Source organism: Suricata suricatta, chromosome 8, assembly GCF_006229205.1.
Source record: "Suricata suricatta isolate VVHF042 chromosome 8, meerkat_22Aug2017_6uvM2_HiC, whole genome shotgun sequence".
NCBI lineage: Eukaryota > Metazoa > Chordata > Mammalia > Carnivora > Herpestidae > Suricata > Suricata suricatta.
In genome coordinates, this window is record NC_043707.1 from 15,514,710 (window position 1) to 15,585,441 (window position 70,732).

The window sequence follows — 70,732 nt, forward strand, 5'->3', positions numbered from 1 at the left end:
GGTAAGTCTATAAGAGGAAGATGACAGACTGGCAGGAGTGACATCTGTAACTAGAATCAATCCGAAAATCTGAAAATGAGGGGCACCAGTGTGGTTCAGCCAATCAAGTGTCTGAGGAGGGCCTGGGTGGCTCAGTCGGTTAAGAGTCTAACTTCGGTTCAGGTCCTGAGCTCACAGTTCATAGGTTAGAACTCCGCCATCAGGCTCTGTGCTGACAGCTAGCTTAGAGCCTGGAGCCTGTCTTCAGATTCTGTATGTCCCTCCCTCTCTGACTTTCCCCTGCTCGTGCTGTCTCTATGTTTCAAAAATAAATAAAAAACATTAAAAAAATTAAGTGTCCTACTCTTGATTTTAGGTCAGATCACAGTCTCATGGTTGGTAGGATCTAGCCCCATTTTGGAGCTCCACACTGGCAGCATGCGAAGCCTTTCACATGCGTGAGACCTGTCCCTCTTTCTCTCTCTGCCCATCCTGTGCTTGCACCTGTACTCTCTAATATAAATATAAACATTACAATTTTTTAATTAAAAAAAGAAAATCTGAAAATGAAAAGACTTAGTCATGAAAATAAAAAAAGTTCATTAGACACGATAAACTCAGGGCTCAACACAGTTGAACAAATTACTGAATTAGAAGAAACATCTGAGGAACTCACCCAGATCCAGCACAGAGAGAAAAATGAAAAATATGAAAATAAGTTTGAGACAGAGGGCAGACTGAGAGGCTCCAACACACATGTAACAGGAATTACCGAAGGATAAGGAGACTTATGTGTGCCGAGTATTCGATAAGTTAATACATATAAAGTACTGTGGTAAACAGCTTCCAAAATGGTCCCCAATGATCTTCACCTCCTGGCATCATGGCCTTGTGTGATCCTTGTGGGTGTGGGCTAGACCTGGTAACTCACTTCTAACAAACAGAATACAGCAAAAGTGGTAGGCTGTCACTTGCAAAATTAAATTCCAAAAAGACTGTGGTTTCTGTCTTTTTGGTTCTTTTCTCTCTCTTGCTCTCTCCCTTGTTCCCTCTGAGGGAAGCCAGAGCCATAATGTGCACTGCCCTCTGGAAAGGTTCATGGGGCAGGAAACTGATGTCTATGACCAAGAGCCAGCAAAAACCTGAGGAAATGAATGAGCTTGGAAGAGGATCCGGCCCTAAGTGCCCTGAGATCACTGTGGGGCTGGCTGGTATCTTGACTTCACGCTTGTGAGAGACTTTGAGCCAGAACCATTCAGTTAAGCCATGCTCAGATTCTTGATCCATAGACGTTGTGAGATAATAAATGGTGTGGTTGTTTTAAATCATTAAGTTTTGGGAATAATTTGGTAGGCAGCAATTAACACAAGTACACAGAATAGTGTTCGGTGTGTGGTAAATGTAAGGGACATGGCATACAGCAAATGTAATGTTAGCTATTATAATTATTCTCATGTCATGGATGAGGAGACTGAGGCTCTATGAGGTTATCCAAGGTTAGCTGCAGCAAGCAATGAAGCCATAACTAGAACCCAGGACTAAAAATCCTACTCCAAAGCCCCATTCAGAGCTGGTATAGCACACTGTTACAATTACCTAATGGTAGCCTCTTTACAGTCCTTTCCCTAGGGATATTGATGGTGACTGGCTGGTAAAACTTCGGCAGGTCCTTCAGCATCAGGTCCTGGGCCATCAAGGAGTAGTTGTTGGCAATGGAGTCGCTGGGTCCACGGTAGTGGTGCTGCTCTTTGAAGGGTGCAGCCAGGGTCCATGATGTGCGTTGCATCAAGGGGGGATAAAAGCTGTGTGACGTGATGGTCTACAAGGAAAGAAACAGTACGACAAGGTGATGGACATCTCTTGGAGGAGCTTAAGTTCCACTCACATGGAGACTCAGAGAGTCCCACGTGTCTTACGCTGTTTCTACTTTCTGCAAACTCCATCATATGCTTCCTGGATGGTCACCAGTTTCACTTCTCTGACCACCATGCACATGATTTCTAATGTCAAGGACAACAGCTGGCTTTCAATAAGCAATATGTTTGTGAGTCAGGTGATTTACTTCTATTATCTTTATTCTTTTTTTTTAATGTTTTTTATTTATTTTTGAGAGACAGAGAGAGCGTCAGCAGGGGAAGGTCAGAGAGAGAGGAAGATACAGAATCGGAAGCAGGCTCCAGGCTCTGAACTAGCTGTCAGCACAGAGCTCGATGCAGGGCTTGAACCCACAAACTGTGAGATCACGACCTGAGCCGAAGCTTAACTGACTGAGCCCCCCAGACGCCCCCTTTGTCTTTATTATTAATGGACATGACTATAAAGTAGAAATAATTATCCTACTATTTTTTATAACAGAAGATGCAGAAGTTCAGAAAATCTCAAATACAGCAGGGAAGTGAGAAGGCTGGCTCTTTCCCCCCACACTACTGTAGCCTTTTCTGGTGGCAGAGGTGACCAAAGATGTTGATCCCACTTATCAAGTCTAGCTTTTTGTCTCCCCACTAATACCAATAGAAGAGCAGCGGTCAGGAAAACATACCTGATAGAGCACAGATGGTTCCTCGTTTGCAGATGCAGGCAGAGGGGGCAGCTCTGGCTGCCCCTGGGAGTGGCTCATGTGATGTATCGAGTCCCTTTCAGTGATCTGTGGGAAATGGGAACAAAGCTGCTCTTCAGGAATTAGGAAAGATTTCCAAGCCTCTAGGTTGGCAAGGAGCAAAAAGATCCCTGAGAGAAGGTTTAGGGATGGAGTTCTGCCCACTAAACACCTTTCTCACCCCCATCCATGGTGTAGGTTTCATTTTTGAATCAGTGGTGTCTCTCCTCCAGCGTCTTCTCCTTGGTCACCCATCAATGAGCAAATTTAGATAATTTTCCCCTCAGGGAAGACCCTGAATTCTGAGATGTTACCCTATCCTGGGTTGTGAGTAACAGGGTTAACTTAAAAAAATAGACCCTTGCATTTCACAAAAACACAATTTCAAATAGTAATTTGCTTATGTGGCAGCATTGTACTTTCTGTGTGTTTAACATACACATGAGCCACTCTCTGTGCTGCCTGTGAAAAGCAAAATATCACTTAAACAGTGTGGGTGTCTGAGTCCACCATTCCATTCAGTGAGGGTGAACCTCAGGTAGGGGTGAATTTGTGGCTCATGTGATGTATCGAGTCCCGCGGCCACTCTCAGTTCCCAAGTACCTCTCCTGAACAGAGCTGAAAGTGACAGCAGTGTTGAACAACTCTGTGTATGTTTCTGTCCTAGGACCCAGCCCCTATGTGCACAACAATTACTTTTCTGGGGTTGTGATGGAGAAGGTGCGATTTGTTCCAATACTCAAGGAAAACTGCAGGCTGGACTTATTGAGACATGCTGCTGTACAGCATTTTAAAGACAAGTTTAAGGGACTTTCAAGGGCAATTTTGACTCTCTATGATTTTTCAGCTTACACAATGAATGACCTTGGACTAAACTGTGTAAGATGAGATATTACTGGATTGATTTGATTTACTTGAGTCAGCAAATTATGTCATGCAGGGGAACTGGCAGGGGGTAAGCAGATAGGAGGTATATGAATCAGATGTTAGCCACCCTCATGCCCTAACCAACTGCTCATTGATGACTCAACCTCATAAAATAATAACAATAATAACACCACTATAATTATTCCAAATTTTTATGTGCTAGGCACTGTATAACCTTATGAGAGTTTTTGATATCCATGTTTGACCTGAAGAAACTAAAGCTCAGAGAATATAAGTAATGCATCCTAGCCACACAGAGGTGCTTTTAAATACACACGGCTCTGGGGGCACTTGGGTGCTCAGTCGATTAAGAATCTGACTTCCGCTCAGTTCATGATCTCCTGGTTTGTGAATTCAAGCCCCTTGTCAGGCTCTGTTCTGACAGCTCAGAGCCTGAAGCCTACTTTAGATTCTGTGTCTCCCTCTCTCTGCCCCTCCCCTGCTTACCCTGTCTCTCTCTCTCTCAAAAATAAACATTAAAAAATATTTTAAATACACACAACTCTGCATCCCAACACATTGGAAACAGCAAGTATCTCTAAAAGGGCAAATTACTTTAGGAAGCTGTTGATCTTAAAATGGAATAAAAATATGTAAACCAATAAACAAAGATGCACATCAAGCCTTAGATCTTTAAAAACATACAACAGGCCCACTGGTCTAATGGCCTAATCTAGTTATTCTCAAAAATTGTGCACATTACACTCACCAACAGAACTCTATTAAAAATAGGGATGCTTGGGCTCCAACTTAAATAAGAGGAGTTTGAGATCAGCAGACTTTGCCATTTTTAGAGAACTCACTTTGTTGAGCTCAATAATTGTGTCTATCTGTGTTTTTTTTAATGTTTATTTATTTGAGAGAGAGAGACAGGATGCAAATGGGGAAGGAGCAGAGAGAGAGGGAGACACAGAATCTGATACAGCTCCAGGCTCTGAACTGTCAGCCCAAAGCCTGATGCGGGGCTTGAACCCACAAGCTGCAAGATCATGACCCAAGCCAAAGTCAGATGCTTAACCAACTGAGCCACCCACGCATCCCTGTCTCTCTGTTCTTGACCCCCATTTCAAGGATCTAAGAATTGATAAATTATCTCCAAGATGACTTTTTGCTACTGAAATTATTATCAGATCTGCACCAATCAGTTGAACAAAAGGAGAGAACTCCAGCATCAGCCTGAAAGGAAGCTGGTCGCCCAAAGTGGGTACCACAACATCCGAGGTAGATTCTGGCAGCTGTACTTTCAGTGCTATGAAATCATTCATGATTTCCATCAGGATACCAGATGTACAGCATGTAATGATTGGTAAGTTATGGCTGGCTGTTTTTGTCTTTGCAAGCAAGAAAGTTTTATGGTCCATGGAAATCTTTCCCTTGGCCTAGCTTTTAAATCTGTTTCAAATAAAAATCTTCATTAAAGGAGCAACAAGCAAACACCACGAGTTTCAGACATCTTAAGTTACAACAAAAATGGGAATAAGTAGTTAAACTAAAAAACCCTGAACTTTTGCAGTCAAGGAGGTTGTTAACATTATTCAGGAGGTGTCTTGCTTCTGCTAGTGGTTGGGATAAACCTGATGTCAGCTTTGACAACAATTGGGAAGTTATTTCCCCTACCAAAATAAGTAGGGCACAGCCCTAGTGGACACAATCGGCTCTTCTCCAATTCCAGTCCATGCTATACAGTCACCTGAGCCCACCCAGTCGCTGGCTCCAGGAAGGGCATGTGACATAAGTTTGGCCAATCGGGGTTCTCCACCTCCTGCACACAGTTCTTGGCTCAGGGACAAGCATGTGACCTAAGCTGGGCTGATCAATCTTCCCTGACAGTTTCACTAGACCTATTGAGAGAAAGGCACTCTCAAACAAACATCTTTGCCTTATGTGGAGATAAAGTTTTCCTTAGAATAGTGCCAACATAGAAGGAACCAAGACTCCCCAGAAGGCAAAAGATAGACTCCCATAGACTCCCAATGACATGGGCTGGACTCCCAGATCCCATTTGGACTTGAGCTAGATTGGATTATATTTAAGCTCCTTCATACTGAGAGATGTTCATCCAAGGGGCAGACACAGAGGCAGCTGAATCATTGTACAAAGACATAAGCCATTCTTTGGAGAATAAAGAAAGCGAAACACTTTGCAGAAAGCAAGCCAACATTAAAAATTTTACAGACCATAATAGAAACAGAACCTCTGAAGAACAAATTAAATTTGAGCTTGTTCATAGGCATAGACTAAGACTTATACCAACAGAGCCATAAATACCAAGAGCAGAAAACACCTCAAAGCATGGGACAGGAACACATACACAGTATCAATAGATCTAGAAATCAATTCCAGAACAGAACAAAGAGACTTTTCTTGACCATACCCAAGAATTCTCTGTGCCATCTTGAAGGAGAAAGAGATACTGATTTTTGTAAGAACTGCAGTATGCAAAATGGTTTGTTAAAAATGTTAATGTTTAACTGTTCTCTCTAGTAAATTGCTGGGAGTTTCATTTCAGGGGATGGGCTCATCCATTATCAACAAATCCACTTTAATTTCATAAAGTTTCAATTTAAAATGCTCCCCTGGGTTGGGGCACCTGGGTAGCTCATTCGGTTAAGTGTCCAACTCAGATTTAATCACCTTAAGTGAGGGCATGATCTCACTGCTCAGAAGTCTGAGCCCCACATTGGCCTCTGTGTTGACAGCTCAGAGCCTGGGGTCTATTTCAAATTCTGTCTGTCTTTCTCTCTCTTTCCACCCTCCGTCCCACTTCCCTGCTCACGCTCTCCCCCTCTGTCTCCCTCTATCTCTCAAAAAAATAAACATTAAAATGCTCCTCTGAGCACTTTAGTGTATAGCAACCTAGTGGATTTTGGCTTTGAAAACCAAGATTCTGACATCTAGATGGGTTAACACTACTACTTTCAGAAGGATGATTTCTGACTACACATGATGTTTGTATGTTCTTCCTGGAGGCTGTTCTCAAATGCTCACCTGAGGAACTGTTACAGCAGAATCGCTCAATTCTTAAAAATACAGATTCCGGGACCCCACTCCAAGTCTTCTGGATCAAAACCTTTGGGAGTGAGGCCAAGTCTCTATGTTTTCAAGATGCTCTCTAGGATATTCTAATGTACACCTGGGAACTGCTAGATGCAATATATAGTCTAAAGGCCTCAGAAGGTAAGGGAAAGGAACAACAGGTATTCCTGAAATTTTCACAGCAAAATCTGAGGATGTCCAAAAGCCTAATTCACCAAAAGGCATGCTTCAAAGGACAAAGCATAAAACTGTTAACAGAGTTGCTCAGTCAAGGGGATCTAACATGGCAATTAGTCTATGATGGAACCATCCCCTTCCTGCTCAATCCCAAATTCCCTACATGTTGAAAATACAGGTTTAAAAGAAAAAAAAAATACACCTTGAAATTCACACCTACCTTCTGAGATGAGCAACCCATGTCACTCATGTTGTTGATTCTAGTTAAATCTATTACAAAATGAATAAAGAGCTCTCAGTTTCTCTAGGGATGATCCTCTCGTGCCAGTGGCTCTGAAATTCACGCTTGCTTATAGCATAATGGGGATGACACAGAAAATGGAACTTTCTAAATGTTCTGAAAGCTCTGTTCACAGAGCTCCCTCTCTGAGGTCATAGACTTAGGCCCCCTGAGGAGTTCCCTGGTAGGAGAAGAAAGAAAGGGAAGCTAGAGAATGAAGAAGGGAGAGCATTGGGGTCTTGCTGGGCTTTTCTGCTGTGGTTGCAATGCCTCCTGCTCTGGCTACTCTTGGCGTCCACTGAGCAGCTCCTCTCTTGGGACTTTTCTGGGAACACAGAAAAGTTTCCTCCGAGTTTGCTGTGGAGGAAAAATGGAAGCAGAATTACATGTCAATGCAGAAAAGAGGGAAGAAACACCGCCACTAAACAATACCCTACCAGCTGGAACTCCTCTCTCCTCTTCTCTGGGCTGTTTTAACATTGAAGGTGCCTGTGCCCAGACCTTGGGGCCTGTAACCAGGCTTCAGCGTCTGTTGCTAAGGAAGGAGGGGCCTCAGCAGTGCCTAGATACAAGACTGAGCTTGACTCAGCTGGTGTTTGGAGGCCTGGCTGGGCAGCAGAAATTGGTGGCTACAGAAGGGAAGATGGGAGGGTGTTTAGCAATGATCCGGGAATGCATAAGTGAGTGGCAATAAAGGACTACGCCTTTGGTAAAGTCTAAATGTCTGTAGCAAAGCATGGTGGTTAAATTCTCTGGCTGGACCTGGCTGGTTTCAGATCTGTCCTTCCCATTAATTAGCGTTGTGGCTTGAGGAAGTTGCTTAATCTCTCTAAAGGTCCTTTTTAAATGTAAAATAGCAACACATCTGAGTACCTACCTCACGGAGCAGGTTTGAAGGTTTAATGAGATAATGTACGTAAAGCAAAATGCACAGAGCTGGAGGATGACCAACTCATCCCAGTTTGCCTGCAACTTTCTGAGTTTTAACACTCCAAGTCTGCCTCCCAGGAACCTCCTCAGTCCTAGGCAGTGGGATGGTTTGGTCACCTGATATAGGAGGCACTCTATAGATGTTGTGGCTAACATAATTCTTACTATAAACACAGAAACACACATATACATACTCATATAGATGTATACTTGTGTACCCAGGCTACAATATTAGCTGCTGTCCAAATATTCAAATTACACATTATTTGGTCACTTTTAAAGTTCTCTCAAAACCAAGTTAGACTTATTGTGCTCTTTTGGGTGTCATGCTTGCATTCCTGTTATTTCATTCAATTCTTCCCCAAATGCCATGTTGTTCCCATTTTATGGATGAGAAAAACAAAACTAAGAAAAATACATAACTTTCCTAAGTTGATGCGACTCCGTAAGAAGCACCAATACAAGTTGAAGGCTGTCCTTATGACTCCAGAGTCCAGAGCTCCTTCCACAAAGGACCTATCCAAAACACAAACATTTCTGAGGTCCTACTGTGGGCACTGCACAGCACCGAGTACTTCTGTTTCTTCTTTTTCTTACTTTTTTAATTTTTTAAGTTTATTTATTTTTAATTTGAGAGAGGCAGAGTGCATGAGCAGGGGGGGGGCAGAGAAGGGGAGAAAGAGAATCCCAAGTCAGCCTTGATTCAAGATCAAACGTCAGATGTTTAACCAACTTTAGCCACCCAGGCACCCCTCTCCATACTTTTTAAATAACCTTGTGGTTCCTCATCTCTTATATTTCTACTCTCTAGCATCAGATATATATACAGAGGCCACTCTTAGGCAGACAGACTTGAGCAATGGAATGCTTACACAGTAACCCCTTGGCTAAATAACGACAAGCCCATCAGGGGACTCACCTCAAAACATCCACAGGCCCTAACTAACCAATAGGCTACTTACAACCAGGCACAGTTACCACAAAGTCTCCTTTTTTCCCCCCATACATCCCATTCCTCCTCACCTGCCCCCATTAAAAATAGCCCCTACCCACTGCTTCTCCTTTGCTGTTCTGCCCCTCCCCTCCTCCCCTGAGGTGTATTTGGTAAACTTCTATGTTCCTTGTTCTGCCTCAGATGAATCCTTTCACTGCCCTTGCCACTGGTTTCTGAAAGGACACAGGTCTGAACCAAACTGACTCCATGACAGGCTTTAAGTTTCCCTTCTGACATTGAAGGTCAAGTGTCATTTTCCCAGAATCATTAGACAATAAAAGGGCACAGATTGCTCAACAGGTGACCACCCTAGTAACAATCAGAAGCAGCCGGCTAAAATGCTTAACATTCCTAAGGGCAGGCCTAGAGATAGAAACTATAGATAATCACTTATTGCTTAAGGCTAGTTACTTACCCCACGTGGGGGTCCTTGGCCCACATTGTAATTGGTTATTTTCGAAAAAGCACTAAAGCACGATTGGGTCCCGCCAAAAGTAACAAACACTCTGGACAATGTGTATGGTTAGAATCGCTGCAAAGGCTGTTACACAATGATGACTGGATTGCTGTGCCTATGACATAATTCTCTGTAACCCCCCCTTTCAAGCCCCATAAAAACCCTACCCAGCCTTTGATCGCGGCTCTCAGCACGGATCCACTGCGTTGGTAAGTTCTGAGAGACAGAGCTTAAGCCGGAATAAATGCCCTTTGCTTTTGCATACATGACTCGGTCTCACTGGCGGTCTCTGGGTTTTGGGGATATTGCGATCTGGGCATAACAGTTTCCATCCGAACATTACCCCACAACTGGGGGCTCCCATATTTCTAGACAGACACCACATTTAGATACCACAATATATACAATTTCAAATAGTATCTGTAATAAATGAACTAGTGACAGGGTTTGAAACTTCGGTTTAGATGGAAATGGGGTTATTATCAGGCCTCCCATAATGGGGTATGAAACCCAATGTCCCACAAAACCCAGCAGCAGTAGCCCAACAAAGTGAAACAGCAGAAAGAGACTGGTATGGTGCTAATGAGCCCCATGATCCTGTGGGTGAATAGGAGACATGCCTCCATCTGAAAGTTAGTGAACTTTAAGTCTACCTGTGTTCAAAAATATCAACGATTATGACTTCCATGTACTGAGTTATACTATCTGCTGGCACTGTGCTAAGTACTTAATAAGCATCATTTCTCCAAATCTTCTCACAAACAACCCAGGAAATAAATAAAATTATCATCCCAAGTTTTATGGCTGAGGAAACAGACACAGTCAGTCACTAAGCTAGGTCTGTGGCAAAGTTAGGACTTGAACCTGACTATGGATTCTGTTCCCTATCTTTAACCAAAAACATACATGTGGTCTGTTACATAGAAAATAAATAAACAGGGACTCTGGGTAACTTAGTAGGTTAAGCGGCTGACTTCAGCTCCAGTCATGATCTCACGGTTTGGTTCCTGAGTTTGAGCTCTGTGTAGACACTGTGCTGACAGCTCAGAGCCTGGAGCCTGCTTCAGATTGTGTGTATCCCTCACTCTCTGTCCCTCACCTGCTCATGCTCTGTTTCTCTCTCTCTTCTAAAAATAAACATTAAAAAAAACTTTTTTAAAGAAAATATCTACTAAGGAGAATGAAAATTTCATTTCCCCCCAACACACTCCCCAGTCATCTCATCTGCACCAGAATTGTCTGACTTCATCTTCTGTCTGATAATTCCCAAGAAGGATGCAGGCTTCAAGTCCCTCAATCCCTCAATTCCAAGTACACAGGATGCCCAGTAAAATTAGAATTTCAGATAAACAACAAATAAATCTTTAGCATAAGTATATCCCATTCAGTATTTGGGACATACTTATATTAAAAAGTTATCTGTTGTTCACATGAAATTCACTCTGAACTGGGTGTCCTGGATTTTTATTTGTTAAATCTGGCCATATGGGGAGAAAGATCAGCTAGAGTCTGGTTTGTCCCCATCTCTGCGATATAAACACAGAGGACCTCAATGTGTTGTGCAGACATTTTCACACATTTCTTATTCAGAGCCCAGGGCTCCTGGCAGATATTTCTAAGACCTGAAATGGTTGCTTAGCCAGAGTAAGTGACGTTTGAAAAGCTTAGAAAAGACTGCATATAGAGGTATCTTAAAAAAATTTTTTTAACGTTTATTTATTTTTGAGAGACAGAGAGACAGTGTGAACAAGGGAGAGGCAGAGAAAGAAGGAGACAGAGAATCTGAAGCAGGCTCCAGGCTCTGAGCTAGCTGTCAGCACAGAGTACCACGTGGGGCTCGAACTAACGAACCGTGAGAACATGATGTGAGCTGAAGTCAGAGGCTTAACCAACTAAGCCATCCAGGAGCCCCTGGATGTATCTTAATGACCCATCAATGGTCGTCATGAGCCAAGTCCTGATGCGATGGAGAGAAGTAAGATCCTAGCCATCAGGGTATACATAATATGGCACAGAAGGCAGCCAATGCACAAGGATAAAGCAAAACCTGGCTGTCCCTACTATGACAGAGGGGGGGGGGGGGGTCGGTAAGTAGAGGATTCACAAAGACGCCCCTAGATGGCACTCTTGAGCAACAATCCCAGAGAAGCCCCAACTCAACTTTCCAAGGAAATGGGGAATGATGGTTGTGATGCTCTGTTCTAAAGGAAAAAAACCTGCAACCTTTTCTTAGATGGGGCACCTGTCCTACTACAGCACAACAAAGTGCATGAAGCCACATGGGACTGCCTGAAACTTAAGAATCTAGAGACACTTATCTATCCATATCCTATCCCCACCATTAGCGCCGTTTCTTGGCTGCTGTGGAGTTAGAGCAGGATTCCTTAGCTTCTTTTTTTTTTTTTTAAGGTTTGACAGAGAAAGTGTGTGTGAGAGCAGGGGAGGGGCAGAAAGAAAGGGAGAGAGAGAATCCAAGCAGGCCCAGCGCTGTCAGTGCAGAGCCTGATGAGGGGCTCAGACTCCCCAACTATGAGATCATGATTTGCTTTAACCAACTGAGCCACCAAGGCGCCCCCTTCAGCTTCTTTTTATTATTACCAACCCCAAGCTTATGTCTTTATCCACCAGCCTGTTTATTTCTAGAAATATTAGTTGGTGGAAGACTGTACCATCCGATCTTTTTGAGTCTCTCCTATACTCCAGAGAGGTACTAACTTCTTTACAGCTATTATTGTGCATGTCCTCACTAAAACCCTGTGACTGTCTTCCAGGTCACAGAGGAAAGGCAGGTCAACATAGGTCCCTGGTTGGAAAGAGCCTAAGAACTATGCAGTAGCAGACCAATGCTTAGGCCTATCATTTTACAGATGAAGCCCAGGCTCAGAGAGGTAACTCATCCAAGGTCACGCAGTAAGAACAAGCCCTGAGATCAGGGCCCAGAACTCGTGGGATCCCCCTTCCCCAGCCATGGTCTTTACCAGTATGTTCAATCGCGCTGGCTCTCAGCTGGGGACGATTATGTCCCCTCACAAAACATGTGGCAATGTTTGGGGACATTTTTTGGTTGTCACAACTGGGAGGAAAGGGATTACTACTGGCATCTAGTGGGTCGAGGGCAGAGATGCTGCTAAACATTCTACAAGTCACAGCTCCTTAATACAGAAATTTCCCACCTACTATATCAGTATTGCTGTCATTTAGAAACCCTGCTCGATGTGCTGGATTTGGGGGCAGGGAACGTGTGTGGCTCTGATGTAGAACTGAAGGAACTGGGTTTAGACTTTTTCATCCATAAAAAAACGGAGGTAATAGCCGAACCCATGTTTAAGGATCTCACTGGTTCATGACATCTGCAGGAGAACTAATGGCTAAAACTTTCCAGTCAGGGCCATACTTGATTGTTGGGTGTCCTGAACTCCAGGAATGCTTCCAGAAGAGTTGGTCCAGGTGTAGGTATTTAGGAGAGGGAAGCCCCAAGACGCTACGCAAACCCGTGCCCTGAGGCCAGTCCACCTGTGTCAGCGGTGACACGGGCGCTCTCACCTCAAGCCGAGGGTGTGGGACGGGCAATTCCTTTTGGGCCTCAGTTTCCTCATCCGTAAACCTCTCAGAGCCTGTTGAGACGGCTCCAAAACGCTGAGGGAGAGAGCGCGCTAGGCGGAGCGTGGTGCGCGAGGCCTGGGTGCGCCTTTATTGGCGCCTTCTCCCCCAGACAGGAGGCGGGAAGAGCCGAGCCGAGCGAAGCTGGCGTAGACACCGGCAGCCGAGGGGCGGGGGAAGGGGCGGGGCGAGGGCGGAGGAAGGGGCGGCGCGGCGCGAGGGCTCAGGGAGGTGGCCGGCCGGGGCTGGGCAGGAAGCGGGCTCGAGCTCCCGCCAGTGCCCAAGAACGTTCTTTCCTCCTCCTTCTTTACCTTCCCCTTCTCCCTCCCATCTCGCTCCGCTCCGGCCGCAGACTCGGGTAAGCTCAGCCGCCGGGGCTGGTGAGAGCTCGCAGCTTGGGTGCTAGGGTACAGCGCATGCCTGGGCTGGCTAGATCCCCTCGCAGGGAGAGGCAAATGAGGAGGCGTCGGGGTGTGGGTTGAAAGGGCAGTGGGTGCCCTGCGGTGTGGTCCTCTGTCCGCTGTTTAGTGAAAAAGGAAGTCTGTCCCTCCGAAGCCCTAAGACGGGCTCAGAGTGCACACACGGGCGCACACACTCTCACATCCACCACTAGATTCGGTTACAGCGTTGCCAGCCCCATCCCAACCCCGAGACCCTGCCCCTTGGGGAAACCTGGCTAGGGAGTCTCCAAACCCTTTCTCCAGGATTAATGAAAATGGGTTTCCTCCTTCTCACAGGTTTCTCCAATCTACCGAGGGACCCTCTCCTCTGTCACTGCAGAGAGGGGAGCTCCGAGTAACAAAGGTGGATTCGTCTTCCCAAATTAAGTTCACTCCCCCGTGAACTTCCCTTTCTCAGCCTCCATGCTCTCTCCTGCGCTGACAGCCCTCTCCACCTGCAACCCTTCCGCTTCCCCCAATGCCCATGGATCCCTAGAAGCAGGGCCCTTCCTTCTCCTCGAGGCTTCGAAGGCTGAGAGACTTGGCAGCTGATGGGGAGGGGGTGGCCTGGGTAGGCCCGAGGCGCCCCGCGTTCCTTTTTCCCAGCAGGAGATGCCCCCCTCCCTTTCCCTTCCAGCTGGAACGTTCCGGGTGGCCGTTAGCCCCGGGAGGGGCGGGAGCGGATAAACTGTGGGGCAGGGGGCGGGGAGGTTGGCTAGTGGTCTCTGGTCAGCGGGGGTTGGAGTAGGCAGGTAACTTGTGTGCTGCGCGGTGTTAAGGGGTTGCCGCCTCCGATTTGGAGGCTTCTAAATGCCTGGGGAGACCCCCTCCGTAGAGTGAATGACTAGGAGGTGTGGGGATTGGGAGCCAGGTGGATGTATTTGACAGCCACGGCCCACGGCGTTCTGCCCACGCTGGTTCCCACTCGACTCCCCAAACCGGTCTGGGTGGCCCTTGGGTTCCTAGGCCTCTGGAGACCAGTAAGGGGATCTGGTCTGGTTTCTGCCCGCTGCAGATATGAGATTAAGGGAGATGAGTCCTGGGAACATCCCAAATCCAAGATCTGTGCCATTGGCAGCTTAAAAGACAGAATATAGCTGTAGAGGGTAGTCTTTTCCTATGCAAAAGGTTCCTGCTTCACAAATGGGGTTGTAGCAGAAGCATTCTTGCTGGAGTAATTAAAATGTACTTTAATTTGCATTGTAGGCCCTATTGGTATTAGGAAATAACACTTTGCCCCTTAACTCACATAATTACCATGTGATATAGTCAGTATGGCAAGTAAATGTCAGCATCACTCAGTTAATTTTGGCCACTGTGACAGGATCTTTGAGGCTTTTTTACTATCACTAGTCATGAGGTCATTTGTAAGGGAGAAATTGTGTCCAGCCCTACAGTTCTGGAAAATACAAAATAAGAACAATGTATTTTTTATATGAAAATCCAAGAGGGGTTAAAAAATAGATATCTGATTGAACAAATTGGTTCTATAAATTACATGCCATTAGGAGAGTCCTGGAAATTAAAGGCTGTTGAGTCAGGGAGTAGAACTGTGGCTAGATCTCCCCTTGAGGCACCTCTCTGGTTAAGAGGAGATTTACAAGTAAATAGAGAATGATTTATGATGCTGTGTAATTGGGAGCCAACCTGTTAGTGTGGGTAGTGAATAAAGAAATTGACCACCATCACTGCTTAAGAAAAGCTTTCTGGGGGAAAAAAGGCAATGGAACTTGAAATAGCATATTCACCTTTCTTGCTTTATTCTATATTCTTTGCAGCATTTGTCAGGCTAAAAAAAAAAATAAATGTAAGCCCCCAGAGATAATCTCATTAACATTTTGGTATTCTATGATATGTACGTATATAATACTTCTAAGTCTTTTACTATGGAATTTAGACATAAAATCCATAGGTTTTTGTAACAGTTTGGGATATCTTGTAATTTTTTAAATTTACTATCATGGATGTATTTTCATATCACTAACTGAATGTCCACATTATCATTATTTAAAGTGGTTTTTTGTTTATTTTGAAGGAGGAGTAGAGAGGGAGAGAGAATCCCAAGCAGGTTTTGTGCTTACAGCACAGAGCCAGATGCAGGGCTGGATCTCACAAATCATGAGATCATGACCTGAGTCAAAAACAAGAGTCAGACACTCAACTGACTAAGCCACCCCTCCACATTATCATTTTAACAACTAACCAATACTCTGTTTTATGAATTTGTCTTTAACCAATTTCCTGTATACAGTTAGCTTCTTTTCAGTGTTTTGCTGTTTATTACATTTTATAAATACAATTGCACTGCACATCGTTTTTGTATATTTTGATATATCTATTTGATTATCTGCTTCAGATTCCTGGAGAATGAATTGTTGGAGAAAGGTGTGTGCACTTAGAAATTTTGATAGATATTGCCAAGCTGCCCTCCGCGAGCACACCTACCATCAATAGTAGAAGCTTTTGTTGAACTGGCTGGGTGAATACTCCTAATGGTTTAAGTTACTTTTTGTTTCACCAATGACAGGAAGAGACAGGGTGACATGAGAGATTCGACTGCGCCCTGCCCTGGACAGCTTTCAAATAGAAGACTTAACCCCTAAAGAGACTGCAGTGGGTTTCAGGATGGCAAAAGAAGAGCCCCCGAGTACCTCAAAGGATTTGCAGGAGCTGCAGAGGAAGCTGTCTTTGCTGATAGAGTCTATCCAGAATAACTCAAAGGTCAGTTTCCAATCAGGATGTGTAATGGAAAATCTCAAAATAACACCAGTTTAAACAGCATAGAAGTTTATTTCTCTATGAGGTAGAAGAAATTTGGAGGTAGGTCCAGAATCTTTCTCATTCACCACCCTGCCATGCCTAACTTGTGAGCTTCAAACTCGTGGTCCAAGATGGCTGTGAAAGCATCAGCCATTGTATAATCACATTTGGGGCATTAGAATGGAGGAGGGAAGGGGAGGAAGACTTGCAAGCCACTTCTAATTTAAGGGGACTTCCTGGAAGTCTGACACACACACACACACACACACACACACACACACACGCATGCACACGCACGCACGCAGGAAGCACTTCCAATTACATCTTATAGATCAAAATTTAGTTGCAAGTCTCCCCTCGGGGTAAATGCAGTTCTTTAGCTGGATACAGAGGGTGGCTCTCAGTCTCTGCCACAGATACCATCCTGTTTTGTTTTGTTTTGTTAATTTTGGCCTGTTACCCTGAGACTGAGGGGCTCAAGCATACTTCCAAGATTTGAGTCCGGTTTTCCACTGTCCAATGGAAGTGTGATAGGGCCATGTATGTAATTCAACATTTTCTAGTAGCCACATTTAAAAAATAAAAAGTAGTAGGTGAAATTAATTTTAATGTATTTTTAGTCTAATATACCCAAATATTTCAATATGTAATCACTATAAAAATTATTCATGAGGGGCGCCTGGGTGGCTCAGTTGCTTAACCAACTTCAGCTTGAAGTCATGATCTCACAGCTTGTGGGTTTGAACCCCGCATCAGGCTCTGTGCTGACAACTCAGAGCCTAGGGCCTTTTTTGCATTCTGTGTCTGCCTCTGTCTTAGCCTTTCCCCCACTCACACTCCATGTCTCTCTCCCCCTCAACAATAAAAAAACTTTTTTTTAATTATTAATGGAAAAAAAATCAATGAAATAGTCTACATTCTTTTTTGTAGTAAGTCTTCAAACTGCAGTGTGTATTTTACACTTAAGGGTCCATCTCCATTTGAATTAGCCACTTTTCAGGTGTTCAGTATCCATTCAATGGCAGTGGGACTTGAGTCCTGTTCTGCTTTCTTGAATTTTTATCTTTCTTGTCTTCTTCTGTATGTCATTCAGCATTTTGTCAGGGAAAAACTAACAGCTCTCAGAGGTAATATTAACATTGTGTTGTATTTCCTTCAAGACGTTTTTTCCCCGTGCAGTGTACCCATAAAGTACATACATGTATGTCACAAAATGAACTGGTTTGTGATCTGTTTTTTGTATTAGCACAATTCCCCTAAGGTCTATTTGAAGAAATACCACTTTGCAGTCTAGAGCAATATACTCTATAGAGATCTTTCCTGGACTCATCCCAAAATGCCTCTGGCCCTCTTGGTGCATTTAGCAAGCTATTTTTAAATTGGCCAAGCAGCTTTCTAGTCAGCAGTCTGAGACTCTTGTACTAAAAGTTAGCTTAGTAGGACAGGTCCTTGTGCTCACCTACATGTGCATTTGATCCTCATTATATGTGTTAGTTGTGTTCTCTGAGGTCACCTCAAACAATGAATTCTCAATTTTTCCAGGGGAACTACAGAATTAGGTTCTGGCAAATTTCTGGTCACAACATTTTCACCAATTGATAAATATATAAACTATTGTATGTATGTTTCTGTTTGAAGACTACTTAGTATTACATTGTTGATTCGTTAACATTAAAGTCATGGCCAATAGCACTGTAATTCTTGCCTGAATACAGTATTTTCTCTTAAAGCACATCACAGCCTTCTTACACTTAACAACACTAGACAGTACTTATGCCATTTTGAATGGTGAAATTGCCAACAAAAAACAAAAATGTAAGAAAAGGTGTTACAGAAACTTCCATCAGATTGACATAACCATAATTTACATAAGCATACCCTTGTTTTGGGCTTATTTAGATGATTTATTTCTCCCAAATCAATTTTAGCCTTTCCTCAGAGTTAATCAGCCTTTAAATTCCAGAACAGAACAGATAGATTTGCTTCCACACAGAGTATTTGTGAAATAACTCCATCATTTCTTCTAGGAAACCTCTGGAATGTCAAGTCTTAATTGTCTTACTTTTAGTCTGTGAGAGTCAGAAACCTGCTCAGAATAGCCTAAGCAAACAAATAGTGAGACCTGCTGGAACTTTGGGGAAATGGGAGGCTATCTGAGAAGCTGAGGGCAGGAAGTGAACCAGGGTCTGGCAGGTCACTGGGGTCAGAGCTAACTCTCAACACCTTCTCCTGGGCCACGTTGCTTCCACTTGTAGCTTTTCTTTGTGCATCACCTTCATTCTCTCCCTATAGCCTGGCTTTCTTGACTCTTCCATTCTCATGGGCCAGTGTGACTCCTCAGGCTGGCACCTTCAACTCCCTGTGCCTCTCCCTGAAGCCCTCTAAAGGGTCTTCTCTGGGAATGTCTGATTCCTGGCATCAGGCTTGACCAAGTCGCCTGTGGCCAGGTTGGTGACAGCTGGGCAGGGACTTCTCATCATTCTTCATGAAGAGAAACATGGCTTCAAGGGCCTACTCCTACTGTGGGAGGGGACAGTGTTCAGAGAGGAGGGAAGAGAGAGGACTGTGGGCTGGGCAGATGCCTCCTGATGGCATCTTCCCTTGTGGATTACCTATGACTAGGTCTGCTCCCATGCTGGCCCATTCCTTCCACAAGAGATGTTTTTGAATTGACCTCTGAATCACATACCAGTGGGCACCCAGGGACCGAGGTCTGGGAGGAACTGTTACTCAGCACTTTGAAGTTGTCTTTACCAGTGGTTTTAAATAATCTTGATGCCTTTGTCCTCCTCCCCTCTGGTAGCAAGGGACAATGGACACTGATTGTCTTTTGCATTCTGACACCAGGGGATTAGCCTGTCTCCTGAATAGTTCCATATGGAGACTTCATGTCATGTCCTTAAATACTGGCCATATTACCTCCCCTTTGGAACCTGCCATACGCATATGTGCAGTTTAAATTAAATTGCCTTTGTGTGACCTTGGGCAAGTTGCTTAGGCTCATTGAATCTCCATCACCTCTTCTCTAAAATAAGCAATGCCAGGCTCATTGGTTTCTTGTGAGGATGATCTCAGGCACTGTTTAGGAAAGCTGTAGCACAGAACCTGGCACATAATGGTGCTAGTCTGTCCCAGCCTGGCATTCCTGAGGTCTTCAGCATAGCACCCTGGCTGTAAAATTCAAGTTGGATGACCTGTGCCTGCTTCCAGGATAGGGATGGAAAATTGCAGTTCATGTTACTAAATAATAAGTTGTCCTACTTTCCATCCTCCCATTGTATCCCCTCTGTTGCCATGAGAATGAGAAGTTAATTGCTATGTTCTAATTCCCTGGATTTAAATAAAGTTCCTCCTTACCTGCCTGTGTGCACTGTAGAGAGAAATAAATGAGGAAGTACATTGAAAGCACTTAAAACAGTGCTTGGTGTCTGAGTGTTTAGTGAAGACTCTCTGTTATTATTTTTTAATTTTTTTTTTATTAGCAAGTGAGTGGGGAGAAGGGAAGAGGGGGAAAGAGAGAGAATCCTAAGTAGGCTCAGCGTGGAGCCTTATGTGGGGCTTCATCCCACGACTCTGAGATCATGACCTGAGCTGAAATCAAGAGTCAGATGTTCAATCAACTGAGCCCCTCAGGTGCTCCCGTATTATTATTAGGTGTAACTGAGTCATATCCTCTCCTTCTATGACAGATTGGCCTGAGTAGGGCCATACTTCCTAGGGGCAGATAATTGCTGGGCTTAGTTGCATCTTAAAATGGTCTCTCTGCATATCTGAATGACTGTTTTTTGGTTGTAGGACCCACACTCAGAAGAGGCTAAGAAAAAAATAGATTCCTTTAGGAATCTTTATTTTTTTATTTGACAGAGAGAGCGAGCCAGCACTAGCAGTGGAGGGGGCAGAGGGAGAGAGATCAATCTCCTGCTTTTCTCCTTTTGGATCCCCAAGCCAAACTGTCCCCAAGTCCTATTGATTTTTCTTTTGTCATCCCACTTTCATATTGCCATCAGCCTAGTTTTGCCCTTCAGTGTCTCTTGCGTCATTTCAGGCAAATCCTCATAATTCCCTTTTGCACATGACTGCCAAGTTCATATACCTTAAATTAGTGCTTTGATTATATCATAGTCCTGTGCAAATGCCAGCAGTTTGTCTCCTGTTTTTCTCTAGATAAAGTTTAAGCAAGTGCTTTACAATGGAAGTATTGTGCAATGTGTGTATAGAGTTTTAAATTTGCTAGTAGTCCTATTAAAAGGCATGAAAAGAGGGGCGCCTGGGTGGTTCAGTTGGTTAAGCGTCTGACTAGGGCTCAGGTCATGATCTCATGGTTCATGAGTTTGAGCCCCACTTTGGGCTCCGTGCTGACAGCTAGCTCAGAGCCTGGATTCTGTGTCCCCCTCTCTCTCTGACCCTCCCCTGCTCATGCTGTCTTTCTCTCGAAAATTAATAAAACATTAAAAAAAATTTTTTTAAAGGCATGAAAAGAAACACGGAATTAATTTTAGTAATACATTTTATATAACCCAAAATATTCAAAACAATATAATTTCAATATGTAATATTGAATAATATGTAATAATAAAAAGTTAGTTCAATATGTAATATGTAATAATAAAAAATTAGTGATGAGATAGTCTACATTTTTTTAAGTTTATTTTTTTATTTGAGAAAGAGAGAGCGAGCCAGCACTAGCAGTGGAGGGGGCAGAGGGAGAGAGATCAATCTCAAGCAGGTTCTATGCTTAGTGTGGAGCCAACTCAGGGCTTTATCCCACAACCATGAGGTCATGACCTGACCTGAGCCAAAGCCAAGAGTTGGACACTCAACCGACTGAGCCACCCACCTGCCCCAGTCTACATTTTTTGTTTTTCTTTTTTTTTTTAATGTTTGTTTATTTTTGAGAGAGAGAGAGACAAAGTGTGAGTGGGGGAGGGCAGAGCAAGAGGGAAACACAGAATTGGAAGCAGGCTCCAGGCTGAGTTGTCAGCACAGAGCCTGATGTGGGGCTTGAATTCACAGACTGTGAGATCATGACCTGAGCCGAAGCTGGATGCTTAACCGACTGAGCCACCCGGGTGCCCCCCAGTCTACATTTTCTAATACACTTAGTGCACATTTCAATTCAGATACTAACTATCCATTGAAAATACTTGATCTGGGGAGACTACTGAATACTGAAAATGAACCATGGACTGAAGGGGGAGGGCGAGGGAGGGAGGGGGTGATGGTCATGGTGGGGGCCACTTGTGGGGAGAAGCACTGGGTGTTACATGGAAACCAATTTGACAATAAACTATTTAAAAAAAAAGAAAAGAAAATACTTGATCTCTATTCAGATTTCATAAAGTTTCATAAAATTGAAAATTTATTTGAAACACCTTACTTGAAATGTAATTAGAAATATTCTTGTGATTGAAGCATATATCCATTTTTAAATTTAAATCAAACTAAGTTAAAAATCTAGTTCATCAGCCATATTTCAAGTCTGCAGTGGCCACATATGGCTACTATGCTGGACAGTCCGGGTGTAAACTCGTAAGTCTGGCATTTAGGTGTTCCCGCATCTGCTCCCCCATTGTGGTTACTGGGTCTCTTGATTATAAGGATCAGAGAGAACAGTTCAGTCTGTCAGATGATGTGTGGGGTGGTTGAAGGAGTTAATAAGAATATATGTGGACTAGAGCTGGAAAGCAATCAAGACTTAAGACAGATCCAGGGACCAGCCCCACTCCCATGACCCCTCCTTTCAGCTGACTTAACAGGAGAATCTCATTGGGTTCTAACATATGGGCTGGGCATTCATAGTACAGTCACCTCTGGCAAGAGAAGTTGAATAGCCAAATTTGGTAGCTTTTCTCAGGAGGAGCTAGAGGCAGTATAGCCAGTGGGCATTTTGCCATTTTTGTGGCCTGATGGGAAGTGAAGTTGGTCATACTGGAGAGTTCCAAGGAGGCAGTGCTGAAGCCTCAAGACCAAGGGCAGTGGCTTCTTGGAACAACAGCCTTTTCTACTTATGCAGCATCAGCTCTGTATTTTGATCACCATCAACTTCAACTACAAAACCCTCCTGCCTTCCAGCTTGCCTCCAAATTCCCACCATTAGAGTCATTAAGAGACACATGTATTTTGGGTATTTTGGGTAGTGGCATCCATGATCACTGTAGGTTGAACTTCCTCTTCATTTCAGCTGCTGGCTTGCAAGGCCCTGAGGAATGAGACCTGAGAAGGACCAATTTTGATGGGGAAAACTTCTTAACCGAACATTTTAAGGGAACTGGAACCAACATGTCAGTAGTGAGGAGAGAGACAGTATGGGGCTTAAGAAGAGGGGGGAAGCCCATCCTTGTGGGGTTGTCTATGGCCAGTTCTTTATTAAAGCAGCCCTCCCCCACTGAGCCAGATCCAAAAACTCTTTTGTCTGGTGAAGGAAGTTAGCTTATTACATTAACACAGCGTACACTTGCAGGAGTCAAGAGGCTGTGTTCTGACTGTGGTATGAAGTTGATGGCATAAAAGCATTTTTTCTAACAAGGTCAAGCCATTGTACGCTTTAGACATTCAGAATGAAGAGGTTCAGCTTTGGATGCCTAGATTTTGCCATTTGGAAACTGTGTGACTCTAGGCAAGTCCCTTTGCTTCTCAGACTTTAATGTGTGTATAAGTCACCTGGGGGTCTCATTAAAAATCAGCATCTGGGGACACCTGGATGGCTCAGGGGGTTAAGTGTCCGGCTTCACCTCAGGTTATATCATGGTTAATGAGTTTGAGCCCCACATCAGTTCTCTGCTGTCAGTGCAGAGCCCGCTTTGGATCCTCTATCTCCCTGTCTCTGCTCTCACTGCTTGCGAGCTCTCTCTCAAAAGTAAATAAACATTAAAAAAAAAATCAGCATCTGCAGCACCTGGGTGGTTCAGTCGGTTAAGTGTCTGACTTTGGCTCTGGGCATGACCTTGCTGTCCGTGGGTTCAAGCCCCGCGTCAGGCTCTGTGCTGACAGCTAGCTCAGAGTCTGGAGCCTGTCTTTGGATTCTGTATCTCCCTTTCTCTCTGACCCTCCCCTGCTCATACTGTCTCTCCCTCTCTCTCAAGAATAAACAAAATAATTAAAAAATTAAAATCAGCATCTGATTTAGCAGGTCTAGGGGAGGGCTTGAGATGTTGCATTTCTAACAAGCTCCCGGGTGATGCCAGGTAGCTAGAACTTAACCTTTCTGTGCTTTAGTGGTCTCAGCTATGAAACTTCAGCTGTGAAGTAGGAGATAAATTGTGTGTACCTTACATCCATGTGTGCACATGCTGAGGGCCTCTTTTGAGAGGTTGTGTGTTGAGCAGTAGAGCCATGACCAGGTCTTAATCTGCCATCTGTCTACAGCTGCCTTAAGCTGTTGCCAGGGTGACTCATGTCTTGGGAGAATTATTAGTGTTGTTGACTTGTTACATTACTTATGAGCCATCAACTTTATGGCCTTTGGTTATATACTTCCTGCAGCTCAGGTGAGTCCATCAACCTCAGGTTCAGAATGGTGTTCAATCCTGGCTCTTTCTCTTTTCCCCGCAGGTGGTTGCCTTTATGAAGTCTCCAGTGGGTCAGTACCTGGACAGGCATCCTTTTTTGGCCCTCACTATGCTGGTGTTTGTTGCTGTGTCGGCCGTTCCTGTTGGATTCTTCCTACTCCTTGTGGTGCTTACCTCCCTGGCTGCTCTTGTCGGAGTCATTTTACTGGAAGGTATCCTGCTCATTTATTCACCCCCTTGGAAAATGATTCAGTTGGGAGCACAGTATTTATTTGGCAACTTCACACTTGGATGAAAGGTTCTTGTTCTTGAAAAAATTATAATGACCAAGGCAGATTGTCAGAGTAGTTAAAAGATGGACTCTGGAGTCTTCATTAGAATCCTACCTCTACCAGCACAATTTTGGACAAGTTATTTACCCTTTCTGAACCTCAAACTCCTCATATGTAGAATAGGATGATAAAATAACTGTCTCAAAGCATTGTTGTAAGGATTGAAACTCACAGTTCCATAAAGTATTTAGCACAGCCCACGGCACCTAGTAGCTTCTACATGAATGGTAACAGACTTTATTCCACAACTAGTTATTGAACACTTGTTGCATGCCAGGTGCCTCACTAGGTATTAATGTTCCCCCTTCTCCACCTTTCCTCCTAAAGTGACACTGCTAACTGTCAAATGCTCCTTTTGTTGCTAAGATAAAATTGCTGAGAAGGCAGATCTAATCAGCTCAGTTTGCCTTTTCATATCAGATCACAAACCATAAAATACGGCCAAAGAGGTGGTTGCCATTGGGTCAGACAATCACCTCTGACTTATCCTACAACTTTCCAGGACTAAGACCACCCATAATTGTTTCCCTGCCCAAGGAACTGTGGATAAGGCAATTTATACTCAAAGGAGAAAGTAAGTATTGTAGGCAGATGAGCAGAATTCAGCCTAAAAGAGTAACTGTTCAGTAATATTGATGGATAGAGAGATGGATGAATGAATGAGTGGAGGAATGAATGAGTAATATAACAAAAGTAAATTTAGGGAGGGGAACAGAGCCACTGCATTTTGGTGGTATCACGCAAAGTTTTGCAGAGGACAGGATTTAAAGATCTGTTAACAACTCTCGTTTCCTTTGGGGACAGAAAGACTTTCTAAACAGGATGAACAGCATGTATAAAACCTTTAGAACAATAGTCTGTACCTTGAGTGTGTATAGGTCTTATTTGTGTTTTTGAAGATACAGACTTCTGAGCCCCATCCAGAGATTGTTCTTTAGTAGTTCTGGAGTGGGGTCCAAAAATCAGAATTTTTTTTAAGCCTTCATGATGCATCTGATTCCGATACAGTGGTTGTTAGCCACACTTGGAAAAACACTGATCAGGATTTTGCAAATCTTTGTAAAACAGTAGTACATCCATTTATATTGTCTGAGTTCCTTCCTTTGCAAGGTCCATCCTTGAAATTATAGCACAGTAGCCATGAGGATGGAGTCCTGAGTAATTTGACCACTCCCAAGGCAAGGAAAGGGGTATTTGCCTTGCAATGATGCCCCTTGGGTGGTTAGGTTACCTCCTTTTTAAGAGATGGTGGAAATCTGTATCTTTAATAGGAAATCTACTCAAAAAAATCTGAGTTAACTTTCATAAGCACAGTGGCCTTGGGTCTGGCAGCTTTCAACCTGTTTTAGCTGAATGCTTCTCCTAACTATGCTTTCCTCTAGGACTGGTCATCTCTGTGGGCGGCCTCTCACTGCTTTGTGTCCTCTGTGGCTTGAGCTTTGTGTCAGTCATCATGTCGGGGACAATCATGGTGTCCTACGTGATGGTCTCCAGCCTTGTCAACTACTGGTTTTCTCCCAGGTAAATACATGTCAGTGCAATAATTTAATCTTTACTATTTGGGGGATTTTCACCAATAATACCCTAACCATGGTTGGTTAATAAAATTGTGAGAGGCAGGTGTTCCTTATAGTTTACCATATACATCTGATATCAAATGGGGAATTTACAATGGAGTTTCAAACAACCACCACACACAATTACACAATTACTCATTTTGTTGTCCTGGCAACCTCTGAAGTAATTGTTACTGATTCCTTTTAAAAGATGCCATTAAATTTACACAAATTCAAATTAAGGATTTTTTGGGGGGGGCAGCTAGAAACACTCAGCATGCATGTACCTCAGGGTGATACAAGAGGCCATGAATCTTCTGTTCCCAAAGTCTGTCTTCATTGCCTTTGCTCTTCAGAGTGTGTGTGTGTCTCACCATACTGAGTGTGAATCTTGTGTTTGATTGTATGGATTGTGTTCCTACTTTGTGGCTTCTAAATGCCAGCTACACTGCATCGGGGGCCTTCACTGAAGAAACAGTGATGTATTTAAATGCTGGGGGAAAAAACAGCCATGTTGAAATTACTGTAAGACAGTATGTTTGTCTATAATGGACTGCCCTCCTGAGATTTTCAGAGATGATTTTTTAAAATGTTTTTTAAAATTATTTTGAGAGAGAGAGTATGAGAACATGAGTGGAGAAGGGGCAGAGAGGGAGAGAGAGAATCCCAAGCAGGCTCTGCACTGTGCATGTCTCGATCCCACAACCATGAGATCATGACCTGAGCCGAAATTAAGAGTCAAACGCTTAACTGACTGAGCCACCCAGGTACCCCTAGAGATGATTTTTTTAATGCTTGATTTTTATCCATTCTCCTCATTGAATTTAGAATCTAAGTCCCAAGTGGGATGTGACTCCATTGTGCTTCATTTAAGCTCTTGCTTAATTGATGACAGTAGCTAATACCCATCATGCACTTACTCTGTGCCTGGGACTCTGTTATGTGCTTTCCAGGCGCCTTAGTTCATGTCATCCTCACAACCACCCTGTGGGGCAGGTACTAACTCCAATCTATGACAACAGAATGAATCCAAGTCCCAAAGCAAAGTGTGGCAGAGAAGGGACTTAAATGCAGGTCACTTAACTTTAGAGTCTCTTAACCGAGATTCCAAAGTGACTCCAAAACAGGAGTCTACAAACAATTTTTGTAAGGGGCCAGATGATAATATTGTAGGCTTTGCAGGCCATTTGGTTTCTGTTGTAACTCCTCAACTGTGCTGCTGTAGCCAAAAAGCAATGTAGGCAATAAGAAAACAAGTGTGGCTGTATTTCATTAAAACTTTATATTTACAAAAACAGGCAGCAGGCTGGATTTGGTCCAAGGGGGATTTGCCAACCCTTGTTCTAAAAGAACCTACATCCTGAATTTTGTTTTTCTATAGACTAGTCCTTAAACGTGTTACCAAAGTGTTATCCTGTTGTTACTCATGTTGGAAAATAAAATGTGAAGTAGGTATAATTTAAAATAGGTCAGAGGTGGTTGTCATAGGATTGCCTGGTTGATGTCCCTGGAGTTACATTCAGCTTCTCATAAATTGTTTTAATCACTGTCTCAGAGAAGATAAAAGGAAAACATTACCAAAAATTTGGCTTATTGAAACTGATGTTTCTGAGCCAAAATTTTTCCCTGCTTCTGAACCCTGCTCTGCTATACCACAGGAAGTAGCAAAATCTAAATACCACCTGTTTATCAATGAAGAGATTAAAAAGATATCCAAGAAGGGCACCTGGGTGGCTCAGTCAGTTGAGTATCCAACTTTGGCTCAGGTCATGATCTCACCATTGTTGGTTCAAGCACCACGTCGAGTTCTGTGCTGACAGCTCAGAGCCTGGAGCCTGCCTCCAATTCTGTGTCTCCCTGTCTCTCTCTGCTCCTCCCCTGCTCACTGTTGCATCCGCGCACGCGCTCTCTCTCTCTCTCTCTCTCTCTCTCTCTCTCTCACAAAAATAAACAAACATTAAAAAAAAGCTATCCAGGATTTCTCCTTGATCTCCTTATAGCCCCCTCCTCCTTTCAAGCAAGACACCTGGACCCATTGTTTTCATTTAGGCAGTGGTTCTCCAGCTTTTTGTTCTCTGGACGCATTTTACCGTCTTAAAACTACTGAGTCTTCCCAAGTTCTTGTTCATGTGGTTTAAATGTATCAATAATTACTATGGTAGAAATTAACAACATATTTTAAAAATAATTATTCCTTTAAAAAGAATAGTTTTACCAGTTGATACAAATAACATCTTTATAAATAACATTTTCCCAATGCAAAATGAAATGAGTGAGTAGCATTGTTTTACATTTCACAAATATCTTTAATGTCTGCCATAATGGAGGTCAGCTACGTTTTGCAGACCCTTCCTCATAAATCTGTGGCTTTTTCAGATGACGGTGGATGTTTTTCTTTGATAGTATACCAAAACTCAATACGCAGTAGTTTCTCAAAGGTTAGCAGAAATGTGACCATTTTGTACTTTGTTATATTAAAATCTACTGGTCTGTCTTGCACTTTTATTAGATCTTCTATGGTGCGTGTTTTTGTAACTTCATGCATTGCTCATTTGGAGAATACTGGTTCATGGAGTTGTGCAGATATCCCAAATATACCGTGAAAACTCCACTGTTGGGGCAGTTGGTTGGCTCAGTTAGTCAAGCTTCCAACTTCAGATCAGGTCATGATCTCGCAGTTCAGGAGCCCTTCAGTGAGCTCTCTGCTGTCAGCACAAAGCTCCCTTTGGATCCTCTCTCTCCCTTTCCTTCTACCCCTTCCTGCCTTGTGCTGTCTCTCTCTGTCTCTCAAAAATAAACTTAAAAAAAAAAAGCTCCACCGTTCCTTTGTGGAGAATGAGAGCCAAGAAGGCATTGAGCATGTTATATTATTATGAAAAGAGTTGTCCACTGAAAACCCTTGCACTAGTGAGTTCTTAAACTCAAGCAAGTTTCGAGTTTATTGAATGATCACTCTTATTGAATGATCCAAAGCATAGGAGGAAGAAAGAGGAACTGTCCAACTTTATTCCATGATGCAAATGAGATCTTGACCTTAAAAGATAGCATGTGACTAAAATTTTTGAAAAAGAGAAAAGGAAATAAAACCATAAGATGTCCTTGCACATGAAAATGGACTGATTGCATGGTATCATCTACATACTGGCCGGCCACCTTCTGTCTTTTGGTGTCACCACCCTCATCTCATTGGTTTGTCACTTCGTAACCATAAGAAAGCTGCTGTGGCTCTGGCTATACCAAGAACATTCAAGGCAAGATGAAGGGAGAAAAAAATGAGACTCACTACTTGAGTCTGACCTTTTTTATCAAGTAAGTGCAATTTTTCTTAGGCCCTCTTCTCATCCTCCCCAAGCCGACTTCCTTGGCTAGAATTGTGTCAGTTGGCTGCTCTAAGGTGGCAGGGAGGCTGGGAGATGGCGTGCTGTTTTCTCAGCTCCTGTGGTATGAATCTGCAAGTGGGGCCTTGGGAATGTGTGCTGGTCTGCCAAACTCTGGTGTATACCATAGTTTCCCATGGTGGGATGTCCGTGTTAGCAAAGATATTTGAAATTCAAAAATAACCCATAGATGTAGTTAATATTAATAATGCCACTTCCACTCACTCCCTTCAGAAACCTGCCATCACAGGGCCTAAAAAAGACCTATTTCTTTTCCTTTCTCCCCCTAACTCTCTCTTATTGAAGATGTCAAGAAACAGTCGATTAATTGGAATCAGAAGATACGGGTCTCAATCCCAGCTCTGCCATTTTTTAGCTGTGTGATCTTAAACAAGCTGCTTAACTTCTCTGTTCTCAATTTTCTTTCACTGGTAAAATAGGGCTACTCCAACAATCACTGGATTGTTGTGAGAACATGGACAACATATTGAGAAAATGCAGTGTCCAAATTAGAATAGGGGGAAGGGGCCATAATCCCTACCCCCAACTCAGTCATTTTAACTTCTTGTGCCCTCAGTTTCTTCATCTGTAAAATTGGTATAGCCTCAAATCTGGTGTGGTTGCAAGAAGCAGCTAAAAATAAACCAATAAAGGATATCCTGTATTCAGCTTTGTGCCCCTCAACATTAAAGCTCTTTAAAGAGGCCCTACCCGTGGGTAAGCCTCCAACTTCGGCTGAGGTCATGATCTCAAGGTTTGTGGATTTGAGCCCCGAGTTGGCTCTGTGCGGACATCTCAGAGCCTGGAACTTGGTTTGAATTCTGTGTCTCCCTCTCTTTCTGCCTCTCCCTCACTTGTATTCTATCTCTCGCTCTCTTTCTCTCTCAAAAATAAATAAGCATTAAAAAATAAATAAACATGAGGGTGCCTGGGTGGTTTAGTCTGTTAAGCATTTGACTTCGGCTCAGGTCATGATTTCACGGTTTGTGAGTTCAAACCCCACATCAGGTTCTGTGATGACAGCCCAGAGCCTGGAGCCTGCTTCAGATTCTGTGTCTCCCTCTTTCTCTGCCTATGTCCTACTCATGCTTTGTCTCTGTCTCTCTCTAAAATTTAACAAACATTTAAAAATTTTTAAATAAATAAAGAGTCCCTAGGGCTAACCATTTCCTCTTGTTACCAAACAGACTATTAACACAACAAAACTCCGGTGGCGACTGTCAGCTGTCTATGAAGTCTGCAGACTTAAAGGGGCTCTACCAGGAATGACCAGCTGAGTGGAGCCAGAGCACTTCTTGAAGGCTGTGGACCATACTCAGCCCTTGGGATTATGAATCAGAAGGGGGCTGGGTGGTCAAGCACTCCCTGGATGTGTCCTCTAGCCTTTTCACTTATTTGTAGGATCCCACAGGGCCCAACTTGGGGATTGTGGCTCTTAACTCCCTGTGGTTCCGTTAGCTGGCACACCCTCTGCAGTGGCTTGGCAGCTCCTCCTACCTTTCACTCCTCCTCGTCAATGTGCAGTCTTGACTTTGGCCCCAGTTCTGAGCCCTTACAGCTGGCAACTTGACCCCAAAGACTCAGATCTTGGGTCCAAAGGCCCAACTTAGGGCAACTGTGGATTTTTTTTTCTTTTTCTCTTTCCTTTCTTTCCTTTCCTTTCCTTTCCTTTCCATTCTTTTCTTTTTTTCCTTCTATCTTCCTTCCCTCACCACTTCTTTCCTTCTTTTCTTCCTTTCTCTTTTTGTTTCTTTATGAAATTTGGAAGCTGTTTATTTTGTCACTTACTTGAAATGAGGCGGGGAAAGTGATCCAAAACAGAACAAGCTCTTCTGCCTTATTAGCTTTTTATCAGAAAAATTATGGCCTCTCAGACAAAGCTGGAAAATACAATCCAAAGTTAACTTTATGGCCAAGGGCACTTTTGAAAAAGTCTAAAGATAGTTTCCATGTTGAGTACTGTTAAGTGCTATTACTTTTTAAAATAATTTTAAAATATTTGCACTTGACACTTTTGTATTGTTCTAAAGAACTTGTTTTGTTAAGCCACATCTGCAAAACATCCTATGGAAATGCTAAAGGATTACACCAGCTTTTAAAATCCCATGGGATTTCTACTTCAGTGGTCTGTGGCATTTTATTAAATATTTATTTAGAAGAGCTTCTTAACTCTTCACCTAGATATCAGACCTGCTTATTTTTCTGTTGATTTTCACGGCAAATCCCAGATAATAGGGTTTGTGATAGATACTCCACCCAAAGTGGCTTTAAAAAGTGGGGGGGGGGGCAGAAGGGGGAGTTCATTTCACTCAACTAAAAAGCCACAGGCTGGATTTTCAGGCACTGCTGGATCCATGGGGTCAAGTGGCACCTTGAGGCATCTCTCTCTTTTCATCCCTCAGCACTACTTTCCTCCATGTGAGCTCCTTTTCCAGTCAGGCCCTCCTTATGTGAAGGTCCCAGCAGCTCTGACTTTACCTCAACCTTACAGTCACCACTCTGCACTGGCAAGGATGCTGCTCTTTTCCAACAGTACAAGCAGATGTTCTGGGCTTGACTCTGCTTGGACAGACTTGGGTCATGTGAGCAAACCTGAGCCAATCACAGTGGCCAGGAGGGTAGACTATGCTGATAGGGCAGGGCTGAGACATAAGTTGATGCGAACCAGGGATGGTTTAAGTCAGGTCCACTAGTTTCACGTAGGGTGGGGTGCATACTCCCAAAGGAATTTGAGGAGGAGAGGGAATATTTTCTGGGCAGACAAAATGAAATAATAAACCTGCTACTTATGATAGAGCATAAAGGCCTTAACCTGGAAACTTTTGAATCCCATGACCACCATGCCTATCCCTAAAGGTGGTTTTACCTCTACTCAAGAACAACAGCTCCCCATTCTTGTCAATATTAATAGTTGGTGTTTATTAAATGTTTCTTTTCTTCATGCAAGTGTCTGCTATTAACTGTCTATGCTATCTACCCAGCTGGGTTCTGAGGCGTCAGTAATGAAAAATGAAAAAGCCCCTGGTCCTGAAGTTCACTTTCTAACACCGGAGTCATTTACAAGTATATTAACTGTTGCTGTGTAACAGTTTACCACAAACTATACACTTAAAAGAACATGTTATCTCACATTTTCAGTGTCTTAGGAGTCCTGGTTCAGCTGGGTCCTTTGCAAGACAAGCACAGTGTTGTCAGAGCTGAGTTCTCATTTGAGGGTCACTTGGGGAAGGATCCACATCCAAGACCACATGGTCACTGGCAGTATCCAGTTCCCTGCAGGCTGTATGGAACCTCATACCTGGCAGCTTGCTTCTTCAAAGCCACCCGGAGAGAGATTCTCTTAACGAGGCAGACATTACATTCTTATGTAGCATAATCCTTTGCACCATATTTTGTGGGTTAGAAGCAATCAAGGGTTGCTTCTAACCCACGGTTGCAATCTCCTACTTGAGAGGATGAGATCACACAAAGGCATGTGTACCAGAAGTTGGGATCATGGACTCCAGATTGGGGTCTATCTTCTGCAGCAAGTAGACAAAGAATTAGATTGTGACAAGCTGTCAGAGAAAGTAAAGGCTGATAAATAATTGTGGGAGGCCACTTTATGCACAGCAAGCAGAGATTTCTTTGAACCAAAGAATGAGAAGTTACGGCCATGCCATGAGCTGGGGGTGGGTGTTCCCAGAAGAGGGCACAGGGACACAAAGCCCCAGAGACTGGGAAAGAAATGTCCGTGTGGCTGGGCCTGGTGAGCAAAGGGTAGATGAAAGAGACAGGAGCCCATCATGCAGGAGCCCACAGAGTAAGAAATTTACACCAACCAGCAAAGGGAGGACCAGGAAGTTTAGAGAAACAGACTCAGATGTTAAAAGATCAGTCTATAGCCAAAGGATTGGGAGCTGAAAGCCAGTTAGGTCTGCAGCGGCCCAGAGCAGAGGATGGTAGGTAACGGAGATCTCCCTCACTCGGAGCTCTGGCGGCATCTGGTGGTGGGTTGCATGTAGGTGATGAAGGAAAGGGGAACATAGGGATGGCACCTAAATTTTTTAACTTGAGCCAAATAGAGACACTATTTTTCTGAGGTGGGGGGTGGATGAATATTCAAAATCTGCTTTGCTCATATTAACTCAGGTATACCTTTTTAACACCAATAGGATGTATCAAGTAGACTGTTGGCTTAGAGTATAGGTCTGGACTAAGGATATAAGGTTTGGGAGTATTTTCAGTGCTGAGAGCTTTACACATATTATGAAATGGTCTCCTAGGAGTAGCCAAGAGATCATTTTAAAACACATTTCTGGTTATATCAACATCCTTGCTTCAAACTCTGCAAGTACGAGGTGCTTTCCCACTGCACTTGGGTGAGATCCATCACAATCCGCCCCTGCTGGCTTCTCACTTTTTGTACCCATCAGCCTCTTGAGTTTAGAAATGAAACTAAGGTTTAGAGCAGAACTGACTCACTAATTCTGCCAAGAAACTTGGCATCTAAATCATAGCTTTGCAGTTCACGCTCTCCATCATATTGCCTGGACCCCAGGGCCTTTGCCGATCAAACAAAGTAAAATAATGTACAGAACCCAGTGGAGTGCCTGCCAAAGAACAGGCCCATAAAGCACAGTTGTCAAAATGCACTATGGACCATCATTTAAAACAGTGCAACAGGAACGTGTAAGAGGCCTATTGTTAGCCAAGCTTGGAGGAATGTTAGGACTCGCTGATTATTCAAAAGGTGTCTGCTTTTTAGATATAGTTCAATGTGTGGCTCATTTGGAAAGGTAATTAATCCTCAGAGCATGAAAGCTGTGACTTTATAGCCAGAATGTTAATTTATCGGTATGTCTCTATGTTTGTTTTTGCCACATATGGGTGCTATCTTGAACCCTCTACAAATCAATACACATTTTCAGTCCATCCTCACTACCAGCCATTTTAGAGATGAAGAAGGCAAAAGACTGAGTGGTGAAGCTGTTTTAAGAGCACACAGAAACAAGTGAGATTCAAGCCCAGTCTGCTTGAGTGCAAAACCCACCTGTGTAATCAGTGTGATGTTCACTGTCCACTCCTCCACCTGCCTTTGAGGCCTTCTGAGATTTGGGCCCACGCCCTAATAGATGCTGTCTGTGATAGTACCCATGTTGCCATGTCACTGAACGCCAGAGATCGCCAGCTTCATAAAATGGAATGAGAGAGATTGGCTTCTCCTAAAATTGTCTGCATAGAAGTAACCATTTCAACTACCAGTTATGCGTGGCTTCTGCTATCTGCTCCACGTAGAACTGGGCCTTTGAGGTAGGTGATGAATCCCTGAATTCTACTCCTGCAACCAATATTGCACCGTATGTTAACGAACTAGAATGTAAATAAACATTGGAAAAGAAAGAAAAAGGGGAGATTCAGCCCAGAAGTTGTACATTCTGGCAAAGGAAGATCAGGTGTGAGTTGTCCCAAGAAGTGAGGATGACTAACGGTACTTTCATGAGGTTCTGCTGTGCTTCCTTGAGCAGAAGAGAAAAGGTGAAGCTAGAGAGAGGGGTTAGAATTTGAGAGTAACCTTACCTATGCCACAGCACCCCCAGAACCCATGTACGTTCATGCACACAAATATCCTGAGTGATTAAGTAAGCAAGTGTGTTTGTGTGTGCGTGTGTGTATGAGTGAACACATGCACACCCTGAGTGACTGGTAAAAGCTGTGACAATTATGACTTATTAAAGTGCTTTTTTTGCCTCCCTGAGGGAAGAGGGTGGGGTAAGGGGGTAGGGATTACATACAAATCTGGCGTGTCTCTTTGGTATGTTGTTAGGAGTGGATATTATCCATCATGTGTGTGGCAGAAAAGTTGAAAATCAATGATGCTAGGCATCCCCTTTCCAAACTTCCCATTTCAAAACGTTTCCACCTTCCACAGTCCAGCTCAAATTGAAGTCATGTCTTGCACTGTCTTTATACATATGGCCCTTGTGGACCATGGCGAGCAAGTGACAACCTCTCTGTGTGTCGACTTCCTCAGTCTGTACTGAGAATGCCGCCCAACCAGAGTCTTTGGGAGACTGAGGCAAATGATCTCTAGATTATAAAAGTGCTACAACACAGTGGAACAGTTATACCCTTGCTCAACTAATCCTCTCTTGTTAGCTGCTATTTGTCATGCCTCCCACCCTGGTTACCTGCTCCCTCTCCACCAGTACTCTGGGGATGGAAACGATGTCTGACTGTTCACTTTGGGTAGCCTAGAACCTTATACATAGAAGCCCCTGAACAACATTTTCCTTTGACTAGATAGACCAAGAAGTCTGAATCTAGAGCCTGTTCCTGGGGACATTTGGCAGCATCTGGAGGCATTTAAAAAATTTTTTTATGTCTTTATTTTATTTTGAGAAAGAGAGAGACAGAGAGTGAGGGAGGGGCAGAGAGAGAGAGAGGGAGACACAGAATCCGAAGCAGGCTCCAGACCCTGAGCTGTCAGCACAGAGCCCAACATGGGACTCGAACCCATGGACTGTGAGATCATGACCTGAGCCGGTTGGATGCCCAACCGACTGAGCCACCCAGGTGCCCCCATCTGGAGGCATTTTTGATTGTCATGACCGTGTGTGTGTGTGTGTGTTTGGAAGAGGGAGTGATGCTGACATCTGGTGGGTTGAGACTAGGGATGCTGCTAACCATCCTGCAGTGCACATGACATCTTTTTACAAAAAGATTATCTGGGACCAAATGTTGGTGCCAAGGTTGAGAAATCTTGATGTAGTCAAATAATGAGAATTAAGAGCATTAGGCCAAGCAACAGCACAGCTCATCTGGGATGAGGCTGGAATTGGCCAGGTCTGTGCTAGACAGCCAGTTACATTAAGGGCATTAGGAAAACAACTTCATGTTTGTGAAATACTCCAGGTTTTCAAAGACCTTTCATATCCATTACTATTTTTGATAATTCACAACAGTTTTGCAAGGTCACTCTGTTCCATCTTCATGCCATAATTATTAGCTGGCAGAAGAGGAAACTGGGCCAACAGGTAAATCATTTGCCAAAGGTCTCAGAGCTGGCTGGTGACTACCCCATCATCAGCCTGCCAGCTCAGGCACTGTTTGTTCCTCTCTCCCTGCTTTGTTCTTAAAGCAGAAATGGCATGGGCCACCTGGGTGGCTCAGTCGATTAAGCTCCGACTTCAGCACAGGTCATGATTTCACAGTTCATGGGTTCAAGCCCTGCATCAAGTTCTATGCTGACAGCTAGGAGGCTGGAGCCTGCTTTGGATTCTGGGTCTCCTCTCTGTCTGTCCCTACTGCACTCACGCTCTGTTTGTCTCTCTCTCTCTCTCTCTCTCTCTCTCTCTCTCTCTCGAACAAATTAAAATTTAAAAAAGCAGAAATGACAAGGCTGAGCCATGGGGAAAGTGGACTCTTTGGCAGGGAGGAATCAGAGAGACATCTAGGTTGGAGAAGGTTTGGGCCCCCTTGCTCTGGGCAGTAGGTGTTGTTCAACTTTAAAACTTGGGAGGAGACTCAAGGTCCCATACACATGCTATAGGAGCTCTTATGCCTCTGTTTAGGTTCTGGAGCTTCAAGCCCAATTTGAAACCCTTAAAAAAAAAAAAAAAAAAAAAAACCACCCAGCAGACAGAATTGGATCAGAAGTGTTTCCTAAAGAAAGTGCTTAATTTCTGAGCCAGAAGAGGGAGCTCATATCCAGGCAATATGAAGCTGGCTCAGCAGGGAGCAACGCTGAGAACTGAAAGAAGCTTTTGATTCACACATCAAACGTTAACTTGCATCATTGTTAAGTGCATTTATAAGTCCTGCTAAAGGAGTCCTGCTGAAAGACAGATTCTGAGTCCATAGGTCTGGAGCAGGACCTGAGTTTCTGCATTGCTTACCAGCTCCCACGTGAAGCCTTGCACTGACCACACCTTGAGTAATAAGGTAATATATTGCCTCTTCAATTCTCTTCTTCAGAAGATGTGCACCTGAGGCCAGACCCTGTAAGTCTGCAGTACAAGGGCTAGGACCCATGTTTCCTGCATCAATGCTTTCTTCATAGCATCTTCCCTGCCCCTGTGACCCTAACAGAATTAAGGGAGGAGAAACCATTCCTAAGAATGTAAGAGAAGAGACCATACTGTCTGCTTTGAATTGGTGACCTCATAGATATCAGTTATTTTACCAGCAAAAGATGGGCTTATTTGTGAATAAAAGAGAATCGAAATCAGGGACAAATAAGCTGCAGCAATGCTGTAGGCAAGTCTGGGTAACAAGGGAGAGGCGTGCCAGGAGGGGAGGAGTAGAGGGAGAGAGAATCACAGGCAGGCTCCATGCCTAGTGCAGAGCGGGGTTGATCCCACAACCATGAGATCATGACCTGTGTCAAAATTGGGAGTGGGACAGCTCAGTGAACTGAGCCACACAGGTGCCCTGAGGCATGCTTTTTTTTTTAAGGAGAGAAGGAGTAAGTTGGAAAGGCTGTCATGAACTAAAAGTCCACTGGAGGAAACTGGGAGTTTGATGTGTAGTAGCTTCTCATTGGCTGAGCTGTTGCCTGGTTGCGGGGAGGCAGAAAGTGAGGAAAGGATCTCTTCTTCCAATTGGAAGAGTAGAGTGGTATCCATATTCACAGTCAAGTCCATCTCTTCTGTTGTGTCTGCAATTGATTTGGAGTGGTAGTGCATGGGAACCCCATGCCAAAACTTCCTGACTCCATGTTAATGATGTTTCCTGTTACTAATTTTCACAGAATTAAACCTCTTTGTACTATATTTTTGGTCAACCACTCCCTGACGTGAGTACCAATGGGAATTCGAAGATGAACAGAACGAGACTCTGGTCCTCTTGGGCCTTGTGGGAGCAAAAACTATTGGCTATTAATCCAAAGGAAAGCTTACATATAACTTGATGTGGTCTTACAGAGGCAAATTATAGCCATAGTCGTTCTCCTAAAAAGATTCTTTAATCCTGAATCATTTTTGAATGCTTTTTACCTACAAGAAACAAACTGCCTCCCTTTAAAAATAGGAATCCTTAGAATGTCATTCAACATCAAAGATTGTTAAAATATCAGCTGGTAAATTTGAAGATCTAATTGGTTGTGGGAAATAAACCCACTGACCCAGTCAAAGGAGGAAAGGGGAGACTTGGAGCACAGTGAAGCAAGGCTTTAATCATAGTTCTTGCAAGAGCAGGTATCTGATGACAGGCACACTCGAGGTTGTGGGAGGGCGGTTATAGCAGGCAATTTGTCTTCTAGAGTGCAAGTTCCTCCCCTGGTTCCTCATTGGCTGAGCACTACAGAGGTTACAGCCTTACCTGGAAGTCACCTATGCCCGTGTAATCTGATTGGAACAAATGCACTCTCCTTGAGACGTCATTTCTTTAGCGCGTGCTCATTGCAAAGCCCACAAAAAATAAGCCCAGGGAAATGAGAAAGGAAGAAGAACCAGGAAGTGAAGTGCCTAAGGTTTTGGGACTCTACTGTTGCAGGGGGAAGGGTGGGGGTGGTCTACATATTTCCAATAGATTGTAACCCTATTGTTAACTAGACAGCACAGCTTTTATTTGGTATGTTTGAAAATTAATCATCTCACTTCGCACATTGGTTGGTTTTATGAATCAATTCATGAATTTCATCTAGCAAGTAGAGGGGAGCTCTGAGGAGTTGTACAAAATGAAAGGTTTTTATAGGAAAGAGGGTAGGACAAAGAAGTTATTGGCAAAAGAAAAAAATTGTTTTAGACAAGGTCACTCTCCCTTAGAAGACAGGCAGGAGGTCTTACATGGATAAAGATGACCTTATCTTCCGTTGAGGAATGGAGAGGCCCCAGGTGACAGATTACCTCATTGGTGCTGATTAGAAAATTCCTGATTTATCAGTTAGGACTACATTTCTGGGGGAGGTTGAAACTGCAATTAGATTAGGTATTAAGCTCTGTTTTGGTAACTTGGCCTACCATAAGTTATTCCATTTGGGGGCCTGTGGTTTTCTTTTTTAAAAAGATGCAAGTGATTCCAGGGTTGATTTAGAAAACACAATGAAGTAATCAAGAATACAAGATCCAAGTGATTTCAAGGTTGATTCAGGAAACACAATGAAGTAGTCAAGAATCTAGGTTTTCTGTTTTTACTCTATCATTCTCAGATAGCATCATTAGGCTTAATTCCTCATGGTCACAAGATGGCTGCCACAGCTTAAGAAATCACAGTGTCACAGGACCAATCCACAGGCAGGAAAAAAAGGGACTAGCCTTACATACCTTTTTTTTTTTTTTTTAAAGACAGAAGCCCCCTTCCAATATCCCTCAATAAATCTGGTTGAACAGAATTACATGTCTCGCAGTAGCTGATCTGCAAGGGAAATGAGACTTTATCTTCATTATTTAGCCCAATCAGGTATATCCCCTGGGGATATAGTACCCCATTCCAGAACAGGGTCAGAGTTCTCTTATTAGGGAAGAAGGGGGTGGGGAGTAAAGAAAAAGGATTCTGGGACCCAATTCCAATGTGTATAGTGGGGGCGGGGTGGGGGGTGGGGGCTTTCCCATACCACCAAGCAATTCTCTGATGCCATCTGGGTTTCCTACAATTTAAATCAATTCTGTCACTATACGATGTCACTGTGGCATCAGATCCCACAGGTTAAGGTTTTGGTCCTACAAGACTGATTCCATTCCAGCCCACCCTGCTTCAGGTGCCAGTCACAAGTCCAGGTTGTCACCTGTGCTCCTAATGGACTGGCTATAGATGGGAGGTTCTAATGAAACCCTCCTTGGGTTTAATGAATTTGCCCGAGTGTCCCACAGAACTCAGAGAAACAGTGTACTTACTGGATTACTAGTTTATTATTAAAGGATGTAATTCAGGCATAGCCAGATGAAGAGATACAGAGGCATGGAGAAAGGATGAGGACTTCCATATCCTCTCCAAAAGCACCACTCTCCTCAAATCCCCACCTATTTGGATTTTAATGGAAGCTTCCTTATATAGTCATGATTGGTTAAGTCCCTGACCGCTGGGGACTGATTCAACCTCGGTTCCCTCTTCCCATCTGGAAATCAAGAGGGGTGGGACTGAAAGTCTCTAACTCTAGTTGAGGTTGGTTTCCCTGGCAACAAGCTCTCATCCCCGGGTTACCTAGGGGCTTTCCTTAAGTCATCTATTAACATTACAAAAGACTCCTTGATTGCCCTCTTAGGAGATTCCAAGGGTTTCCGGAGCTCTGTCCTAGACCTGAACAAAGACCAAGTATGTATTTATTATAAATCATAATATCACAAGAAAAGAAAGTGGGAAGAAAACCCTTTCTGATTAAGCAGGCAGCACTATACTATCTGTACCAGTGCACTCATGACAGTTTTAGTTGTGTTTATTCACAAAGCAAAGTTCTTCAGGTGCCCTGTGATCAAAGGCTAAGGCCAAGAAGAGGTTAGCCAGCATGCTAACCTCTGGCAGGGAAATCTACTCTTAAGAGAAGTTTTTACTCTTGCTACCCCAATAGCCCATCCTGTGCACACTGAAGTCCATTGACTTATCAGGTGGAAGCTGCTATGACCAAGCCCACGGACATGCCAGACATTGCATGTTCTACCTTCTGCTGAGCCCCCTGTCCTGCCTGCAGTGAAGTGGCTTGCCTCTCCAGGCACCACCACCTTCAAGCCAGAAGCAATGTAACTCTATGGATTCTCTGCTTATTGGAGCAATAGTGACCACCATAAAAGGAAATTCGCATTATGGTACCGCAGTGGGTTACAACTTAAATTCCCATGGACTGCTGTTCTCAGCAATTCTTCTATTCCACCAGGAGATACTATGGTTTAGAAATGAAGCTGGCTGCAACTTGAATTTGCCAAGTCCTTGAGATGATAAACTGCTCCCACATTCTTGGACTTTATGTAGGACCAACAATGTGTGTTTGTAATATGTTGTCTGTGACGAAGTTTGCCACCAATCACTTTGTCTAACAGTGATTCTTACCCAGGGGTGTATGTCAAATTCACGGGAGGAGCTTGCTTTATTTCCTCTTGCTGCTGTAACAAAGCACCACAAGCTCGGTGGCTTAAAAATAACCAATTTATTTTGGAGGTCAGGAGTTGGAAATCAGTTTCACTAGGCACAAGTCAAGATGCCAGTGAGGCTCTTTCCTTCTGGAGGCTCTAGGGGAGATTCCTTTTCTTGGACTCCTTTAGCTTATGGTGGCCACTTGTTTTCCTTGGCTGGTAGCTCCTCCCTTGTGCTCACCATGCATCATTCCAGTCTTTGCTGCCATTGTCATGTTGCCTTGCCCTCTCTGGTCAGATCTCACCCTGTCTATCTCTCACAGGGATCCTTGTTATTGAAGTTAGGGCCCACGTGGATAATCTAGATAATTTCCCTATCCAGAACACCTAAATTAATCATGTACTCAAAGTCCCTTTTCCCAGGGAAGGTAATATTCACAAGTTTCTGAAATTAGGACATGGATATTTGGGGGCTGTTTGTTGGCCTTCCACAGAGCCTAAATATGCTTTCATCCCCCTCCTTAAAGATTCTAGTTTAGTAGGTGGGGTCAGAACATGTTTATTCAAAATATGTGCCTGATTAAGTACCTGTTATCTAGTACATAGTTTTACCCAGGCTTTAGTTGTTCATAATTTTATCTACAAAGTTTTATTTAGATGGCTCCAATGCTGACTGGGCAGCAATTACACCAAGACCTTGATGATTGACTATCTTATTGAACCTTTACTTGCTTTCAAAGTAGGTTTTGTGTTTTTTTAAGATTTTAAGTAATCTCTATGCCCAGTGTGGTGCTGGGACCTACAACCCTGAGATCAAGAGTCACATGCTCCCCTGACTGAGCCAGCTGAGTGCTCCCATTTTACAGAAGTGGAAGTAGACTCAGAGATTGTGTTCCATATGCTCAAGGTCACACAGCAAGAGAAACAAAGATCTAGAACACAAACCCAGCTCTTATTCTGGAACCCTACAAATTTCATAAAACCACCTGAGTCAGCAGAATGGCAAGGAAGAAAAGTACAATGTGGGAGGGGACTTCCCAAGGCACATGGATTATCAGTTATCAGTCCCTGTAACCTCCACCAATTGAACTGTTGGGCAGAGTGTTAGAATCCCACATGCCCCTCATCTACGTCCTGACACCTGTGTCACAATTCCAGCTCATCCTTACCGGATAAGGTAGATTGCAGACACCAGTTTGAGTGAAGGAGTAGCCTTAGAATTTGAGCTGCCTCCCCCACATACCATCAGAAGTTGAGAACATGACTTTAGTCAATCACTCATTGTAGTTGTTCCCAGCTACCATGGCAACAAGTGTTCATCCCAGCAGCTGCTCCACAGCCACTTAGCTTTTCTGAGTTCTGCCCTAGCATTTGTGCAAACATCAGAACCAAGTCTGTGAGGGCACCCTGCAGCCTAGGTCACCTTGATTGTGACTCTTCACAAACAGAGCAATCTGGGAATGAGATGCTCCAGCTCCATGATCAAGGTACAGTGATATCTTGGGCAAGCTACACTAGGGCCCAAGTTACTTTTCTGTAAAATGTATGCATTTCTAGCAAAGTGTTGGCTGTAGGGATTCATGAGAGGTTATATTTGTTTCTTATTGCTGTGGTAAGAAATTAATACAAACTGAATGGTTTAAAAACACAGGTTATTTTACACCTTGAATTCTGAAGTCCAAAATGGGGCAGCATGGCTGTGTTCTTTCTTGAGGCTTTAGGGGAGAATCCATTTCCTTGCCAGCCCCAGCTAATACAGGCTGCCTTCATTCCATGGCTTGTAGCCCACATCATTCTGACTTCTCCCTTTGGGACATCATCTGACTCTGATCTGTCTGTCCTTTTTATAGGGTCCCTATTGGATAATATCCCCATGTTAGGACCCTTACATCTGCAAAATCCATATAGACTTCGGGGTGGTTATTATTCAGCCTACCGCAGATCAGGAAGCCACTTAAGTGGCCAATTCTTAAATGCCATTTTAAAAAGTACAGCATATGCAGGGTTTCTAGTTCTAATCTATAACACTGTAACATACAACATTATTGGTCATTAGCAGATTAATGCCATCTTCTCTTATTAAGCAGTATCTAAAGAATGACTCTGATAAGGTAACTTGAATTTTTGACCTGTACTACTCTAGACCGACCAGATGTTTCACATGATGGTGTGGGGTTTCCTTTCCCACATCAGGGCTGAGTTCTACCATATAAATCTAATGAATGGATATGTATATTGGAAGGAAAAATCCAATAATAAAGACCTACAGTGTACATACTATTCTTTCCTCAAGAAGGCTTTTAAAAAACTAGATATGACAGTTCCCAATTGAGAGTTGACAAAGTCCACAAAACAGTTATGCCCTCCCTACTATGTACAGATATTTAAATTTTTTTTTATTTGCGAGAGAGTATGCAAGCAGGGGCTGACCAGAGGGAGAGGGGGAGAGAGAGAATCTTAAGCAGGCTAGATGTCCAATGCATGGCCCAATTCAAGGCTCAATCCCACCACTCTGACATCATGACCTGAGCTGAAATGAAGAGCCCGATTTCTAACTGACTGAGCCACCCAGGTACTGCCCCTATTCAGATATTTAAAAGCTTTAGCACTTTTTTCCCTAGCCTAAGTTCTGGTTTAGACCTAGACTTTTTCTAGTTGTAGGATATAATGAGTTTATAAGTTATCTTGAAGATGGTCTGTTAGAGCTACAGTGTGAGGCAAAGACTAGTCATATTTAATTGCAGCATAGCAGAAACTAGGGAGCCCTCAGGGAAAAAGGCTCAGGAGAAGGGAATTACCAAGTGTTGGTAGTGGGGAAAGCAGCTCTCCAGCTCAGCTAAGGGGCTGATGTTCAGCTATGGAGTTTTAATGAGACTAGAAAGGTTGTAATTGCACCTAATCAAACTAGAACCTTCCATTCTTTTCCTTTCTAAGGGGATTGCTGGTCTTAAATTGCATGAGTACAGGGAAGAAGTGACTGAATACCTCAAGTTCTCAGGTAAAGTTAAGGAATAATTTCAGGTAGGAGATGTTCAGGTACAACACTAGATTAAGTCCTTGTGAACACCTGGTATCCTTGCTCTTTTAGGGAAAGGAAATCATGCTCATGACTAGGGGTGATTTCCTGTCTTTTCTTCTTGCATATATGAATGGAAAGATAAAAGAGTAGTCTCCTAAAGCCACTCCTAGAGCTGGGCTGTAGCTGAGTCCCACAGTTGGTTGAATGCTCTTGACTGTCAGCTTTGGGAGTGGAGGTCAGATAAAGCTGAGTGCCAGACAGCATACAAGTCCTACATTTCCTTATTCATATCCACACGGACCAAAGCCCATTAGGATTGTGGGAAGGTCCTACAGTTATTATAAAACAAATTACTGCAAGAGAACACACAGAGGTCAAAGAGGTAAAAAGCAGATAGCTTACTTCAACCACTTTATTTGAAAATCCTTAGTGATTTAACATCATGGTTCTGTTCTTACGCAGGTAGATGATGAAGCCTAGGGTTGCCGCAAGGCCTGCTAAGGCAGCCACAGCCACCACAGTCTTCAAAGCCATGTATCCGGCAGCCCCGTACCCTTTTGAGTCCCCAACATCTGGGAAGGAAGCAGACATTCAAGTCTTAAGATCATTTCAATCAAAAGGCCTAAGTCCAAGCCTTAGGTTCCCCAGAGAAGTGCAATTAAACCTCTAATGTTTCTTTCGGGAAGCTTGCAATAGGGTATGTAGTCTTACTCCTTGAGCCAACCTCGTCTCTCTGCTCCCACTGCTGTTCGCATTTCCTACTTGCTTTAATTAATCTAAGATCAGATGGGCTGACACCTGGAAAGTATATTACTGCTCCGGTCTCTTTAACCAACATTCTGGCATTAATAGAGATGATCCCCAGAGCATGATTCCTTGCAAGTTTAGTTAGAGATTTAAGACAATTTCACATTGTAAGCCTAAAATTAAGACCATCTGGGATGAAGATCTGGGATATGAGCAGGAATACAATCTAGTACAGACTCAAGTTTGGCAGAAGTAAGGCCAAACTCCCTTAATAGTTTCACTTTGAGAATTTGTGTAGTTGGCAAAGATTTAAGAGGATTCTACTGTGACATTAGTGACAAAGCTTGAAGTGATCTCCAGGTCATTAAATGAGGACCATGGTTAAGCTAAAGCCATATGCTCATAGAGTACTATATAGCTGTTAGCAGTGAGGTAGCTCTTTGTACAGATTTAAGTATAAAAATCATATAAAGTAGGTAGAAAATATGATTCCACTTGTGTTAAGGGAGTTTTTTTTTTTTAAGGAGGTTTTTTTAAAGGGGGATTTTTGGAAGAGTACACAAGAGACCTAATCAAGTATAGCTAGGAAGTGACACTCATTCTTTCACTGCTTAGAATTATTATAATCATATTACTTATGCATGGTTAAATTTGACATAAAGCTGTGAACTTGAGTTCAGGAAGTACCCTAAGCTTTAAATCCATACCTCTGAGTGAAGAGCTATCCGATAGCAAGAGGATGGGTCCTGGAAGACTTACAATCATTTTCTCTTCCTTAGTGGTGCCTGTGGCTGGAGACAGAAAATGGAGTTTGTAAATGACCTCTGGAATAGGGAGTAGTACAGAGGGTTGTTGATGTGCTTGAAGAAGTCTATCTCCATGGAGTCCCCTGCTCCATGTGGGTTTTCCTCGCCTTTGCAGGAGAGGATCTACACCTCAATGTAAGAATAAGATGAACTCTAAGAATATCCAAAGAGTAAGTTCCGAGTGAACCTAAACTTCCGAATAGTAACGTTTGGGAGTCATGTCTCAAAACATCAGGCTCCAGTCCATGTGCAAAACCAAATTTGCCCATAGTCTGATTAAGAACCTGTCATCTCAGCCTTATCCTATGGCAGGGCAGACTGGGCTGAGAAAGTTTCTTAGAACTGAGTGAGGAGTCTCAATGAAGACTCCCCCCGCCCTTTTTTTTTTTTTTTTTTTTTTAAATGTGAACTCTCACCCACCCTTGGGGCTCAAACTCACATCCACAAGATCAAGAATTGCATGCTCTACAACCGAGCCATCCAGGCACTCCAAAGCTCTTATTTTTAAAGTTTCTAATTCTGTGAAGACTAGTCTTGCATTGACTACTTATGGTAATAAGGACTTGAAATTTTTACCTCTCCTGTGTCTGGATGACACAGGGCAAGTCACAGAACACAGAGGGGAGTCAGGAGAGAGTCGATTGCAGATTAAGGCACTGCAGTGGAAGTAGACCTGGGGATAGGAGAAGAGTTAAGTGGAACTGATGCACCCACTTTTGACCCATCTCAGGTGACATAAACGCTTACCAGACTAGAAAGCACTTGGGCCTCTGATACAAAGGCAAAGGTCTTCACATCAAACCTCTGATAGTGAGTAGGATAGGTCACAGAGGAGCCAACTGGATGGAAGGTGGTTTTGTGGTTGTCCAGGTTGTATTCACAGCTAAGAGGCACACATCAGTAAGAAATATCAGCTTCATTTTCCCTGGAGTTTAGCTCAACATCTGTTTGTTTTCAGCCATGTGTATTCAAACCCCTTTGGAGTTGAACCTTCTACCTGTTCATTTTATTTACTATACTTTCTGGCATGGCCTGTCTACCAATTGAGTTCAGAGTTGTACATGCTACTTCTATTTTTCTGACCTGAATTAGGACAAGTTACTTATTTGTTTGCTAGCTAAACATATCAAGAACCTTGAGTTTATGTAGCTTCTCATAATACACTGGCTTAATTCTTCCCACTGATTTGAGTACGTATTATATCCCAGGCAGTTAGTATAGGTTAGGGACAAAGAAAGTAGGGAACTGGGGCACCTGAGTGGCTCACCTGGTTGAGTGTCCAACTTCAGCTCAGGTCATGGTCTCACGGTCCCAGAGTTTGAGCCCCATGTTGGACTCTGCTGGCAGCTCAGAACCTGGAGGCTGCTTCGCATTCTTTATCTCCCTCTTTCTGCCCCTCCCCCACTCCCCTTCTCCCCCCCCCTTTCAAAAATAGAACACTAAAGAAATAGAGAACTACTGCTATTTTATTTCTGATGATAGAAGAGTTGATAGATATAGAGAAAATCTTAGGTGGGCTACATGTAGTTCTGCGGCAGGAATGTACCTGGAGTGTAAGAGCATAGCAACAGATTACAAGGGCTTCAAGGAAGCTACTGTCCAGTTTCTACACAGATCAAGAGTCCTGAGGGCAGAGCTGGGAGGACAACCATCAATTCATGTATGTGTTTCATCACAGCTTCAGAGCATTATGGCTGGAGTCAGATAGGCATTCAAATCACCATTTACTACATCTTTGGCTAGTTATTTATGCAGCAAGCTAGGGTTTTATCATAAAGTGAGGTGGCTAGTGTCTTTTCTTAGAGGGAGCAGGTTCAACTAATCCATATGGAATACAGAGCACCTTACTTGTTACATGGTAGAATAGGAACTGGTGGTCTGTTCTCTCCTAATCAAGGGTATTAGAGCCTGGCATCCTTGGGGAAGATCTGTTCTTTTAGATTCAAGGGTAAGAATAAAAGTATGTCATCTTATTGGATCAATGACTTGTTACTAATGAATACCAAAATCAGCGCCTTTGTGACCTAGTGCTCTTCTGAAACCCTAGAGGGTTCTACCTTCTCACTGGCAATTTTTTTTTAAGATTTTATTTAAGTTATCTCTACACCCAACATAGGGCTCAAACTCAACCCTGAAATCCAAAGTCCTATGTTTTACTGAGCCAGCCAGGAGCCCTTTCACTGGCAGTTTTGATTAGCTGAGCTACCCCATACATAGAAAATACCTACCCATCCATGATAATATTCCACTGGGGGAGGGAGGCTGGGTCCATAGTGGGTGTTGCCCAGCAGTCATCTAAGACCAGCTTGATGTTGGGGTCAGCCCTATTTAGGACTCTCACTTCCAGGTAGATTGGTTGGCGGAGGTATCTCACCACAGGGTACTCCTTGTCCCCATAAGGTTGGAGGTAGGATTTATCTGAAATGGAATGGAAACCTCTTCAGGACTCAAGTAGTTGATGGTTGCAAGAGGAGCTGAAGCATCACTAATGCTCCATTAGTCTGGCAGTGGTCTGGCAGCATCACAAAATTCAGGCTAGGGAAGATTTCCCTTCAAGCATTTAAGCAGATTTTTTAAATTAATTTTTTAATGTTTATTTGAGAGAGAGTGAGAAAGGGGGAGAGAAAGGCAGACAGAGGATCCTAAGCAGGCTCTGTACTCTAGGCGGAGAAGGGCTGGAACTCACTGTGTGATCACGATGTGAGCCAAAGTTGGATGCTTAACGGAGCCACCTAGGCACCCCTAAGCAGATTTCTTAGGTTATGTCTCACCTGGGTAGGTTTGCAGGATTAAGGCAAGTGGACCTGGCCTTACTGAGGCCACTGGAGGAGGAAGACTTTCGACTTGTGTATTTATTAGCAGGTCATCTTTCCTGTAATGGCACTTCACTGTCATTCTGTAAGGCATCAGGGGAGGGACAAAGTGGTATCAAGAATTTTAGGTTAGGATTCTGGTTGAATTTACTCTGGAGCTTATCAAGTACCAATTGTATCACACCTGAATTCACTATCTCTAGAAATTGTGCTTGGAGGAAGATCCGCCCAGACAGCATGGATTTCATTTTCATAGATGACTTGGTCTTTCTTAAACTTTAAGTTGGAATAAAGGTTAGAAGTGAGTAACAAATTCTCAAAGTCAAGCCTTAGCATCTCAGTCTGCCAGCACTAACCTTATGTCTTGTTCCACATCCATTCAGGGGTATGTGAAATAGTATCCGCCCTTGAGATGGAGCCTTGAAGGTAGGTTGGCAGGATGAGTCTCCCACCCTGAGGGTTTCCAAGTTGAGAGCTGGTTTTGTTTGGTGGCTGTAGATCTCGACATCCATAAACCCATCCTGGGTACACAGGTCACCTGTAACTAGATGGTGGTCAGAGTTTAAAGACCTTTGTCTGCCAGATGAATGGTTATCTGCCAACACTGAAGTATGGATAAGGAGACCTAGGAGAACCCCTTCAGAGCTGAAGTAATTTATGGGTCAGATTATGGTTTAAAGTGTAATGCCTTATGTCATCACGTCCCTTCTTTTATGACTCACAGATCCCGAGTGGTTTGGGGAGAGCAAAGTGGGGGGGTAGTGGATGCAGGAGCTAGTTAATCCTATTGGCTGGACCAGATACAGGTCAGAAAATAAGAGAAGCACAGGGGTAGAGGCAATACTGAACAAGAAATATATACTCCATATTCTTGAGCCATTTATAGGCATTTGGGGGAAATCTTTTCAATTTTTGCAATCCTCATAGTTACAAGTTTGACTCAATCATATTTAAATGGCAGGCTTGGGCTCCCAACACAAAATATATACAGGCTACTTAAAATGGATCCCTTATACATAAATGTACATCTCACTGTATTTGAGGTGTTATCTACTTAGGGCCCTATTTTAGTAGTTATACCGAGATTTCTGATTAGTTTCCTCAGTAGAAGCAATACAGAGTCTCAACTTCTGTACTCATTCTGACCTACACAAGAACTAAGGGAGAAAGAATGTAGACAAGTATTTTTCTTAAAAAGGTTTTTACCTATAGAAACTGGTGACTCACAGACACACTCAGGATAAAGCACTGTGGATACAGTCTCTCCTTTAACGGCAAAGGTCAGTTTGAGTGAAGCTAAGTAGTTCTGATAAGGTAGGCATTTTTCAGAGAACTGCAATGAGAGGGGAATGACAATTAGCAGCCACAGCCCTGGAGGCCCATAACAGTCCCAGTGAAACAGGAAGGAAGTACACCCAATACCTATAGGGCAGACTCTAGAATTAATCTGGTTTCCCTTCAAACCAGAACAAGAGAGATCCTATCACTTCTCCAGACGAGGATGCTTTCCTAGGCAGGAAATTTATTGCTTTAAACTCATGCCCTGAAATACCCGGCTCTGCACGTTCTTTGTACTGGACACTGAAGCCTGAATTAACAGATCCAATTCCAAAGTGCCGAGTGCTCTGCCAAGCTAGGTCTGAGTAATAAAGGATTCTACAAACGTTGTCAGATGTTATTACAAAACACACTACCCTAACATAAGATTACTCTCTGGTGTCCCTGGCAATTCCATCAGTCAAGACTGGCCTCTGAGAGAACAGTTCAGGACACTTTTCTTTGGATTCAACTATCCTGTTTTTAATAGGGCATAAGAGGGTCATCATTAGCAACTTAAAAGCAGTTCAATGAGCTGAGTTAAATAAAAACAAACACAAACACAAAAACCCACCCAGGAATACTTCCATTGCAGTCATTTAAGAGGCTTGGTGTTTCAGAGTGAATTTCAGTTACTGGAGAATTCACTTAGCAGAGTGATCAAATGAGGCCTTCCCAAGTTTCCAACTATTCTACCTGAGTTTATGGACAAGTCATGAACTGTATCAGGGTTACTGAAAGACTGCTTCAAGTCAGGCTTCCATAAAGCCTAGTGGTTCATGATAGGAACATACTTTCATTTTGAGAAGAGTTTTGCTGAAGTGCAATCTCAAGCCATTTGATTCTTCTTTATCAATTCCATCGTTGTGCAGCTGGCTTACAGCTAAGTTCCTGTTTTCAAGGCTTACAGATTTTAACTTCCCAGGAAACTCAGGTATGCCGAGAGTCACATGTGTGGCATTACAGGTCACAGCACCTAGAAGGAATGGCCAACATTATGGCCATGATCAGCTTTAAGCCCCAGAACAATGGCTCCCACAACTGGAGTTTCCCCCTTCCTTGGGCCTTACCCGATATACAAAGCACTCGTGTTGTTAAGATGATCTTCTGCCCGAGAGAATCATGTGTAAACTTCAGAGGCACTGTATAGAGGTGACTGTTCCCTTGCTGAGAGTGCGGTGGGGGAGAAGCATTTTTGAGAACATTAGAAACTCAAGTAAACCAACCAATGCTAGAAGAGTTATCAGGGCAAACATACTCTTATTAGGCACTATTTTGGCCCAACTAGAATTTAAGCATTTTGTCCCATGACCATTCGTAGTTTTTGAATCTTGTTTCCTAACTTCTGGCAAGTTAATGTTGTCTACTGATAGGACCTATAGGTGATTTCTAAGCAGATACAAGCAGAATCCGATTTTATCTTAACAGCCTTCAAAGGAAATGTTTACAAAACTCAACCATCAGTTTATATTCTATGTGTAAAAGGACTGTACTTGTTAAAATGGCTGACATTTAAGCACTTCTCTGCTAGGATTTTGCACATTAACTTGTTTAACTTAAGGTCTTCATTGTTGGCCCTCAAAGCACTAATTCCTATAATTCCTACAATCTATCATTGTCCTATGATGTGTTATAACAGAACATCTTAATTCATCAAAGACTTTTGTAGCACCTTAGATCACATTATAGAGTAGATCTAGATAGATCTATGGGAAGAACACATTTCTTTTGTTCACCCTTGTATTTTTAGTACTCAGTGCAGTGCCTAGCACACAGGAGGCATTAAGATACCTGTTAAGTCAATTGTATTCTCAGATATCTTGAAGACATGGTTGAGACCATGCTTGGACTAAGAAATATTGGTCTGTACTTTGGTGATGCTACAAGAAGATTCATACCTACCATGTAGTGTGTCACTCCAGTGGCATTGAATGACACTTGGAGGATCATCTTGTTGTTATCAAACAGGAGATTATATCCTTGTCTCAAGACTTCCTCAAGAGTCAGAGTTTTGGCTTTTGTACCATCACCAACCTCAATGATCCATCCCATAGTAGTCTTGGTGTCCTAAAAATAGAGGTTGGATTTAGAGGGCTGGTGCTCACCTTAACTCCAGGAGTATTTGTCTATTTAATGTTTTAAACAGGATTCAAGTTAGGTCACCTTCACTGTTGAACTAAGGGTTACTTAGGTCTAATTTAACAAGGGACTTTCATACCGTATTTTCATCAGCCATGCCTGCAACAACATTAAAGGTAAACTGGAAAGAAAAAAAGAAACCATTATGTGAAACTTTGGTTTGGCAGAGAAGGTTTCTGAAATCATGCTACCTGACAATATGTGCTACCAAGAGCAACTGCTGTGTAGTTCCTCTACCAAGAGGCCTGGTTGTGGGCAAAGAGGCACAAGCCCAGTCATGAAAACTAGCTGTGCCCTTAGACATTTCATCTCTAAGCTTCTGATGCCAAAAAGCAATTGGAAGATCAGAGTTCCCTTCCAGTTTTAAGTGAGACACTAGCTTCTTAGATGGACATTTTTTCCACACTGTTCATAGAAGTCAAGCAGTCAAGTCATGCAATTCTATCATTGTTAGAATCAAAGGTGAATTTATTTGCCCATTGTTGTTATTAGTTTTGTTAGACTATAAAAATCCTTGAGTAGGAGATTGGGCTGTTTTGCTTTTTCACTTCATCTTAGCATCTGGCATAGAACCTGGCCCATGATGGGCATTCAGTTTGTCACATGTTTTTTAATGTGATTGCAACTACCAATGGAATCTTTTCTACTGCCAGGTATGATGTGCTGAGCACTGTATATACCCCTCAGGTAATTCTCAGGGACATCCTATGAGGGAAGTACTGTTGTCCCCTGCTTAAGGCTTGGAAACAGATTTAGTATGGTTAAGAAATGAATCCAGAGCCACACCAGGAATTAGTGGTGACTACAGGATTGTAATCCTGATGCTGTTCCTAACCCTAGCTCTGTGTAGACCACCATGTTTCCCCTGCAATAGCCATGAGAAGCCATCAGTCTGCTTCACTCACAGACATGGAATCCTTTGTGCAGATAGTAGATCCTGCATGCTCATGGGTTTCTTCTGCTTGCATAACTGGACAGCTGATCTGATACATCAGACCATCATGTCTTGAAGCAGCATTGTGGTCCTGGAGTCTGATGGTCATCCGGTGCTGGCCAAACTATGTGCAAAGGCATAGTAAGAATACTAAACGCTGGTAAGTTGGTGGGAAAGGGGATTCCAGAATACCATTGGATTCAGCTGAATGGCCAAACCCTTGGGATTACTAGTACCACAGGTTCTGGAAGGTAGCTCTTACACAGAGAAACTATAGTTAGCCCTTTTAGATATCCTAGGTACAATTGCTCTCTTGGCAGAAAATGGTTTATTGAGCTTCAGGGATTGGAGTTTAGTTTTTGATTTGACATTTAACTCTGTCTGACTATCATGGTTCCAGCTAATTTGGCACTTCAAGTCATTCAAACACATATTGAGCACCTATGTAAGAGCCATTGTTTGGGTGCTAGACAGAGCTATCTTTGGTATTTTACCTTGTTTGGGAACTCAGTCTCAAGCAAAGGACAGCCATCCTTTTTAAAATTAAATATTAGTAAATATTTTAGGCTTTTAGGGCCACATACGATTTCTAGCATGTACTTAACTCTTTAAAAGCCATCCTTAGCTCAAGGACTATCACACACATGCATCTATGTACACCCTGGGCTCAATGTGGCCATCCACAGGTTGTAGTTGTCACACCTTTGGTCTAAAGGAAAGCAACTCTAGGCTCTAAAGTTAGGAAGGGCCATCTCAGAAAGGAAAAGTTAATTACTGAAGATTTTCACTGAAGAATTAGATGAAGTAGCTAGTTAAATATTCAGATTTCTAAGATGTACCTCAGACCTAAATCATCAACTTAGATCAGTAAGTCTATAGTTTACAAAATTCCCCAAGTGATTCTTTGCACACTAAAAGCTTGGTAACTACTGGACACGTTTTTTGTTTTCAGTTTTTTTGTTGGGTTTTTTTTTTTTTTTTAAACTTTTCCCCAATAACCCCGATTGGGCAGTAGTGTTGCTTGGCAATAGAGAAAACCCTATTGCTCAGCTGCTGCTTGCCTTCCAACACCTGTTTTTATAGCATAGCAGTTCTCTATTTGCCAGCACCAAAATAGCCGTCCGTTTCCCGTGGAGGTTATGGAGCAAAATAGTTCATTTTAAACATTTGTTTTAGCTTGTTGCTGTGCCAAGTTCTTCATCTATATCTTATTAATTTTTAGATGACCCTGTAGAAAAGGTACATAATCCCCTTTTTCCAATGAGGAAGCAAAGGCTTAGAAAGGTTAGCTCACTTGCTCAAGATCACAACTGTATAGTGGCAAAGCCAGAACTTACACCAACCCCCTGGCTTCAGCGTTTTTCATCTTCAGCATTACTGGCATTTCAGAACTGATAATTCCATGTTAAAGGGAGCCATCCTGTGCAATGCAGGCTATTTAGCAGCAGCTTTGGCTTATACCTACTAGATGCCAGAGGCAAACAGCCCCCTACTCTAGTTATGACAGCCAATATTTCCAAAAGATCTCCAAACATTATACCTTATCCTCTTGGAAGACAAAACTAAACCAGTTCCCCTACCCCCAGAAAACGGTAATAAAAAACAACCAACCACCACCACAAACACTAACCACCTTGGTTGAGAATAACTGCTCTAAAGTCTATATCCTTAACTCGTAGAGTTCTTATTAGTAACCACTAGGTTACTACTTCCCACAATCACTCCTCAAAGCTATTACTTACCATTCTTCTGGTACAAGTCTCATACGGGGCCTTTAGGGTGAGCTTTTCTGGATCCAGGATGTAAGTGCAGTTCAACAATTTGAAACTAAAAGGATCTATAGAAGCCAGAGCAAATGGCCAAAAAGTACATTTCAGTAACAAAGTAAACCAAAGCTACAGAGCCAAGAACACCAATCCATTTCTAAGCTACTGCAGATCATTTTACTTTTTATTGTCCCATCTGGGTGATAGGACCCAAGCTGATTTGCAACTAAAAATTTCTCAGTAAATTCTGAGATAAGACAGGTTTCTCAGGAAAGACTAGGTCTTTCATGCATTATTGACATCATGCAAATTAGGGACCCTTGTGGCATCATGGGAGTTGGATGCCAGTTGCTCTGGAGTTCATGTGCTTTGCTGACCTGAAAAATGGGGCTAGCCTTAAGCCAAGGGCTTTCTACTAAGACACAAATATACAAATTACCTACCCACCACAGATGCATGCCATTTTTTGGTGCTAAGATCACTTGGAAATTCCACTGTCATTCTGTTTTCATAGCAAGTGACAGTACCTGAAGAGGAAAGAAAAATTTGGGGCCTCTTTGAGCTGCAGGAGGCAGGATTCCTAAGGCTTATGGAGTCACCTCTCCAACAGGAATCAGGGAAAACTACCCATTGGGAGAGGCAAAGTTTGACCCCTACCCTCAGGGAGCTCACAGATGGTGGCAAAGACGTAACTACAATGCAAGATACTAACTGTAAGGAAGTTATCAACTAAATGCCTGGGGCTTTCTGATGCACTCCAGAGCTCAGAATAGGTCCTAGAATAGGGACCAGGCTAGAAGCTTGATAGGCTGATGGAGGTGGGGGTGGTAGATCTGTGAAGAACTGGACAACAAATGTTCTGTCTAAAGACTTTTCAACTTGAAGTTTAAAAAATGCCCAACACAGGGTGCCTGGCTTAGTTAGAAGAGCATGCGAGACTCTTGATCTTAGGGTTCTTAGTCTAAACCCAATGTTAACCATAGAGATTACTTAAACTTAAAAAAACCCTTACCCTACATAAGCCCAAGAACACTTTTTAAAGGCAAAATCTCCCTATAATATGCTATTCTACATCCTCTTACTTGGGGGAAAGTTTCAAAAACAAACAGAGCAGCTCCAATTTTGTCGTCATGTTGATGCTTTCTTTAAGCAGAAGTTTGTGTTTGAAAAGGACTACCCTTCAAGATGAAGGCTTAGTGTTCTGTTCTGCCATTTTGGGGGTATCAAAAGGCTTCAGGCAGTGAGGGAATAAAAATTAGCATAGGTATTTTGCAAGATCTTTTGTTTAGCTAGTATAGCAAGTTATGAGTAAGCAATGGAAAAATCTATTAACTTGATCAAGATAAGAAAGGGGGTGAGTGGAGATTGTGTGGCCCATGTTAACGTTCCCTGGCCACCTAGTTGCAAGCATCTGTTTGAAAGATGCTAAGGGCATTTTCCCTTACCCAACGGGCCTACCTGGGAAGATAGGATTCACCAACTGCATAACACCTATGGAGTTCACTGAAGTCACAAGGTTGAAGAATAGAAAAAGTGACCTGTAGGTGCTAGAGGGGATTGGAAAGAAAGTTAAGGAGGAAAGAACTTCAGCAGACAAGGCCATTGTGTCCCTCCCCACTCTGCTGCCAGAATTACTCACCTCCAATCTGCATTAAACCAGCTTGATGAGCTCCCACCATCTCCTTTCTGTCTGTAAGCCATGGCCAAACGTATCACTCGGTAGAGGGATGGGTTGCTCTGTGCTTTTTTTATAGCAGAAAATAGGACATGACCCCGCCCTCTCTTCATTAGAGACACCTGAGTCTTCTCCAGCTTTCTCACCTGAGAGGAGGGATTTGGGACAAGAGAGACTTTCTAGAAGGCCTGAAGGAAGCATAATTCTGCCCTACCTGACACTTGCCTTTGGGTTATTCTACCAGCTTCTCTGTGGGCCAGCCATGAAAGCAGAGGTCACTAAAATTGGCTCTAAGTAAATGAATTGGTGTTTTTCTCTATAACACTGGGCAAAATTAGTATCTTTTGGGAAAAATACAACTTCGCAGTGTAGAGTGAAAGAGGGTGGTGGTTTTTATCGAAGAAAAAACATCTCTTGTTCATACCATCTTTAAGTAACAAACCTTTCCTATAAGTAACCCCTAGTTTCCTGGCTGTTATGGACATTACCCTGGCAATGTGCATGAAGTACCTTTACCAAAAATGATGCTATTTTCCCACAAGAATAAAAATTTTAATTTACTGCAAAACATGCAGACACTTACAGAAGGATATAGAGAAAAGGAAAAAGTCACCTGTAATCTTGTCACTGCTAATATTTAGATATATAACTTTATGGGCTTTTTGTACAAACAGCATACACAAAAACCAACAACCTAGGATCAAAATTTAGCTAACGTTTTGAAACCTACTTGTTAAAGTTAGGTAAAGTAAAAAGTAAAACCTAATGTTTTACTACTTTACATGGCATGGACGTTTTATATATCAAACATAAAGATCCCCATTACCATTTTTAAGATTGCATAGATTCAATGTCTAGATAAATCAGTGTTTAACTGTTCCTAATGATGGACATTACAAAGCCTTCTAATTTTTCATCATCATAAACCATAATACGCTAGACATTCTTGTATATTCCCCTGGCTAACCCTTAGGAAGTAGAAATTCTGGGTCAAAGAGAGTAGTGTTCTAAATAATAATGTCATATTGTATACCAAGTGGGAGTTTACACGTGGGGAAATTGAGGCAAAGCAGCTTGCCCAACCTATTGACCACTGAGTGTCAGAGCCAGGTTGAGGGCTCAGGTTTTCTAAGTTCCATTCAACATATATTTTCAGCCCCTCTTATGGCAATTTGAGACACCTAGATTTCTGCAACCATGCTCAAATTCTGTGCAGGTGGTGGGTTGGCACTTGCAATTATTGGTTTATGGTGTTGTCTTTGTGGTGTAACTTGAGGGGTAATCACCACTCCCTGTTACAGGTGTCTGAAATACCATTGTAGGTTACCAACTTCCTTGATCAAAGGATTACGTGGGGTTCTCATTAACAGCACACATTCCTGGCTCTCCCCCAAAAGCTGCTGAATTGGGCTCCCCAGGGGAGGGTCTCGAGTTAATGTATTATTTAACAATCACCACAAGTGAATCTTATGATGGGAAAATTTGGCACATACTTGGAGGGAGGGAGGCAAGAAAATGAGTGATTATTAGCTTTCAACTTCTTCAGTGGGAATTAACCCATTATGTTATATGGACTTGGAGAGAGGGAGCAAAAGCCAGGATAAGGAGGTTTCTGGAACTAGAAACAGAGGAATTAGATTCTGAGCAGAGGCATGGTAGCAATACTTACTCCTTGCCTCTGAAGAATATTTTCCAGAAAATGACAACTTTCCTGCAAATATGAAGGTAATTTCCTACCATGATTGTTAAGACAATGATGGGAAGGTGGTAGAGGATGCAGTGTAAAGAAGATTCAGAGACTGATGTGTCACTCCACTTCCCCAGGCCCCACCCCCTGGCTCACTTCCCCACCAATACTGTGCCTTTTCTCCAAAGCAGGAGGTCTTGCCTTGGAAAGCACAGCTCTGATCCCAGACCCAACTGGGGGTTCTGGGAGACTCAGGGGCAGCACAAAAGCCCTGAGCAGGAGGCATGGAAAGAAGGAGGACCACTGTGGGAGCTGGTAAAGGTGGTGAGCACACCAGAAACTAATTATATTCACACTCTTTGTGTTAATGACTACAAGGTATTCCTTCTCCTCTCAGAGTGGGTCTCTGCCTGAGGGTCCTGAGTCACTTCTCACTTGCTTGTCCCCAGGCATTTCTTGAAGGGAGTTTTAGGATGTAATGCATAACAAGGCAGTGTTGTTGCCTCATTTGGGCAGGTGCCCTCCTTCTGAATTGCAGTTCTTATAAACAATAGTTTACAGGGTTTTTTTAAATGTTTATTTATTCATTTTGAGAGTAGGGAGGGTGGAGGGGCAGAGAGAGAATCCCTAGAAAGCTCCACAATGCCAGCATGGGCCCTGATCTGGGGCTTAATCCCAAGAACTGTGAGGCCATTACCTAAGCCAAAATCAAGAGTTGGATGCTTAACTGACTGAGCCACTCAAGCACCCCAACAATTTATAATTCTTCAATTCAAGCTTGCTTGCTGTCTTATTTTCTACAATATAAACATATCAAGACAACCTAAATGTCATCATCAGGAGATGGTTAGGTAACTATGAATATCTTCAGATCCTAAAATGAATCTGGATTCAGGTGGATCTAGGGATGCTGTTATTAAAGGTGACCACAATAAAATTGGAGTTTTGGAGTTGTATAATTCATGTTTTTATATTTTAATTTAAAAAAGCAAAAAGAAACCCACAACCCTGTGTGTGTCTATACATTTTTGTGTCTGTGCAAGGGTATATAAATGTGTATATTCATTAAAAGTACAGGAAGGATGGAATGCCTGGATGGTTCTGTTGGTTGCGTATCCGACTCTTGATTTCATCTCAGGTCATGACCCCAGGGTCACGGGCTCGAGCCCAGCAACAGGTTCCTCGCTGAGCATGGAATCTGCTTAAGATTCTCTCTCTCGCTGCCCTTCTCCCCTGCACCCATGTGCATTCCTCTTTTATGGAAAAGTAGTCCAGGAAGGTATTTCCAGAGAGCTAACCATGTTACCCAGGGGAGGACACCATGCAGGTATGCAGGCAGCCTAGCCCAGTCCAGCTGTGTTGGCCATTTACAACGTTTGTTGGTTCTGGTTGGTTTGTGCTCTTGTTGTACTACTGGTTATAAATATATGTACGATATCTGTCATCCATAGGAATACGGAGGTGGGGAACTCCTGTTTTATTGATTCTGGGTTTTTTCTGTATTGATTGAATTGTCTTGGTGACAAAGTAACCAATTCAAATAATTTAAAAGTGCTAACAGAGGTAACAGTAAATCGGAGTGGTATTTAAGTGATCAACAGAAGCTATAGAATTAAAGACCCATGGGTTCAAACTTCATGGTATAAAGGTATAACACCCAAGTGAGTGGATTTGGTGCACGAGGCTTCCAAAGTCCATCCCCCTATTGTAAAATGAAGAAATTGCACCTGAGAGGTTTAGTAACTGGCTCAAGATCTTACAGAAAGTTAGCAGCAGAGCTCCAGTAAGGAATCAGGTCCTGACGTCCATTCCAAGCTCTTTCTAATTCATTATGATTTTCTTTCTCTTTCACTCCCTTCTTCTCCTTCTCCTTCTTCTTCTCCCTCCTCCTCTCTCCCTCTCTCTCATTCTCTCTCTCTCTCTCAGTGTATGAGAGGATGTTTTTTAAATATAGTTTATTGTCAAGTTGGTTTCCATATAACACCCAGTGCTCATCCCAATAAGTGCTCCCCTCCATACCCATCACCCATTTTCCCTTCTCCCCCACCCCCTATCAGCCCTGTTTGTTCTCAGTATTAAGAGTCTCTTGTGGTTTGTTTCCATCCCTCTCAACTATTTTTCCTCCTTCCCTTCCCCTGTGGTCGTTTTAAAACTCAGTGCTTCTCTTACAGTCAGTTAACTTTAGAGGTACAAGATGGCATTAGTTAGAATTTAACAGTATAAGATAAATATAGAAGCTTCTACCAGCTATGCTAATATAGCTTAAAATAGCTTTCAAATGTCAAATATGAATTTAACTTGGGAAAATAAGATAGATTATGTCAATGAGAATGTTCTTTAACATCATATGGTAATTCCTTAAACAGTGTAACTATACAACGTTAATATCATTTTCTCCTTTAGATCTTTTGACAAATCCAAATTGAATAAGCCTCCTGATAATCATGGGCTCAGAAAGAACTAGAACAAAGGTACACAAAGCTTCATTTCCTGTAAATATAAAGATAGAACAGCTAAGGTAAATGGATGACAGAGAAGGCTCACAAGTTCTAAATAAAAAACCTATTTATATACAAGTATTAATACAGATTACTCCATAGCTAGTAACCAGGGCAGTGGTTACCACAGAAATAGAGAAAAGGTTTCCTTGGCAATGCAGCATATTACTTTTAGTTGATAGAATATATGTTAAATATTAAAGTCCTGAAGCTGATGTGAAGATTTGTTATAAAAGTCACAATCTTCCACCTCTCCCTGTATTCCCATCCCTTGCAGTGTGCGTTGAGGTCAGCTTGTTCCTGTGTCTTCACTTCCCCCTTGAATCTGGCTAGTTTGACCCATGGAATGTGGTGGAAGTGGCACTATGCCAGTTCTGAGCCCAGCTCTTGAGAGGCCTTGTATTTAGCGATAGACCCTCTAACTTAAAATGAGATCGTTAGGGTGGGCCCTAATGCAATATGATTGGGGTCCTTAAGGAAGAAGAAGTTTGGACAGAGACACATACAGAGGGAAGACAATATGAAAACACAGAAGAAGATGGCTGTCTATAAGCCAAGAAGAGAGGTCCCAGAACAGATCTTTCCCTCATAGCCCTCAGAAGGAACCAACACCGCTGACACTTGGATCTTGAACTTCTAACTTCCAGAACTATAAGAAAAAAATTCTGCTGATTAAGCCACTAAGTTTGGAGTACTTTGTTGTGGCAGTTCTAAAAGACACATACACATTCTCAGATTGAAATACAACTCTGTGTGACTATAAAGTATATACTCTTTTTACTGTACCATGATAAAGGATAGGACCAAACAAACAAACCAACCCCCAAAACAAAACAAAACAAAACAAAACAAAAAGCCAGGTCCTTGTTGTTATTGAGAAGAAAAATGCACAGGAAAGAGAAGGTTTAAGAAAATGCAGTAATTATATATTTATGTTTGACCTAAAGAAGGGAGAGAGTTCTTCCTTCCTATGAGTTGTACTCCTACATCTGCTCAACATCTGCTTCTACTTCCAGTGGGACTACTACTAATTTACATTACTAAGTACTGACTACACACCACACATTGTGCAAAGTAGCAAATTACTTGTAAGAACCCTGTGAATAATATTACTTGCAAAAACTCTGTGGGGTTTTCTCTTCATTTTCCTGGTGAGGAAATGAATGAAGCTCAGAAGTAATCTGCCCACATTAATGGTGAGATCTAATTTCTGGGTTAGTGTCTAAGAGTTAAGAATCAATGTTCTTAACTATTACTATACTAGAGCTTTGTTTCAATACAATGCGTGGTGTTCACAGTGGCATGGTTTCCAGTCCAACTATCAGCTTTAAGAGTGTTGAATGGTTTTGATGGTATTTAATTATCTGCTAATAGGTACTGTAACATCCCTGCCTGGTGGTAAATTCGGTCATCTTGAAACAAAATGTCAGCTAATACAGGTTTTCTAGGACCATCGTTCTTACAACTTTTGTAAGAATTTAAGTTCTGAGTGAGGACTTGGTCATATGATTTTATTGACTGAAATCTTCAATTCACAGAGCCAATGATAATTAGAAAGGAGAAAGGGCAAAAGAAAAAGGAAATTTGTTTAGCTAACAAAGCCAGTTGATTCAAGTGTAGAATTTAAATTCATAGCCTCTGCTTAGACTATCCAGTATTCACATTTTAAAGAATTTGTTTTTGGAAACCTTTATAAAACCCTCCACTGTTACAATGTAATGCCATCTGGGATTTAGCATTTATAAAATGTGCAGTTAAGAGATGCCAAGAGATTCTTCATGCAAACCAGATGGTACAATAACAGCTCTGTCTGTGTTTCTGGCAGAAAAATAGGGCTTTGAATGGCTTGAAACTTATGTGAATAAATTAAGCCCAATCAATACTTCAGGGACATTATAATTTCAATAGTCAACTTACCCACCTAAATATTTTCATAAATGTTTTCATTTAGAGAGGAAAAAAACAAAAGGGCAGACAGTGGTTCCTTTCATTGACTCATGTTTGTATTTGACAATGTTTCTAAGAAAAACAACACCAGTGACCTTCAATGTGGGAAAGAAAGTTTCTCTGTATTTTGAGTGATATACGTGTTCAAATGAGAAGCAGGGTTGTTGAATCTCTTTTGAAGAGGAAAAATCCACATCAAATAGGTTGAAGTGTTTTGTTGCTGTGCTCAAGAGGAAAAAGTACATAATTAACTAAATTACATTTTCTAAGTAATGGACTTTAAAATGTTTTTACCTCAAAAGGTGTGTTTTTCACAAACCCACGTCCAGCACATACAGTAGTGTGTTAATGACGCCTGTTCTCTCCTTGCTTACTTCCTTTAAGTTTTCTGTGGAACAACAGGATTTCTGTAATCCCTTTTAATTTTTTTCACTTTCCATTAATCCTTTTATTTTCATTAAAATTCATAGTAAGATGCTCATTAGATGAAGCAATCATGTTAAAAGCAAACGTTCTGCTTGGATCTTTTCTTTTTCCTTATTAGGTAAAAATGTGCTTCTTTGCCATACAAGTGAATTTCCTCTGTAATTAGGCGTGAATAGCTTTGGAGAACAAATACAGGCTGCTTTTGAAAAAGAGATCTCTTGGGTTTAGGGGGCAATCTCATTAATAAAAATATGTGTTTCTGGGCTGCACATTGAATTTCCTTCCCAATTAGCAGTGAATGTTTTTTCAGAACAAGGAAGAAGTTGGGTTTCCACTTTGCTGGCATTGGTTTTTCTTGGGAGTAAACTGGAAGTATCAACTACCACCAATCTTTGTTCCTTCCCTCTCTCTCCCTGGGCAAAGGAACACACAGACTATGTTTTACAGATAGGTCAGAGTTCTAGGTAAATTCTCTATCAAAGGGCTACTTCCTCTCAAGCCAGGATTGGACTCCATGGTAGATGGGAAAACTTTACACCATCAGGCTGTCAGGTAGCTACGCTTGGCAGGAGAGACTGCAAAATTATAAACACAGCAGTGAGGAGTGGACAATGCCATTGCTTTGTGGGGAGGAGTAAACACTTTAGGGGGAGAATTTCTCTAGTGTTGCCCCTGGGGGTGCCAATTAACCCTGTTTTCTCTGGATCATTGGCAAAAAGAAGTCGTGTTTGGGTCTAAGGGCCTCTCAAAGTGAAATGGTTAAATGCTTGGAGTGTCGAGTAATAAATGAGTTTTTAAGAAAACAAAAGAGGAAAAAAGTCTACCCCCTCTGAACCTAAGTGGCAACCAGAGGGACATAGAAGTCACCAGCAAGAGTTTCTAAAGTTATTCTAATATTGCAGGAGTCTAGGAAGGTGGGGGCAGGATAGGGTTGGTTACGACAGGAAGTTGATGAGTACCTGACTTGCTCTGGAGAGGGTCATTGACATTTAAAGTCCATCCATCAGTGTGTAGGGAAGATACTCTTTTCTGACCTTCAAAGAGTCCAACAGCATACTGTTAGAACAGACTCAAATACTTATTTTTACAAGACCAATACTGTCAAAATACACAGTCAAAAGCCACAATTGCTCCACAATTATCTAGACTTCTCATGAGCAGTTAGTGCCTAAATTTTATATCAATCTTAGTTATTTTCATTAATCTCCGCCCTCACCATATCCTACCAATTGTACTTCCTTTGTACTTCGAGAAGTACAGCAGAAAATAAGAAAAAAGACCAAGTACTAAGTTTTAGAGCTCTACTCTCTCTCTCTCTCTCTCTCTCTCTCTCTCTCTCTCTCTCTCTCTCTCTCTTTCTTTCTGCACTCTTAGCCACAATCACATGATTTCTTGGCTTCTTCCAGTTTGTAAAACCATACTTCACAGTTTTTAAGGAATTTTATCTGATTTTGCCTTTATTACTATAAGTTTAAATAATGATATGATCATGAGCAATATCCCCCAGTTTTATTCACAAAGAAATGGAAACTCTAATAGATACAATAAGTTCTTCCAGATTATATGGACTTCAGGTCTTCTAGATCCAGATTCAACACTCTTTGTCAACCTCCTCTTGAGGATATGGAGTAAGGAGGATCTTCAAGTTCAGGATTTGTTTCTGCTTTACCTTCCTTTCCCAACACACTTTTCTTTTGAGGAATGGATTTTCCCAAGGAAATGCCAAAGGATGCCAGGATATTTAAATATCATTTTAAAATATTAAAACAAACAAACAAACAAAAAGCTCAGGTGTCTTACCATTTCACAGGAGAGTTTAAGTCTAAGTCATAAGTACTACTGGAGTTGAGAAACTCCTCCTCCTCCTCCATATCTAACCCTTCTTCCTATCATGAATGATTGCTCTATCCTCCTTTATCTTTACTTCCATCCTTATCTTTATCATTCTCCTCCCCATCATTGTTATCACATTATCATTATCATCATCTTCATCTTGCACCAGACTCCTTGTTTGATTGGCACTTAGCATTCTCTTAGCTAATAATATAGCTTATAATTATACACACTATAATTAATCTTTGAGAAGCCCTCTCTCAGGTTGTATGTGATTTTCTATTTTAGAGTATACTAATGAATGTAATTGTATCTAAAGTAAAGTGGCTCATGCAAAAATTAGTTGTTCTCAAAGTATCCATAATCATGTTTGAATATTTCACTCTCTGAAGTCTTAAAAAATTTCTTTTTTCCCCCTTACAAGAAATAATGTTGCCCTCCAGGTTGGTTCTACAGCTCCTACTGTTCTCATAGAAACCAGAGAAAGGAAAAAACATTGACCCTTGTTGCTAATTATTGTGAGAAATTTTTAGATGAAAGCTTTGTACTTACTCAAAGTTGACAGATAATTTATCCTGGGATAAAGGCTTATACAAAAAGAGATAAGAAGAATAAACAGTTATAGACTTTGAAAATAGATCTTCCTCACCTCAATTCCATGGACTATTTATCCAAACATATTAAAAATTTGGTAGCAATAGGGGAAATATTTACGCTAGATTAAAGAGAGGAAAAGACAATACAAAATGGTATGTATTTGATGATAAAAACTATTTAAAATATATACTTCAGGAGAATATCTGTACAGTTTATCAGTTGTATAGGGTAATGGGTTCTAATTTTATTGCCGTGTCCTTCACAGGCCATGATCTGCATGAACTCTATCATTTGATACTTATTGAGGCTTGCACTAGTTCTATTAGGTGGACAATTTTTATAAATATTTCTGTGCACTTGAAAAGAACATACATTTCCTATTGGGTATAGAGTTCTACATCGGATTGTTAAATCATGCTTTTGTGTTTAAATCTTTTATATTTTAATCTTTAGTCTGATGTGTGTGTGTGTGTGTGTGTGTGTGTGTAAAACATTAATAGGGTGAATTAAAATCTCCTACAGTGATTGAGGATTTGTTCTTTCTCTTCCAGTTCTATTAATTTCTGTTTTTTCTATTTGGAACTATGTTTAGGGACATACAAGCTTAGGACTATCATATTTTGTTGATGAATTGTTTCTTTCATCATCTCTCTTTACCCCTAGTAATTTTTTTGACTTAACCATATTGTGTCTGATGTATATATAGATATACCATTTTTTGTCAGTATTTTCTTAATAAAACTTTTCCATTTTTTTTGCTTTCAGTCTTTCTGCAATTTTATATTTTAGCTGTGTCTATTGTAAATAAGATATGGCTGAGTGTTCCAACTGGTGAATTTTGTTGATTTACACTTATTTTTATTACAGAGAGATTTGGACCATGTTTTGGGTCTTACATTGTATTCTATATTTACACTAATTTTTCCATGTTTTCCTTCTTTCCTTAAGGTTGGAGTTAAAGTTATTGATTTGAGATATTTCCCTTTTTTTAATATAGGCATTAAAAACTGCTAATTTCTCATGTAAGCTCTGTTTTATTTGTTTTTTTAATTTTTAATTTTTATTTTATTTATTCTCAAGTTAGTTAACATAGAGTGTAGTCCTGGAGTATAATCCAGTGATCCATCCCAACCAGTACTCTCCTTAATACCCATAATCCATTTCCTCCACTTCTGACTCCCATCAACCCTCAGTTTATTCTCTATATTTAAGAATCTCTTATGATTTGCCTCCTCTCTGCTTTTACCTTATTTTTTCTTCCTTTCCCCTATGGTCATCTGTTAAGTTTCTCAAATTCCCCATAAGTAAAATCATGTGATATCTGTCTTTCTCTGACTGATTTATTTCACTTAGCATAATACCCTCCATTTCCATCCACAAGATATCATTCTTTTTCATCACTGAGTAGTATTCCATTGTGTGTGTGTGTGTGTGTGTGTGTGTGTGTGTGTATCACATCCTCTTAATCCATTCATCAGTTGAAGGACATTGGGCCAAACTCTTTTTTAAAATTTTGAGATGTTGTGTCTTCATTTTCATTCAGTTCAAAATAAATCTGATAAAGGATTTTGTTCAATATATATGAAGAATTCTTATAACTCAATAAGACAATATAGCCCAATGAGAAAAATGGGCAAACAATTTAAAGATAAGATGTAAAAATGGCTAATAAGCTCATGAAAATGTGCCCAACATCATTAATCATTAGGAAGTGTAAATTAGAACCATAATGATACCACATCACATCCACTAAGGATGACTATAAGCAAAAAGGCAACAAAGGCTGCAAGAATATGGAGACATTATCGCCAGACATTGCTGGTAAAAATGTAAAACAGAACAGTGACTTGGGAAACAGTTTGGCAATTTCTGAAAAACTTAAATATAAATCGTCATATAATCCAGCCATTCCACTCCACTGTAAAGCCAAGAGACACATATATGTTCACATAGACTTGTGTGTGAATGTTCATAGCAGCATTATTCATAAAAGCAAAAGGGAAACAATCTAAATGTCCATCAGCTATTGGATGTATCATGACAATTTGGTATATTTATATAGTAGAATATTATTCAGCAATAAAAAAGGAAGTACTGTTGCATACTGAAAAATGAATACACCTCAGAAAAATGGGTGAAGCTAAACAAAGCCCTAAACACAAAGACTACATATTTTATGATTCCATTTATATGAAATATGCTTAAAAAGCAAATCTATAGAGACAGAAAGCAGCTTAGCGGTTTCCTGGGGTTGGCAGGGGGAATGGGGATTAACTACAAATGAGCATGAGGGATATTTTGAGGGTGATAGATATGTTCTAAAACTGGATTATGGTGATGCTCGAACCACTGTGTAAATTTACTATCATTGAATTACACACTTAAAAGGGGTGAATTTTCTAGTATATAAATTATATCTCAACAAAATAATTTCTAAAATAGACCTCCGCAGTGACCTAGATTAGTTCTGAATTGTTTGGAAATTATTTTGTACATTCTGTGCCTAGATGACCAATAGTACATTCAAGACCTGCTAATGGACATAAAAAAATTAAACGTGCCTTAAAAGACTCAAGATGAACACAGCAGTCCTTAATATTTGATGTCATGGCTATGCCAGAAAGGAAAGGTCCAAGTTCAGTGCTGTGAACCTTTTTGGCTGCCTTCCATGGAGGGAGGCTGGAATGAGCTTTGTCCTGAGGTGATACTCTTCCTTGTTACTGATTAACCAGTTTTGTAGGAAGCCTGCTTCACTGACAACCTGCTCTGCCTGGAGAGCAATATCTGGCTGGGTTTAGGTGAGCAGGAAAAATGTCCACTCGTTACCACCAAGCGGCTAGTGATAGCTACTTGGAACTTTTGAAAGAGGCTACCAAGAGGGATCTGAATCTGTCTGATGAAGATGGCATGACTCCCACACTCCTGGCAGCTTACCACGGGAATTTGGAAGCCCTAGAAATAATCTGCAGCAGAGGGTAAGTTCAATCTGATGGGTTCTACTGGAAACAGTGTTTATGGTAGGATTTTACAGACAGCAGCAAGAGACAGGGAAGTCAATGAAAATACTTTGTTCTTTAGAGATTGTCTAAATAATCGTCTTTTTAGAGAAAAAGAGAAAACTGTCTAGAGATGCTCTTTTCACATTAAGAGCTGGTACCATGGGGATGGCTCAGGAAAGATCCTGAACTCTAACACTTTGTTATTTGCCTTGAGGAGGTGCGGGGGAGGATATTTTAATTCTGTGCCTTTAAAAATCTTTTACATAGGACAAACTGGGTGGCTCAGTCAGTTAAGCTTCTGACTCTTGATCTCAGGGTCATGAATTCAAGCCCCACATTGGGCTCCACACCAAGTCTGAAGCCTACTTTAAAAAAAAAAAAAAAACTTTTCCATGAAATGTAAATGGTTGGCTCTTTAAAAAGGAATCACTATTCTCCTTGACTTTAAAATGTCAACCTTGATTGGAACAAATGATGCGGTTTTGTTTTATTTTTTTAATCTATTCCATTAAAATCCCACAGACTTTTATTAATACACAGTCCTAATGCAAGTCCATGATTCTTAGATGAAGTAGTTGGCTTTAAAACTATAAGGGAACTTCAGCCTGTCTTATCTCTCTAGCTGTCAGATATATACACATGCATATACACTCCCCACAAATTCTAATTCAGGAATTACTTATCTCTTTTCTTCTGCTTATTACCAGAGGATCTAGGTAGTATTGGCAATTATAACCCAACAGCAGTAAAGAAAGGAAAAAATAAAACATTAATAAAGGAGTTAAGTAAATTAATCTAAATTCAGTAAATATTTACTTATACATATCTGCAATGTGCCAGCCATTTTATTGCCCATTGGGGATGCTCTGATCAACAAAAGAGACTCACTTCCTCTCCTCATGGTGATCAAATTTGAAAGAGGAAGAGAGAAATTAAATAAGTTAAGTCATATGTAACATTTGTTACAAAGGGGGGGAAAGAAAGGGCAGTACATAAATAACATAAGCATCTATCCCAATCCATAGAGTGAGGATAGGCTTTCTGGAGCACTGAACCTGGGATTTAAAGGTGAGAAGAGGGGCTCCTGGGTGGCTCAGTCAGTTAGGCGTCAGACTTTGACTCAGGTCACCATCTAGCAGTCTATGAGTTTGTGCTCCACATCAGGCTCTGTGCTGACAGTTCAGAGCCTGGAGCCTGCTTGGGATTCTATGTCTCCATCTCTCTCTGCTCCTCCCTACTCATACTCTGTCTCTCTCAAAAATTAATATTAAATAAATAAATAAGTAAATAAACAAATACATAAGAGATAAGAAGAAGTTGGCCAAAAGGTAGAAGTAAGACTGTTTCCTCCAAGTGAGAGCACTGTGCCTTCTATGCACTGAAGGTGAATAGGGCTGGATGTGGCTTTACCGGAGAGAGGCCAAGTTATAAGAAACAAGACCAGATCACAAAAGCCTTGTAAACTCTGTTAGGGAGTTGAACTTTATCCAAAGGTATGGGAAGCCATTGTCAGGTTTACACAGGGTAGCCATCTGGTAGATTTGTGTTTACAAAACTTGTTCAGGCAGCTGTGTGGCAGTCACACAGAATATTCAGGAGCTCTTTTGATGGATGAGATGAGAGAGGAACTGGACTAGGGCAGTGGCAGTGGGAATGGGAGACAGGGCAGGATTAGAGTGGCAGCTGGGGCGTAGGATCAATTACAGGTGACTGGATGTTTCCGTGGGTGGAGGAAGAGGAAGGTAAAGTTCTACATTCTACTGTTGTGTTAGGTTGCCATGGAGTGCATAGGCTGAAAAAATGTTGTATAGGTTTCCTTAGGTTCCCATATTAACCAATTTTTAGGAACTGTGTGAGATCAATTGCCAGTTAGGTTTAAGGAAGTTAAAAAAGGAAATAGGGGCGCCTGGGTGGCTCAGCCGGTTAAGCCTCTGGCTTCAGCTCAGGTCAGATCTCACGTTAGTGGGTTCAAGCCCTGCGTCAGGCTCTGTGCTGACAGCTAGCTCAGAGCCTGGAGCCTGCTTCCGGTTCTGTGTCTCCTTCTCTCTCTGCCCCTCCCCCTCTCATGCTCTGTCTCCCTCTGTATCAAAAATAAATAAAACATTAAAAAATTTAAAAAAAAAGGAAATAAATTAAAAATTGAATTTAGAAATTAATCAGTCATTGATAAACAAACTCTGGCTTTGTTAAAAAAAATTTTTTTAAATCTAAAGATGAAAGGCAATAATTACATGTGTTCTCTTACACTTGGAAGATGGCCCCAATTATACAAAATTTCATTTTGCCTACAAAGTGAATTTTTTTAGTTTTGTTTTATTTTCTAATGGAAGTTATCTTCCTTCCTGATATGTAAAGGGTACTTATTGTAAAATTTTACATCATATGAGAAAGATAAATTTAATAAGGTAAAAATCAAACCTGTTTACACAGTCATTAGCATTTGGGCATATATCCTTCCAGACTTTTTCCTTAGAAAAAGGTACACACACATGTACATTTTTCCCCCTGAAAAAAGGCAATCATATCATACAAACTTTTCTGAAACCTGCTTCTATTTGCACTTTCATTTCTTTTCATTTGCATTTAAAAGTAGAAA

General features: G+C 42.0%; 4 protein-coding genes across 13 annotated transcripts in view; 2 read left to right on the forward strand and 2 right to left on the reverse strand.

Moving 5' to 3' along the window:
- Positions 1-6,968, reverse strand: part of DNAH3 (dynein axonemal heavy chain 3) — a 156,437-nt gene extending 149,469 nt beyond the window's left edge. The window contains exons 1-3 of the mRNA XM_029949934.1: positions 6,936-6,968; positions 2,519-2,623; positions 1,576-1,798 (exon numbers count right to left, since the gene is read on the reverse strand). Coding sequence (XP_029805794.1) covers positions 1,576-1,798; positions 2,519-2,623; positions 6,936-6,965 — 358 coding nt within the window. The 5' untranslated portion in view covers positions 6,966-6,968. The remainder of the gene's footprint in view (positions 1-1,575; positions 1,799-2,518; positions 2,624-6,935) is intronic.
- Positions 6,969-13,185: 6,217 nt separating this feature from the next.
- Positions 13,186-44,645, forward strand: TMEM159 (transmembrane protein 159). 8 transcript variants are annotated; one of them, XM_029947967.1, is made up of 6 exons: positions 13,186-13,334; positions 15,944-16,137; positions 23,728-23,896; positions 25,399-25,537; positions 43,868-43,931; positions 44,415-44,645. In XM_029947967.1, exons 2-5 carry the CDS (start codon positions 16,042-16,044, stop codon positions 43,908-43,910), a joined length of 447 nt encoding a protein of 148 aa, XP_029803827.1. In that variant the 5' UTR covers positions 13,186-13,334; positions 15,944-16,041; the 3' UTR covers positions 43,911-43,931; positions 44,415-44,645. The 8 variants fall into 8 exon arrangements, with proteins under 8 accessions (XP_029803827.1, XP_029803828.1, XP_029803826.1 ...); XM_029947963.1 differs by lacking the exons at positions 43,868-43,931; positions 44,415-44,645 and adding exons at positions 13,714-13,780; positions 30,137-30,324 and having other exon boundaries at positions 13,187-13,334; XM_029947968.1 differs by lacking the exon at positions 43,868-43,931.
- Positions 44,336-56,209, reverse strand: ZP2 (zona pellucida glycoprotein 2). Of its 3 annotated transcripts, none has more exons than XM_029947958.1 (19): positions 56,114-56,175; positions 55,933-56,021; positions 54,918-55,001; positions 54,451-54,545; positions 52,680-52,832; positions 51,854-51,895; positions 51,538-51,702; positions 50,706-50,802; positions 50,430-50,611; positions 49,525-49,651; positions 48,675-48,862; positions 48,503-48,594; positions 48,277-48,401; positions 47,734-47,923; positions 46,253-46,388; positions 46,082-46,178; positions 45,407-45,490; positions 44,664-44,750; positions 44,336-44,524 (listed from the first exon to the last, which is right to left on the reverse strand). In XM_029947958.1, the coding sequence occupies exons 1-19, from the start codon at positions 56,173-56,175 to the stop codon at positions 44,379-44,381; spliced, it is 2,241 nt and encodes a 746-aa protein (XP_029803818.1). In that variant the 3' UTR covers positions 44,336-44,378. The 3 variants fall into 3 exon arrangements, with proteins under 3 accessions (XP_029803818.1, XP_029803820.1, XP_029803819.1); XM_029947960.1 differs by having other exon boundaries at positions 48,277-48,372; positions 48,501-48,594; XM_029947959.1 differs by lacking the exon at positions 44,664-44,750 and having other exon boundaries at positions 56,114-56,209.
- Positions 56,210-67,635: 11,426 nt separating this feature from the next.
- ANKS4B (ankyrin repeat and sterile alpha motif domain containing 4B) overlaps positions 67,636-70,732 on the forward strand; it is a 10,820-nt gene continuing 7,723 nt past the window's right edge. Inside the window, exon 1 of the mRNA XM_029947961.1 lies at positions 67,636-68,112. Within this exon, the coding sequence (XP_029803821.1) occupies positions 67,949-68,112 (164 nt within the window). The 5' untranslated portion in view covers positions 67,636-67,948. The remainder of the gene's footprint in view (positions 68,113-70,732) is intronic.

Excerpts from the sequence above, each read along its gene's own strand:
- TMEM159 (XM_029947963.1), top strand. The coding sequence starts at position 16,042 with ATGGCAAAAGAAGAGCCCCCGAGTACCTCAAAGGATTTGCAGGAGCTG. Across the intron at positions 16,138-23,727 it reads CTATCCAGAATAACTCAAAG|GTGGTTGCCTTTATGAAGTC; the intron begins GTCAGTTTCCAA and ends TTTTCCCCGCAG. Across the intron at positions 25,538-30,136 it reads AACTACTGGTTTTCTCCCAG|ACTATTAACACAACAAAACT; the intron begins GTAAATACATGT and ends GTTACCAAACAG.
- ZP2 (XM_029947958.1), bottom strand. The coding sequence starts at position 56,175 with ATGGCTTACAGACAGAAAGGAGATGGTGGGAGCTCATCAAGCTGGTTT. Across the intron at positions 48,595-48,674 it reads GATGTGGAACAAGACATAAG|TTTAAGAAAGACCAAGTCAT; the intron begins GTTAGTGCTGGC and ends TCCAACTTAAAG. Across the intron at positions 44,525-44,663 it reads AGACGAGGTTGGCTCAAGGA|ATGTTGGGGACTCAAAAGGG; the intron begins GTAAGACTACAT and ends CTTCCTTCCCAG.